Source organism: Elaeis guineensis, chromosome 7, assembly GCF_000442705.2.
Source record: "Elaeis guineensis isolate ETL-2024a chromosome 7, EG11, whole genome shotgun sequence".
In the NCBI taxonomy this organism is placed as follows: Eukaryota; Viridiplantae; Streptophyta; class Magnoliopsida; order Arecales; family Arecaceae; genus Elaeis; species Elaeis guineensis.
The window spans coordinates 26,828,806-26,899,123 of NC_025999.2; the positions used below are offsets into that span (position 1 = coordinate 26,828,806).

The 70,318-nt window shown below is 33.8% G+C and overlaps 2 non-coding genes across 2 annotated transcripts; both read right to left on the reverse strand.

Moving 5' to 3' along the window:
• Nucleotides 1–10,438: 10,438 nt before the first annotated feature.
• LOC109504955 (uncharacterized) lies at nucleotides 10,439–21,464 on the reverse strand. The gene is made up of 3 exons (XR_012142914.1): nucleotides 21,273–21,464; nucleotides 20,013–20,060; nucleotides 10,439–10,679 (listed from the first exon to the last, which is right to left on the reverse strand). It is a non-coding gene; the product is annotated as an uncharacterized protein (transcript).
• Nucleotides 21,465–52,161: 30,697 nt separating this feature from the next.
• LOC140859510 (small nucleolar RNA R71) lies at nucleotides 52,162–52,267 on the reverse strand. The gene has a single exon (XR_012143048.1). It is a non-coding gene; the product is annotated as a small nucleolar RNA R71 (small nucleolar RNA).
• Between the last annotated feature and the right edge of the window lie 18,051 nt (nucleotides 52,268–70,318).

The window sequence follows — 70,318 nt, forward strand, 5'->3', positions numbered from 1 at the left end:
TGAGATTTGATCGGTTATCCAAATACTTGAGTCGGCTAAGATGCTATCTTGATTGGCTAAGATAAAATCTTGATCGGTTAAGATGAAATTTTGATCAGCTAAGGAAGTTTTTTTAATTTAAACTCTTTTTGTCTTTCCCTTGAACTAAGATTGCATCGCTTAAGCATCTTTCTCAGTTGACTCAAAGGCATGCATGCCAAACATACCAAAATTGATTTTAGATAGCTTTCTTGTTCAAACATATTTTAGGCTAGATTTGCCTTCTCAAACTTAATTTATATACAGTTGAGCTTGTTGAAAGATCTTTCTAGGTTAGACTTTCTATTTAACCAAAACTTTTTATACCAAAACCAATTTCTTTGCTTCCAAATGTGAATCTTTGACGTAGGAATATAAATTCACTTAAATTTGAGACAACTTCTTCTTAGATGAAATCAACCATTGAGCATTATGAAAAATCCTATAGTCACTCTCAAAAGCATTATTAGTAATTATGATTTGTACAACTCTTTTGACATCATCAAAATTAATTTTAAGACTAACAAAATTTTAATTATATTTTATATTCAGATGATACAAAGTCGGGGGTAAGCCTTTTAGGGTGAACAATGAGGTTCGAGAGTTTTGATCTCATCTTCATACTACAGTGTTGCTTGATTTGGGGTATTAAGGGCCTTGTTATACTTGGTGTAATAATCAATTGGGGTTCACTAGGATTTAGGAGCACTTGGATAGATCCTTTGCATCACAATCCTGGGTTAACCTATATCTTGAATCCTATGTTTGTCATCTTACTTGGTATGCTTCTAACCATTGTCCAATCTTGTTGTTGCTAATTAAGGATGTACCTTTCGATTAAGAAATTTTGGCTCACATATGAGGGTATTCATTAGGTAGTGCATTGAGCATGGTGTCATTAGGGGAATCATTTACCTAGAGTTCATTTAACTAAACTTTTTCAGAATACTGGATGAGCAATTAAGCAGTGGGAGCAAGGCACTGATAACTCATCTCTTAAGGGGTAAAGGTTAATGATAGGATTCATGAGTTACAAGAGTTGGAAGCATAGCAAAGCTGATTATCTAATAATGATCACTTACTCCTTATATCTCTTCTTAGGGCGTATCCCCATAACTTGCACCTACAAGAATTATTTTGACATCCAAACTCTAAGATCTTGTAGCTCAAGAATTGTGATGCTAATACTAAATTTTTCATTAATCTACGGTGCTTAGGAGGCAGTAGAATAGGATCACACAAATTAGATCTCCATAAGGCAATGTAGTTGATAATCCTTAAATAATCCATAAAATTCTTCTTAATTTTTTTCAGCAAAGGTGGTCTTATCAGATAGATGTTTAGGTCGGTGACCTAATTGTCATGTTACCTGAGATCACCCCACCATTAAATGAAGATTTGCTGAAGGATCCTACTGATGACAAAATTGTATAAGCTATTCACAGTATGCACCCGGACAAGCCTCTGAGTCCTAATAGTCCCCCCCCCCCTCCATTTTCATCATGTCATTATGGGAGATTTTTGTTCGGAGGTTATTTAGGTACTTAAATATATATTCCTTACCTCTTGAATGCCCAATGATTGGAAGTGAACTTACACTATGCTAATTCTTAAGACAAATTTCCCTACCACATCTCCAGATTATAGACTCATCAGCTTTGTAATACTATACATAAGAACTTGGCTAAGGTTCTAGTCAATAGGCTAAAGCCTTCCTAGCTCGCCAATCTTATCTTTTTAGAATAACAAGCTTTTATTCAAAGGCAAAGTATTAATGATCATATTTTTCTTAGTTAGGAGCTGTATTAGTCCTTGACGAATGCCCCATCTTCTAGAAGTCCTATGATGGTTAAATTAGATACAAAAAAAGCTTACAATCAGGTTTCTCGGTTCTTCTTATCTAAAATTTAGGAACAGTTTGAGTTTCAAGATAGGGCTATCTTATTGTTGCATCAATGTATTGAGCATTCTTAGTTTGCTCTTCTTACAATGGATCACTATTTTTTTGATTTTCCTTAGATCATAAATTAGATAGGTTGTTTGTTGTCTTCTTACTTGTTTAGATTATACACTAAAGTGTTATCTTATTTTTTTTTGCACTTTGTAATCTAGAATAACTTGCTGAGGATCTATAGTCCTCTTCAAGGGGACCTAATATGTGTCATGTGTTTTTCATGGATGATTATCTACCTATCACACAAGTAACCATCCAGGATGCTATATATTTACTTTTCATTCTTAATACATACTATTCTATATCCAATCAGATGATGAATATACATAAATCATAACTTACTTTTAGTCCTAGTATATCCAAATCAGTTAAGCATCAAATAAGGTCCCTATTTCACTTTGAGAAAGAAGGAAATATTTGAAAATATTTAGGGGTTCCAATTTCTAGTATGCCTTTTCATTCCCTAGACTTTGCATTTCTTATGGATAAGTTGCTTGTTACGATTGCTAGATAGAAGTGGAAGGCCTTATCTTAATATTAGGTTGGGCAACCCTTCTTCAATATGTGTTATCATCCATTTTTCTTTTTCTATGTCCTCTATACCTATGCCTTTATCTTTCCTTTGAAAGTTTGAGAAGGAATTTTGAGCTTTTTGAGGGGTCATGATTCTGACCGTTGAGGTTTTCACCCCTTAGCTTGGTCTACTATGGGCATGCTAGCTTGGTCTACTATGGGCATGCCACAAGTAGTGGGGGTCTTGGTCTTGTTGACCTCTCCGCTAGATGTAAGACTTTTCTTTATAAATTAGCAACTTAGGTTGTCATTAGTTCAAACTCTCTTTGGGCTAGAGTAGTATGTCCTAAATATAATTTCCATGGTACTTGGTTTAATTATCATAAACCTTATCAATGATCACCTATTCAGACCCACATGTGTTCTAATTGGAATATGATCTATGATCAATTTCAGTGGTCTGTTGGTACTAGTTCTCAAATTAACATATTTATGGATCTTTGTATATTCATTATACCGCTTATCTATTGGCCTATTTTTATTAATGTTCAGCTATGTAACCCACATCTGTATGATCAGGATTGGCTGATTGGTGATAGATCATGGAATTTCATATTGTTGAGCTCTCTTTTTTTCGCTAAGATATATTTTTTATATTCTCCTATCAAAAGTTTTGTAGTCTGATCAACTATGTTGGGTTCAATCGAGCTATAGTATCTTTACAAGATATTTCTATTGTCATTACCTAACCTCACATTCCTACTTATCCTAATAACTTTTGGTGGCGATTGCTCTAAGATCAATTGCCTTATAAATTGTTGGTCCATTACAAAAGTTTACTGTCAGTTGAGACCCAGTTTCATAATTTGTGTGATGCAATTCTGGAGGATGCTAATCATGTTATGGTTACCTTTCCTCATTGTGAGTTGTTACATTTCATTGCACAATATGTCTGAGCATGCTTTTTGTCCACAAGCTTTGTCGGATCTTATCAATTATCTATCGAGACTTTAGGTAGAGCCTTAATGGGGCATTGTTTGCATGCTTTGCATGGTTGATCTGGCTAGCTCATGATGAGAGGGTTTTTCAATAATCCCTCTAGATCCATTGCAGTTGCTAAGGAGACTATCCTTGTATCTTCCATGCTATGATATTTTTTCCTCTTCTATAGCTCCATCTAGGTGTTGAGGTGGCTATTCTCAACCTATATTATCTCTTCATTCTTCTTTTGTAGTTTGGTCACCTCTATCCTTAGGAGCTATGAAGATCAATTTTGATGCAATGGTTCGAGACTCAAAAGTAGCTACTAGTTTTGTTATACATGACCACTTTAGGTAGGATGATCAAAACAAGGGGTGAGTTGTCTCAGTGCTTAGTTCCTTATGCAAAATTACTTACTACCTGGTTGGACCTTGATGTGGTTGTGACCAAATTTCATGTGAAGCAACGTTGGTTAGAAGAGGATTCTATGACTGTGGTTAGATAGTTAATTATTTTCTGTCCACCTGTAAAGCTTTCTTTTCTTATTTTCTGTGATGTTTAATAATGGTCATCATCCTTACATAGTTTTGTCATGTCTCATATTCATCGTGAAGGCAATTAAGTTGCAGATGTTATGGCAAATCTTGCTTTATCTCGGGATTGTTGTTTCTCTATCACAAATGAGTTACTGCCCATATTGCTTCTTTTGCAGATTGATGTGAGAATGTTTGCTTTCTTTGGTCATTCTAATTATTCTACAGTTAAGTTCAAGTAAATCACTATCCTTTTTTTATGGTAGGAAGGTTGTTCTTATCTATTCATATTGTTTCTATTATGTTCTATATTGATTCATCTATTTATCTAGGATGTTTTGAAGCTCACTATTCAGCCTTGCTATTGGTCTTTTCGAGCTCTGAGCTTAAGTCTTATTTCTTTTGCTAGGTTCTTCAGTGTGTTGTGGATAGTAGAGCTTTGCTGATTTGTTTCATGGCCTGCTTCTCTCCATTTTATTTTCTTATATACAGGTTTCTCTCTCAGTTCAGGAGTTATATGAAGCACATTTTTCATGATCCACCTTTGTTTATGTTTGCTTTTGGCTCCACATCTTTTATTAAGTTATATTTGGTGTGTCAAGTTTACTCTTACCTTGCCCACAAGGCTGATATTCTTTGGTTCTTTCAATATGTTTGTGCCAACCATATTAAGGAGCTTTTTTGCTCATGCATTTTCTTTTGTCAGATTTATGCTTTGACTATCCTGCTTTAACACTGTTGGATTATTTTTTATGCTTTGCTTAGTGGGTTCTACATATGTTTGCTTCCAATACTCTCCAACTACTCAATTTCTTCGGCGCCTATCAATAGCTGATATTCTCAATGTTTTTCACATATGTTGGCAGGCCTAAGCTTTCTCTATTCTTTATAGTAGTGTTGTTTGCTTCTCTTGATGTTACACTTTAATAATTTTGGTTAAACATTTTATATCTTAAGCTCTCAATGGCTCATGTTCTTCATCAATGCTTCCTTCCTATTTATCTTACCATATTGCTTGTGGCTATGAGTTCTCACTTCAGGACCATGTAATATGGGGTTGCCCTTTCTACCATTGTGTTGTCTATGTTTATCTTATCCATGATAATGTATACTGGGCTCTCTTTTTCTTTCTCCTAAATATGCTTACTTGTTTCTTTTGTATTTATGAGTTTGTACATTGCCTCTATATTTTATGCATCAGGTGCAATTGGGCCACATCAAATCCCATGATGGATAACATGCCATGCTACCGGCCCCTTGTATTTCACCAATTTCCGATTGCGCGCTATCCATCATGCATATGCTTCAAGATTTGCCCTGGTTCACTTGCACTTGGTGCATGCAATAATTTCTCTCATACATTATACACTATTTCTACAAGTACTAAATCTCTGCTTTCTCTATTCTATGCAAAGAAAGAAGGACTCGTTTGGTTGATAGAAAGTGAACGGAGGAAGAGGCACTTCTCGAAAAGTACAGAAAGAGCCTCTTATTTGGTTGGAGTTTTAAGAGGAGAGAGAGTAAAAAAATATTTACTTTGAGAAGTCACTTCTCATATTTCATGAGAAGTGAAAATCTATAGAAGAGGTAAGTTTTGACACTTCCTGTGATATGAAAAGTGGTAGTACTTTTTTTTCCTAAAATATCCTTTTAAAATTCATAACTAAAATTTAATAAAATATCAATAGATGGTTAGAATAAAATATCGAATAATAATATAATATAATATTAATATTATCTTAATATTTTTATAAATATAATATTAATATTTATTATTTTAATATTATTTTAATATTTATATTAATATAATATTTATATTAATATTATATTATATTTATATCTATATTAATAATTTTATTGTATTAAATATTCATATTATGTTAATATAATATTAATATATTAGTATAATTAACATAATAAATTATTATGATCAACATTATATTATAATATATTAATGCTATATTATATTAAATAAATATAATATTTATATTTATATTAAATTTATTACTAAAAATATATGGTTTTATATCTACTAAGGATCTAATAAATATTTTATATAATTTTTCTAAAAAAATAGGTGCTCATCCAAATATACGCTACTTTATAATAAGTCACCTTCCTATGATTAACCAAACATACCAAAATTCTATTCTCAGGAAGTTTACTTCCCAAAAAGTAATTTTCTGGGAAGTTACTTTCCAACTTCCTAGAAAGTTACTTCTCAAGAAGTTATTTTCTGAAAAGAAAATTTTTTCTCACAAACCAAATGAATTCGAAAAAAAAAACTTGTAACACCACGTATAAGGACCAAGACCTATACTCATCTCTACAATCAAAATAGAACTTCTGTTCAATGCACTTATTTAAAGCGCGTGATGAATGGATCCTAAAAGTAGAAAAGTCTAGCCCTTGACCAAGCCCTTGGATGTCTTGATACAAGGTGGATATGATATTTAGGATCGTCTAGAGAAACAAATCAAAGGATCCTATAAACTATCATCCTAATTTTGTCAAGCAAAGATGTGGTTAGAGACGAATGTACCAGTGTCAGAAGAAAATAGATATAAATGATAGTAACCAATAGAGACAAGTGTTAGTGCTGGAAGGAGACAACTGTCCAATTGTCAAAAAGGATATGTATAAATGTTAAGTTGTAACCCTTAGCACAAGTCCTTTCCGAAAAATCAATTGTTAGTCTCTTTATAATTTTAACTTTATCTTTCAACTATCTTTTCTCATTTAGTTTTCTCATTTAGTTTTTACTTCATAGTCCATAGTTTGTATCTCCTAGTCACTAGTCTCTTCCTCAAGAAGGTGGTATCCAGCAGCACAAGCTCTTGAAGGTCAAGATAATATGATCCATTGCTATATATCTTTTTCTAGTTCGGACATCAGTGGCACGTTTATACTTCTATCTAAGCATAGCTATCATCCTTTCTCCTTTCTATCCCATCCCAAGTTAAAAAGTGAGCTAATAGAGGTATTCTCCTTTCTGGACTCATTGTGGAAATGATAACGTCAAGTATTTTACCAAAAAATATTTGTGATGTTCTACCAATTCTTTAGGGGTTAACTAGTCGAACCAAGGATCTTTTATGGCAACCATGGCAAGGGACCTTGATATAACTAAAATCCATGTCCTTCAAATCCTCAAACTTCATCCTTATGCTCTGGATGCAATCTATGCTTAGCCAACACCCTTTTAACTTCAGCCTGCCTAGAGACACTTTCTAGTCCATCTCTCTTCATCAACACAAAGAATTTCAAGCTATATTAATACCAATATCACTGTTAATGCAGAAATTTGAGCATTCCATCAATAATCATTTTCTAAATGACATTAAGGATGACAATGCAATTATAGTATGGTGACTCTACTTGTGCTACTTATAATATTTCTTATCCTTCAGCTCCTCTAGAAAAGAAAATTTGTAACTTTCAAATAACTTTATTTTTTATCTTTCAATAGATAGTCAAAAATTTATTTTGTTTTGGTCATGTCAAATAAGGGTGATGTTTGGATTTAACATCACCCTTTGGAATGGATTGATCATCTAAAAATTTATTTTGCTTTGGTCATGTCAAATAAGGATTTAACATCATGCTTTGGAATGGATTGATCATCCACCTCTGGTTGATTTTGTCCCATCAACCTACTCAACAATCTGCTCGGCCATATCAACTTTATTGCGTTCATCCTTATCCATGAAAAATTACTTAAATCTATCTAAATTGTCAAAACTTCATAATGCAAATGTCCCGTATATGTCCTCTTAAATGCTTTTCTCTATTCTTCCTCCCAAAGGATTGCTTTATAGTTCACCTCGTACCTTGCTAATTAAAAAGGATCCAAGAGTTCCTACACCGTGAATTTTTGTTGGCTCTATTTTTTATCTAGGAATGAGATGGAAAGAACAGGCCAATAGCTGGGCTCAAATAGATGCATAAGTGTATAAGAATACAAATTGGTCGGATTGACCCATAATGTAATCCAACCCAATCTGCTTAGATCGATTCGAACCATTTAAAAGATCCATAGGGTCTAGTCAGGTTTTAAAATTGAACTTATTCTATTTTCTAGCTTAGATTTGAATTTATTGAATTCTGATCCAATTCTGCTCGACCAACGTGAACCTATTATATGGATCCGAATGGCCGAACCGATACCTTAGGTGTTCTTTTTAGAAGATACCATGTTAGTTCATTAAAAAAAAATTATAGACATAATTTAAATGACATGCAAGTCCCTAGGTATCTATTTTTCTTAGTGAAAAAAAAAAAAGATAAATCTCCATCAGCTCTTAACACAAAGCCAAAGCACGCTATGGCCTGTACTAACTCAAACTGAAAATACTAAAGAAGAATCTGAAACTCTCCCATATCTTTTACTTCTTCTCACTAGAATTTATTAGTACATTATAGTGAGGACCCGATTTTGATCGATTTCAACCCAAATTGTTTAGGTTAGATCCGGGTTATGCATAGACTCAATCGGATCTGAATGCTCTATTGAATAAAAAAATTTGATCTTAGACTTGATTCGATTTTCTATTAGGTTGGATCTAGGTTTAACATTAGAACTTGATCAAAGAATCAGATCGAGTCGAGGTCCATTCCGACCTATTTGCACCCCTCCATAGGCATGGGACCAATGTTCAAATTAGAAAGGGTAAAATGGTAATAGATACTATTATCTTTGATCTTCAAGAATTTTTGCTACTAAGTACCATTTTTTTAGGAAAGAAGCTAGGAATTTAAAGATAAAGATCAAATGATAAAAAGATTAATCATTGATTTTTTGTGAAGAACCCTTCTTGGAATTGCTACTTAATATTTCCACAGACCTTTTTGACCGCTGGACCGCTATCTCCTTCTAGCATTGATATTTGTCTCATTTACCACCACTTTATCCACTTTTTTTCTGATAGTTTCCGCAGTCCGTCCTAACCTTGTTTCCACTTTCAAAGGATAAATTCAAGAAAGAAAAGAAAAATTAACGATGGATCGCTTCCTAAAATAATAATAATACATCGAATCAAACATGATAAACAATAGACAAAATAGAGTACGCATTTTATGTCACGAAGAACTACTTTTTTCCTAAGGATATATCTGATGAAATATCCTCGCAAAGGCAGGTTGGTCTGACACCTCTATGAGAAGAACCTGATTATGCTCGACAGAAGAAGAAGAGATGGCTGGTGGAAAGGAGGGGAAAAGGAAGGGAGAAAGGAGCAGGACAAATAATCACGGAAGGTAGTCCCGTTGCTAGTGGATTTGAAAATAGGGTAGCAACCCTCCTCCAAACATCCCTAGTATCCAAACTCACGTAAAGGTAGTGTTTGAATCTAGATTTTTCGGTATAATTACCGAGAGATGGAATTTAATAACTAATTTTAAAAATATTCACCGAAATTAGTCACCAAGAAAATAAATTAATAGATTTTATTTATGAAAATACTCATAGAAGGGCATTCTCTAAATTACAAACAAGCCAAACACGTTCTGAAATTATTATCATCACTTTGGATACGAGCTTCTTTGCAGCAGGAAAGATGCATAAAGATCAGTGACAGAGTAGGAGAAAGCCGCTCGCTGAGGGTACGCATGGGAAGGTCTGCTGTTTGGCTGATTGATCCTGCCGAATTATAAGATGATGGACAAAACTATAAGGACTAAGGGTATGTTTAATTGTGTGCAAAAGGAAATGGAAAAGCAAAAATAATAATAATAATAATAATGATAATAATAATTTATATAGTATTTTGGTTTTCACACCATCCCAAACGGCTAAAAGATTTATTATTTTCCAAAACTTAGTTTTCAAAACATTTGCAAGCAACCAAACATTCCCAACAGTACAGAAGCTCAAAATTCGGTCACCGGATTCCCATGTCCAATGACAGGAACCTCGTTGATAGTTTTCATCCAGCATCATGACATTCTGCGCTGGCGATGATCATGTCCTGTTCACAGGAAAACAAGAATACCGTATGAGACATGTTGTTACTTGGGAAGGTATCTGGATCCAGTAGCATGTACCACTCTGATGAAACTGACCACTGAGGAGAGGAGAAAAAACAGAGCGGCAGGTGATGCACATTATATGATCATGGCTTAAGTCCCACTTGAAAATCATTTCAGAACATTGAGACATGAAAATTAGGGATGATGGCTGCACTGACGATTAACATTGACTGCAGTAACAAAAAAGGCCAATCAAATATTTTTGATACGTTGGCTGATAGGCATGACCATTACCATATCAAAACCATCTACTCGCCAAGAATCGGGCAAGCTACGAAAACTGGATTGAAATTATCTGATTTTCAAGTTCTTTATCTCATAATTGGAATACAGAATCTCTCAATCCGAAAAAATGAGACAGCCAGCAGCATATGTTGTTTGTCCTGGTCAAAGTTTTGCATACAGCTGCAGATAAAAAAATCAATGATGACCATGCTTTTCAACCTTGATTTCAGCATTCAAATGAAGAGTCTTAACAAAAAGGAATATGTGTCTCGACTCAAACAAACAATGTCTAGTGTTTTATTAGAACCTCAAAAAGCTTCACAACTTTTGCTACATTCAGAATAATCAAAAATTTCAAAAAGCTGGGCCTGAGCATGAAATCATTCTGATTGCCTTTGCCCCAACACTGGAATATCCTCATACTTTTTCTGCAATTAACACAAAAAAAAAAAAAAAGAATTGTTGGAGAAAACATAAAGAACAAAGTTGGCAGGACAAATGTGTTCTATAAGTAAAATATCAGGTAGACAACAAATAAGACAAACATATGATTCACAGGGAACAAGCTTCTAAAGGGAGTGCTGGCATAATTACTATGAATATATTAACTTCAGTAACAAAACCTACAAATTAACAGGTCAACTGAAAACACATTGGAATAACGTTCATACAATGGTACGGTATAGTTGGACAGTTTTTTCTTTTTTGTTTTATTTTGAATCTTTTTTCTTATCAGTGATATAACATGCACAACAAGAATTTCACCATCATTTTCTTTCTCAAAAGAATTTCACCATCATTCCATAAAACAAGTGAAACTTGAAGGCTAAGCAATAATAAAAGTTATACTTAGCTCTTGTAGCAATTTTGTTTTTATAAACAACCACAAAAAACAGAGGATCTTGTTATAAATAGTGCATCTCTACTACTTATACTTCCATCATTGGTAAATGCACACATCTTGGATTAGTTCTTGATCTATCTTTAAGATCAGAGAACCAGAATTACATGATAGCCAGAGGTGGAAAAGTATCTACATGTACAAGAAATAGAAAAATCTTTTCAGATCAGGATTACAGTCATCCATCTTTCCTTTCATATGCATTACACATGAACAACACTAGTTTGTGTCAATAGCTAAATATTATAAGTATCTTGTTCATTTACACTCAATGCTAAATTCAGAAGCCTGAGTTGAAATTGAAAATCCAAATGTTGGACATGATCTACAAGAACTAAAATATATATGCACAAAACTCATGAGACGTCTTGCCTACAAATCAAATCTCCCCAAGTGGCATGATATGATGTGTGTATGTATATCTTTATGATTGAAATTGTAGAAGGTTTTCATGACCAGACTGCAATCTTGCTACCCAAATACCTTGGTAGCCAAACACTCAAAAGCAGACTCCCTGAATTTCTCTTCATTTCTTCCTAAAACCTTCTCCTAAGGCAAATTTCTCGTTGGGGTTGTTTGTCGTGCTGCAAGTCAAACTACATTCCAAGTCCAACTAAGGGGTGGACCAGCCCGCATGTTTGGAGGTCCATAGTTGGACTGCAAGTCAAGCTGCAAGGCCCTAGCAGCTCAGCTTGTAATTGCCATAGCCTGGATTGCAGCCAGCTACATGACAAGCTGACACACCTTTTCCTCCATCCATGAACTCTTCCACCCTCACCTCCCAAGTATGTACACTTAAGCACACCCCTTCCTCCCATCCATTCACTTCTCGCCCCTTCCCCTCAAGTCCTATGCTTCGATGCACCTCCTGCTCTAAATGGATCCCTTGTCATGCCCTCCTCCTAATCCCTCCTCCCTCGCTGCCAGTGGCTGCTGTAAGAGCCTCAGCGCAAACCAGTCCAAGATCCTGACCCAGCCCATTTTCTTCCTGAACTCTTCTCCATCTTCTAGCTTGGTTGAGCATCAGGCCCCCTCCTTGTCAAGCCCTCCTCCCAAACTCCCTCCCTCACTGTAAGCAACTGCCAAACAGAACCTGGCACCGACCAATCCAAGATATCAGTCCCCAGCCCTGATTCTCCTTAGCCCCTTGTCTATCTTCCAAGGCAGTAGAGTGGTAAAGCACCACCCACCCTCCCCACCATGCCCTCCTCCATATTCTCTCCTCTCTCACTGTTGACAAGTGCCTAAAACGCCCTGGTGCGAACCATTCCAGGACCCCAGCCCCCAGAATTGATCTATCCATGGCCCCTCTTGTCCTCACCCTCTTCCCTCCACTTCTTTCATCCTCCTCTCTCCACCCTCCACCTACAAGGCTCCAAAAAGCCTCTTATGGTGCCGTTTGGTTGCCTACAATTCAATTGCATGTAATTCAATTATTGGCAACAATTCAATTACCAATGATTGGAATCATAGTTGCAGAAAGAGGCCTTCTTTGGTTGTCTGTAACTGAAAACTGTAGATGCAATTACAGCTGCCTGGTTGTTTGATGTGGAAAGAGATACAATTACCTTATAATTAGGATGGTAAGCTTTACCCCTTGAGAAATAGGGGACGATTCATCATATTATTTTTATCATTATAATAGAGAAGTAATATTGCTAATACCAAGGTTATTTTTATCATTACAATAAAAAAGTAATATTTTTCCACAAAACGGGATGCCTCTACTGTCCTGGCCCATCCTAGCAACTATCCCTATCGAGCATCTATTTCTTTGTTTGTTTGTCTGTTTGTTTTTTTCTTTCCTTTATTCGTTCTTTCTTTTCTTCTTCCTTTCTTTCTTCCTTTTCCTTCTTATTTCTTTCCCTTCTTCCTTCTTTCCTTTGTTTTTCCTCTTCCTTCCTTACTTTGTTTCCTTCTTCTTCTTTCCTTCCTGTCTTTTTCCTTTTCTTCTTTCTTTCCTCTTTCTTCTTTTTTCTTGTGTGGATGGGTTTTGGAGTCCCATCCCCATCAATCCCATTTTCTAGCAGGAATAGGACAAGATGACCAAGACACTCCCCACCTATTGTGATTTAAAACATTAGCTATTACACTATGATTGGATTAGAATAAGAATAATTATTATATTAATTATATGAATATAAGATAATTTGCTATTATAATAAGGACATGTTTTTTTATCAATTCTAATTATTAGTATGCCATCATATATAGATTATAAATAATAATTATAATTACTATATATTATTATATATTGTTATATATTATTTATTGTATGCAATTATAATCATTACTATACCATTATACAGATTATAATATTAGAAAAATTGTAATAATAAAATAATATTGTGCAGTATCTTAATATTCTAATAATATTCTAATCATAATATATTATTATGATACTCTAACGATATTAAATATCATATAGTTTACTACTATTAAAATGTAACATTATTATAATAACATTATATTATAATATTTTAATTTTATTATAATTTTATAATTATATTATAATATAATAAAATAATAATAAGATATTATCACAATATAATAATAAATAATATAATATACATTGAATATTATTAATATTGCTATTTGTAATAATATTATAATATTAATTCAATAACAATATTATGTTATTATTGTTATTACCTTAATTACAAGAATACCATGGAAAAGGAGAAGGGAAACAAACAGATTGGTGAAGGAACCCCTTTTAAAGGGCTTTCTTAAGTACAATATTCCTCAGAAGTGCAACTAGTTTTAGTTGCAATACCAGTTACAGGTTTTGGAGTTTTTCTTTTAATAGCTGAACCACAACCTACAAATATAGGCAACCAGATAGCCACTAAATACACAATAGGACTCCCAAGGATAAGATGTCTGTTTAGACATTTACTAAAATTGGAACAACACTCCCGGAACCAACCACCCCACACTGCTCATCTGGTGTCTGGTCTTCTTTTTTCCTTACCACATGCATGACATGTGCAAGATACTAGGGCATCCACACTCGCAACAAAAACACACATATATACACAAGGTGGGGGGGGGAGAGAGAGAGATCCTGTCTTTTTTTTTTTTGTCACAGAGAGAGAGAGAGAGATCCTATTGACCTAATTTTGAATCAAATCCAAGCTACTGAATATGACCTACTAGCTTTAAAGCTGCTTACAGCATATGAATTTGAAGATACCGAGACCATAGTCAAAAACGAGCATTGTAGATGCCTAGACCATAGTCAAAAACGAGCACTGTGTTGTATTTATTTAAACCATCAATTTTCACATGATGCGTAGGCTTGAGGTCTCCAACCTCAATGATGTTTAGTCCAGAGATCGCAAACCACATTCAACAGCTCAGATCATCAATGCTAGACTCCAACCTTCTGATGGCATTTTATGATGTACTGACTTTAGAACAACTTGGTGCATTAGATAAGGGTTCCAAAAACATGTGACTTCCATACATTCACTCATTACAGTTTTTACAAAGATTTAGCTCTTCTTAGAAAGATTACTCAAAAACAACAAGAAAATTGTGATATAGAAGCAAAACTCAAAAATCTAATTTCCACTTAAACAAGGTTAGAAACATTACTCATTCCTTTCCATAATAAGTATAAAATAGCTGATCACATGGCAGTCTATCATTTATCTTGACCAAGACTGTTCTTCCTTTTGAGTGAATTGCTATGTACTTAAGTACCATTTTACATTTAAAGAACAAAGATACATAATAATGGCACAAATAGTTTTGACAAGGCTTATTGTCTTATCCATTAATAGTTTTGAATTTCATTAATAATTGATACAAGAAGAAACCTCATGACCAGACATGTTAGCAATGACTAATAAGATTACAAAAGCATAGATCATCAAGGAGCAAAAATTTCAGAATTACTAGAGAATGGCAACAAAGGGGAAATGGCAAACATAGACCATATAGTCAAGCAAATTACTTGGCACAAAGTTATGTCACAGCTAAAAAGTAGTTACCCTCTAGCTCCCGCACATTCCAACATCTGATAATGTGCGTCAGGGGTTTTCCTTCAGAACAAGTATTTCCCTCTTTTTGTTACATGCATTATTCTCAACTTAGTTTTTGTACCTTCATTCGAATATCTGAAAAAGGGGACTCAATTTCTTTCCCACATGGAGGCTTTCATTTGCAAGTTGAATTAATTTCCCATTAACAAATATGCTTCAACAAAGATCTGGAAATGAGCTTAAGACAGGAAAGCATCCATTCAAAAATGTATCCAAGCATATAGCAAGTAATAATAGTACCAGTGGGATCCTATTTAACTTAGTTATTTGGTTTCAAGCCAAAGGTACATCCAACTAAAACCTAACAGCTGAAATCCTTGCAGCATTGCAGCTGCTACTATGATCTGTGACATCAGAGTCTTCACAAATCAATTTTTATCCATCCTTATAAAGACTTATTAAAATATCTGCCACAGCACAAAATGTGGAACTGAACTGAAATGAATCCATGAAATGCCTTGTGATCAGAATTTCTTACATGTCAAGCATGCTCAAGGCATGGATATTTATATAATTGTGTTCTATAATTTCAAGTAGATAATTTCTAGTTTGGAGAGGATGTCATTATGTTTGATTTTACATTATCAAAAAGCAAAAGATCTGTTTAACATCTTCTGGAACAACTAAAATGGAAAATTTAAAGTGACATTCTTCTAGTATCATTTTGAAACATTTATTTATTTGAAGAAAACTACTCTTTATTTATTTTTGCAGAAACTAGTGTTTTGGACTTTACCGCACCATTATGCACCAAATGCTATATAGAGATGCACACATGACATATGTTGATGCATATGTAAAGACATCCTTGTAGTAGTCATGACCACAAACTATAATGGTCCATTAACTGATTTCAGAAGAGGGAAAAAAAAGAGCTGTACTTCTTTTCTGCGAAATACCATTTTTCTAAAGGTTTGTCAAGAATGGCTACAGTACAAGTTTCCAAGCAAAGTGATATCTGCTGTCAATAGAACTTCGGCAGAAATTATGCCCAGAAATTAATAAATCCATGGCTGCAAAGCAATTCAAAGTTTTCTTGGAACTTCGTTACTCCACTTGGGAACACTGACAAGATGATAGAAATTTGAGTATTATAAACTTCCACTTGGGAGCACTAACAAGATGACAGAAACTTGAGAATTATAAGCTTTTTAAAAGTTTTTACTGCCAAAGCAAGAAAGAATTAAATAGTTGATTCTAATTGTTGTTCATGTGATGTGGCTCGTGACAATTGATTGCCTGACTCTCCATTGGTCTGCACATGGACCCTACTTGGCCTCCTAAGGAGATGAAGTAACTAGGCTGACTGTTCCCATGAGAGCAGAGTCATGTTTTTATTTCTTTTTCTTTTTCTATTCCTTGACATTGTTGACAAAGAACATAAGGATAATGGCCGGCAGCTTTTTTCCCTTATCAAGTTTCCTTCTTTTTTCCGAAGATATGAATTGTAAACCTTTTTCTTATTACATTAAGTCCTATAAGGACAACGTAACAAGCAGTTGGAGCATTCTGATACTAAAGACAGAGCATGCCAGCTGGGAGATAGTTATGCGCCCCCGGCCCCCCCCCCCCCCCACCACCCTCTCTTTTTCCTTCCCATCATCCATATTATGTTCTAGAAAAAGAGGATCTGATATGTGTTATCCTATTGCACAGACTGATAAAGTTGCATATACGTGTTTGTCGTAGAACTCTGCTTTCCTGCCACAGAGGTTTAATCACTACAGCACTTTAAGACCTCCCTTGTTCCTCTTAAATCACTCAAAACCATAAAAGGTTCCACACATCTGCTATAACCCCTAAAATCCCATTGCCTCATTTTTTTTTTTCAATCTCCTCCCTAGATCCTCTGAAATCACTCAAAACTCCAAAGATTCCACATATCAGCTATAAACCTTAAAATCTCAATGATCCATTTTATATTCTAAATTTCTAATATTTCCCAGTATTTGCCAAGATCTTGGAAAGACCTAATATTATGCAGATAAAACCAGTGGCTGGTATGATGATTTGTCCCCTAAACAGTGCCAGATCATCATACAACTCCCTCTAACGGAACTGATAATACATATTTTCATTCTTCTCTGCGGCACTACTTCTGTTCCTAGGGGCCATGGCATTCAAGGAATGTAAAGTAGCTTTAGGGAGATCAATTGAGTTACAAAGAACGCAACCCTTCCAATAAGTTGCTACATATGTTTATTGCTGCCATATAATCTCGAGAGAAGGTCTCAAGCTGATCATTCAACAAACTATCAGACAACATAGTAGAGAAAAAGAGATAACAGTTTAAAGAAAGGAAGGGAAAGCAAGTGAGAACGGGACTATAAAGGTTGACTCTGATACCCAACTGTTGCAAGACCACTTGAAGATGGTATGTAGCGCATGGGGACCTAGTGAAGGATTGAATTAGGTGGACGCACTGTGAATATGGTTTCAACCAGGTGATTGTGAAACTTGACATCAAAATGGAGCAAAGACCATCTCTAAATCAATTGCTAATAGATGTGTGAAGATTATCATGGAGCACCAATGTCATCTCTTTTTCCATCAGCAATAGCAGACACAGAGACTTAACAACTTATTTTGTTGTGATGAATGCAACATATATTACTATAAGTAGAACATGATTATTTGACAAGGATGTAATTTGGAACAATCAGCTTAACTTTTGCACTTCTACACAGCCTACAAATTCATGCTTGTACGCAGGAGGATATGGTAGTAATTATACTTCAAGAACCTTAGGCATAACCATTAAGATTACAGCCTATGAATCTTTTGAGACCAAAGGAGGTCTCAGTTCGTATCAAAAATAGATAGAAGAACAAAAGAAAGCATCTCTGAACTCCAGGATGGATCCTTCTCAACTTGAGGGAGTCTGATGTACCCCCAATTTGGAACTAGCAAGCTTATATGAGGAATAAATTTTTGCAGAAATCGGACTTAAGGAATCTTAGTCTCATTGGGAAATATCTATCTGAGGTTCACAAGTTGTGCTCCATGGTTGTTGGCCAAATTCCCATATTTTTAAGGCTAAAACCTGTTGAAACTTCGGTTAAAATTTAGTAATAGATTCATTTCATCCTTTGATGCCATAGGAGAACTTTAATTAGATCAAGGGTCTGGATTAAATGTTCTCTAAGACTAATAATCTCAAGAATCTATATAACTAGCTAGGAAAAGGGTTCTAAGCTGCATTTTTCAAGATTAAGAATTATTGAATTTATCTTGATGACTTGAATAATTCCACTTCTCAACTCTCTTCTTGTTCTTCTTCAATCTTCTATCTACTATCTTCAGGAGTTCTTCACAAAAATTCTAAGGGCTGCATGCTCATGGCACCAGCAATCTCTTCTCTAATGTTCCCAACATGACGTAAATCCTCTTTCAATTTTCAGCATCACAAATCAACCATCCATGATGGACCATAGGATGATCCTTTTTCACATTTTGCCCTTATCTCTCAGCTATGAAATAGAATATAATCAAATTAGATCAAGCTTTGTTTTCCTTTTCAGGACCACAAGGCTTGTTTATCCCAAACAACTTATCAGCCAGCATATATCACAGGATATGTTAACACAAAGCCACAGGGTTCATATATCTTAGTATCATTAAGACCATAAAAACTTCAAGCACAAGTCACTCTTATGGCTCTTGTTAGGAATTTATTACCCACCAGCAAAATGTTATTACTATTGATGTAAAAGAAGGATAAAATTAATCATAACTCTCAAGATTTACTCCAATAGTTGAGGCAGACTCTATACATCTTTCTTGCCAATCATCCATTCAAACTTAGGCTTTGTCCCCTTGTTTATTTACTTTTTGAGACAACTTTAAGCCCCACTTCTTCATGGAACACCCTTGAATCTCAGTTGACTCACAAATTACCATCGAAATAAGCTCTCTATCACTTACATGCTACGTAGACATTACCATCTCAATTCGCTACCAATCTGATACATACCTATTCCAAAGTCAAAATTAGATGAATGCTTCATTGTTTTGGGATTAACAACCAAAAAGGAACAAGAGATGCTTGATTAGATCTAGGGTAGAGGACAAAAGTTTGGGAGCTTTGGGTGATAAACTACTCTTTGTATGACAGAAGTTCTATATGACATTGTAGCTTGTAAGCATGATGAATCTGAAGCAAGTATAGTGGAAAATCCTCCACTAAGTACTTGGGATTGCCATAGTGGATGATAAAATCAAGCAACATAATTGGTATATAGTGGTTGAGGAGTTGGACATGTCCCTTTCACTATATTTTGCAGAAGAATCATCTTTCTAATTTCTGAAATTTTTATGACTAGTCTGCACACTTTATGTTTGTTCTCCAAATGACCTACCCAATATGTCACCAAGTTAAAATTTTAACAACATATCATTTATGAGTAAAAGGGTTAGCTTTTGAATTTGACAAAGTCGTATACCTTATCTCCAGAAAGACTGCATGGAATAAAAAAAGGAAAATGCAGGTTACGAGCCTAGATATTCATAATAAATCATCACTGAATAGCTTCAATAAAGAGGTAGCAGAATACCACCAAGTGGCAAGTCTTAATTAATCTACAACATGCAAGAGGTTCAAGTGTTACCTTTTGGCAACAGATACACACAAGTGGACCAAATGTAAAACCCAAGTCAAGAGAGTTAACATGTCTTGCACTCTCTCAACTTGGAAACAGAAGTCCGAAATGCGAATCAAGCACAAAGTGAATGTTACATTAAAAAAATCCTATGAAAATTAGGGATCACAACTATATATGTAACATATACATGCAATATCATTTCATTCATACCCCAATATTATTGTGATCCCATAGCTTGTGAACTCCGTAGTCCACTGCCTGCAGCAAACAACCAATTTACTAGTCAGACACAAGAAGTAACCAGTTTGTCATTTGATAATACGAAACAATGTATGCATAATCAAGATAAATCATCCAAAACATGGCCCTGCATGCAAAAGATTGATTCTTTCATGAGTAAAAATTAATAAATGGGAAAACAAAACTATAGCACTCTTTCATGTGTCAAAGTCACTAGCCTGACATGTTGCAATCCTTATCTAATGTAGCCCATCTGATTCCATTCTTAATCCATAAAGGGAACAAGAGAGATATTTAAGAAATGGAGGTGGTGTATTTCCTAAATAAAATATAGATTTTTATGATAAAATAATGAATGGGAAATTTTGTCAAGAAACTCATGGATTCCTTTGCTCGCGTGCGTGCACTCATATATAATGTGCCAGACATTTCTATACATTGGCTTTTAAAATACCATGGTTGTTAACCTCATACAAAGAAAGCAATCACATATAAGATCTCAATTTAAACTACATTTGGTAAAATCAAAACTAGAACACTGAGAAAAAAAAATGATCAAAAAAGGCACAATGAACAAATTTGTTAAAAACTCATGCCTAATTTATACAATCAAGCTCTTAATTGGTAACCAGAAGAAAACAACTACAAGTTCTCAATTGAATTGCAGTAACTTCTAGATCATTTTCATGCACAATTTTTTTCTAACATGTAATATCTTTTTTAATCTACATGGACACCAGGACTTATTTTAAAAAGGCAAATCCATGCAAGGTTATTTTGGAATTAGTGCATCTCTTTCTTTTTTTTCTTTTTTTTTTGGTGGAAAGGAATTTGTGCAACATCACAAAAAAGATCTTGCTTTCAAGCTACACAGACAGTTGTAAATGTTCCAAAAACACGATCACTGCATGAAATCTTCGAGTCCTTTCTCTACGATCGATTCGATTGGAATCCATGATAAAACGGAATGAATCGCAGGTTCTCACTCGATTTTCAGCAATTAATGTAAATAATTACATGTACAAAAAGAAAAGATAAATCATTGAGTAATGGAAAGCATGAATCAACTCCACATGGCCAGGTCAACTTCTTGCATCAGATCCAATCAAGAAAACCCAAAATAAAGTCGAATAGGTAATAATTCTATAAAGCAAGCTAGATGAACGCTATCAAATACGAATAACTAGCGGATCCAAGGGGCGGGGAGAAGCCGATCGGCAAAGTCCCTACCCGTTCTCCGGCGAATGCGCCGGCCACGACGAAGGTGACGTAGACGGAGTTCCGGCGCATCAGGACGCGGTAGAGTCCGTCCCAGATACCCATGGAATGAAGATCGCTTCCCTCTCTATGCGCTTCTTCCGAGCACCTCTTGAGGTAGGGCGGCTGGCACTCTCCGAGAGGTCGGAATTCTAAACACGGATGCCAGGTACTCGATCTGACTCCAGTATTTGTCACGTGCGGTGCACGTATTTACTCAAGGTTAAAAAAAACACGTGCGGTGCATGCATTTCTTAGGTGCCTTTGGACCTTTTCTTTTTTTTTTTAATTTTAACAAACAAAACTTTAATAAACTTTAATTTTCTATGTTTTAATTTTTAAAATATAAATATATTTTATATAATTAATTATTTTTAATACAAATATAGCGATATTGGGAAATGTTGTAATAATCAAAGTAGTGGAGGCTACGGTGGCAGGCACGGTTGATGGAAGTAGGATGGAGGTGTCAATGTAGGAACAAAAACCATATGGATAGGCACTATATAGAAGATCATATAAGATGGAACTTTTTTTATGTCACGATTTTTTTTTATTATCTTAAAAAAAACTCAAAAATCAAATATAGGTATTTTTTTTATTATCTTAAAAAGAAAACTCAAAAATCAAATATAGGTAAGAGGATTCCTACTAACATAGTCTGTTAGTTTCATAACTTTAAAAAATAAAAAAAGAAAAAAAATTGTATGTGCCAAGAGAGATCCTCCAAGAGGAGAGACCAACTGTATCCTCTTTCTTTTTCATCAAGTCTCTCCATTTATCCTCTTCTTTATGAAGGCATCTCTTTCATCTGTGAGATCTTCCTCCTGTATCCCTTTTTGCTTCTCCAAATTTTATTTTTTTTTCAAGATCTTTGCATCTAAGAGTTTATGAAATTTAAAGAATGGTATGGACATAATTTCTTATATTAGGCAAAGCTAGAATGTTATCTTTATCACTTTGTTAAATTTTTTCTCCTTTTTTCATAAACTATACTGGAGAAAAATTTGAAGACTCGAGAGATGAGATTTCAAGTTCTAGCACAAGTCCTATTCAGGATGCCAAGCTTTCCACACCAAAAACTATGATATTAGTTGAATTAATTTCTATATTTCATCTCTTATTTGAAATGCTAAATTAAATTACTCTATATGCACAAATATTTATATCTTACTTAGTATTTATACAAATACATGCAACATATTCAAATGATACATACTTATATCAAGCTAAAATAATATAATAAGAATGACTGCATCCATAATTTTCCTGATGCAAATCTTATTATTTATTAATCCATATTCAAAAATTTATTGATATACATATCTAGTATCATGAATATAGATAAGTTATTGGTTAAGTTAACTATAATTACCAAGATACTACTTTTAAATGCATAACTATAGTAGTTATAATTATTTTAGAGGACTTAACATGTTGTTTTTTCTGAATTATTTGATGTTCATAGATATCCATCATGATGAAAGTTTATTACAAAAGATAGTTAGTTCACATTCAAACTTAGAAGTTGATATAGTATTTACTTTAGAAGAAAAAGCATATAAATTTTATAATGCACAACGAAGAGAGTTGGTTTTGGTGTTTGTAAGGATCACCGTAGGATTAGAATGATGGAACCTTACAAAGTAGAATATTTCTGTGCTATAAAGAAGGTTTGCATGCGACTCATCCTATATATATAACTAAGAAACCACGAGCCATCAAAAGAACAAATTGCATGGCTTATGTTGAATTCAAAATTGATCATAAGAATTTATGGGATATGAGTAAAGTTAGCATTAATCATAATAATCATCTAATAATTTCTGACAAATATGTTAAAGTCACATCACAAACTGCTCCCATTCATATGATGGTTATTGATCAGATAAAAAGAGCTGGAGTGAGTCCTTCACAAGCTTACCATTTTTTTCAAAAGATCCCAAGCTATCAAATATGTTGGATTTACAAAAATTAATTACTTTAATTATTTACATACAAAAAGAGTGAGATAACTTAAGGTTGGAGATGCATAAATTCTCTTAGATTATTTGAAGAGTCGATAGAAAAAAAAAATCCTTCATTTTATCAGCTATATAGGTCGATGAAATAGGGCAAATAGCTATTTCTTTTGGATAAATGGGCAATCAATTATGGACTATGCATATTTTGGGGGTGTGGTTTTATTTAACACTACTTTTAAGACAAACAAATATGAAATGGCATTTGTTGTGTTTCTTGGTATTAATTATCATAGGCAGAAGGTTGTGTTTGTGGCAATTTTATTATTTATAAAATAATTGATTTATTTGTTTGGTTATTTAGAACCTTTACAGCTATATTGCCTGGGAAACAACATACTAAATCAATAAATATATATCATTCTCTTAATATTAATGATATTTATCCTAATATATCTTGATTAATCTGTATGAATATCTATTCAATATATTATTCATGTGTTAGGAATCAGATTTGAATAGGTGACATGAGGATTTTCGGTTCCAAAAATAATCTTCACAGATTAGTGTGCTGCCATGTGGAGGACTATTAAAATGGCCCTATCCAATCATGCCACCGTGTGTGTATATGCATATATTTAAAAATATTGTGAAATTTTTTTTTCATATATATTCAAGTCATTTCAGATTTCAAACTAAGTTCAAAACTTATATATATAAATGCCGCCCTATGGAATATTTTCAATCACGATGGAAAAGCCTAGTTAAAAATTATATATTCGAGAAAAAGTGATGAATGAATGAATTATATGAAGTACAAGAGAAATGGACTTTAGTATATCATCAAGAGTCCTTTTATACTAATATGATAACAATACAATGAAGTGGGAGTATGAATAGTTATTTCAAAAGCTTTTTCCACAAAATATTATCTCTTTCAAAGTTTATAGAAAGTATGAGAAAACAATAAATCTATTTTGAGAGAAGAAATTATATAAAAATTTTAAATTAAGACCAACAAAATCAATTGTCTATATCCATAGACTACCTATATTAATAGAAGTAGTCGAAAAATATATAATGCACATTTATAGCAATTTTAAAGAGGGGTTCGGAGCCAATTTATATGTCTTTATGAATATACAGGATACAAGAGTGGCAAGTATATTTATGAGATTACTCCATCAAATAGTTATTATTGGATTCTGGTCACACAGTGAAATATAGATTTTAAAAATTTTTAACATGCATAAAAAGAGTTTTAACATTTAAAACCAGCATACCAGAACTAAAACCCTAGAATCACCTTGTAAACTCCAATCAAATCATTCAAGATGCAATAGGATAGAAATTATACTTCCTAAAGAAAATAATCAGATGATAAAATAATCTCCACAAGACTCTAAAGTAGAAATCCTCCAATATTGATCTACACAAAAGATGATCAAGATCCTTCCTAACCGAAATAGTACTGTAGCCTTTCTTCACAAGAATGCTATCGATGTCATTCTCCAAGAATGAATCATATCACTATTTATTTGCCTTTGATTCCTCTACTAAGACCATGCCAAGAATATCTTTTCAAGAGATCTCATCATATAGAGTTTGGTCTTGTATTCCAACACATGAAAAAATCAAACCCTAAGTCAAGCAGCCCTCACTTGCCTTTTTTTCTCTTCTTCTCTCTCTTTCTATTTTTTCCTCTCTTCTTTTTCTTAATTTTTTTCAAATTTTTTTGCTTAATTCTCACTTATCCCACACCCAAATGCCAGGATATCTGCTTCAAAATCCATAGGGGGCTTCTCTTATAAATAGAAAATGAAGAGGTGTATGGGTCTCCCAAGGGATGCCAACTCTTGGTGCTCCACTTTCTCACATGAGGAAATAAATCGTCATGCAAGAATAAATAGTGTGGAGGAGTCTCAAGTATAGAAAAACTTCTTCTCTTCCACACCCATAAATATCATATATTAATGATATGTGAAAGAAATAAATGAAGTAGAAAATAGAGAGATGTATTAAAAGAAAGACTCTTTTTTTACCACACCCATAAATTTTGGCATTGAATTTAGGTGGGTAACATGGAAAACCTCTTTCACATATGAAACACTTCTATATAAAGATAAGAAACTAATTAAATATGGACCTAATCTAATTAGGTTCAAGACAATATGTTAAGTCTAGCTAAAACACTTTGAACTAATCAAATTGGGAACTTGGGTTAATACAATGTGCTAGCATATCAAATTAACCTTTAGAACTTACAATAAGCTCAAATAAAATTAGACTAAGATCAAATTTCAAAGTGTGCAACCAATTGGATTCCAAATCTAGCCAGCAGTGGATCCAGGCTCTTGGTCTAACCCTAATCTGATTAGATTAGATCAACCTAATTGCACCAATTAATTAAATTTTTTTCTAATTAATTTTTAAATTAATTTTTTTTAATTCTTATGAGTCCATAAGTCAAGATTAACATCTAGCAACATATCATAACTATCTAAAAGAGATGAAATTTGATGAAAATACTAAAATTATCCTTCAATGATAAATTATCTGTAATTTAATCTTTCAGTCATACAACACCCAGATGAGCAATAGGTATGAAATCATATCAAAATCAAATACTCATCTATATGTATCTTGATCAGAAAATGATGATTCAGTTGATGATATATTAGAAATCTCTTTCTAATTATCATCCTGTTTTGGCCAAAGACTTTTCGAATCATCATCCTGTGAGATCATATAGGATGTTCGCTCTCCTTTTTAGGAGTGACCGATCCCTTATTGACCAATAACAACCTCCATACATACTTCACCATATCCAAAATACCCTATACAAGGATCAAAGAATCAAGCTAGAAATGAACCAAAATATGAATTCATATACACAAGGTACCATGATGATCTCAGGTCTAAGGATCACTTGCACAACTCTCACTAGAGAATAATCAGCTGACATGCAAATAAGGCTCCATCGAATATTCTCTCTAGATCAATTCAGTGAACTCATTCTCTAATGAGCACCCACATCCTTGTATTAGTGTCATCCACAAGTGGTTGTGAGATCAACCATCCTCTCCATCGAGTATACATAGGATGTGTCAGTCTTTCCGATATTATTGATCCCTGACTCAATAAATCAATGACTAAAAATATTTTAGATCAGGACTATCAAGAATTTAGATCTCACTGGCATAATCTCATCATGATCCTAAAATCATTATCCTAATCTATGGAGTTCATTATAATCTTAAACAAGTATAAGATATAGCATATAATAAATTAAAGATGTCTAATTTTATTAATAAATAATATCAAATATATGAGTTTGAAAGATAAAATATAAAAAAAATATTCCATTGCATCACGTATGCGATTGACTTGTAGGGCATTATTCTTTCAATCTCCTACTTGCACTAAATCTAATTGTCCCTATACTTTATGTCCATGCAATCTAGGTGCAGTCAAACTACTGCAACGACAAGATCTTAGTGAATGGATCTGTTATATTATTTTTGGTGTCAACTCGCTCAACGATCACATCGCATCTTTTGACTATCTCTCGAATGAGGTGGAACCACCTTAGGATGTGTTTGGATTTGTGATGAGACCTTGATTCCTTGACTTGAGCAACTGCCCCAGTATTATCACAATAAAAAGGCATTGGTTGTTCAATTTTAGGAACTACATCTAACTTTGAGATGAGTTTTTTCATCCAGACGACTTTTTTAGCAGCCTCACTAGCAGCAATATACTCGATCTCAATGACTGACTCAGCAATAGTTTACTGTTTGAAATTTTTTCAATTTACTGCGCCACCATACAGAGTAAATACATATCCAGATATAAATTTGCTATCATCCAAATCAGATTGAAAATTAAAATCAGTAAAGCCTTTCAGTTTTAAATCAGATCCACTATATATAAGAAAAATATCTCTAGTCCTTCTCAAGTACTTGAAAATATTTTTCACAGCTTTCCAATGATCATCTTCTAGATCTATCTGAAATCTGCTTACAATATCCAAAACATAAGCCACATCAGGCCTGGTACACACCATAGCATATATAATCGATCCTATAGCCGAAGCATAAGGAATAGAACTCATTTTATTTCTCTGTTTAAGTGTCTCAGGAGACATCTTCTTAAAAAGTTGTATGCCATGACTCATGGGTAAGTAATCTCTTTTACTTCCCTCCATATTAAACCTCTTCAACACAAGATCTATGTACCTAGACTAGGACAAGCTAAGCATCTTTTTCAATCTATCCCTATAGATCTTCATACTAAGTATATAGGATGCTTCACCCAAATCTTTCATGATAAATTTTTGTGAGAGCTATATTTTGACCGATTGCAACATAGGGATGTCATTCTCAATGAGTAGTATATTATCCACATATAAGATCAAGAAGATAATGGTACTTTCACTAATCTTCTTATACATACATGATTCATTCATATTTTTGATAAAGTCAAACAATTTGACTGTCTCATCAAAATAGATGTTCTAACTCCTCGATGCCTGTTTTAATCCATAAATAAATTTCTTTAGTTTGCATACTTGATTTGCCCTCTCACTGGAGATAAATTTCTCTGACTGAGTTATATAAACTTTTTTCTCAAGATTTTTATTGAGAAAAGCAGTCTTAATATCCATTTGTCAGATCTTATCATCATGATATGCAACTATAGCAAGCATAATCTGAATAGACTTGAGCATGGCTACAGGTAAAAAGGTTTCTTCATAGTCAATAGCTTGTCTTTGTCTTAAAATCTTTTGCTACTAGCCTAACCTTATAGGTCTCTACCTGGGCATCTCTCTAATCTTCTTCTTGAAGATCCATTTTTGCAGTCTATTGGAGTCACCCTCAGGCGTATCAATCAAAGTCCAAACTTGATTGGCATACATAGAGTCCATTTCAAATTTTATCGCTTCAAGCCATCTGTTAGAGTCACTACTTATGACTGCTTCCGAATAGGTCATGGGATCATCATTCTCAATAATGTGTGATGAGTTGTTATTCTCAATGATAAATCCATACATGAGTGGTACATTACACACTCTACCTGACCTTCCAAGAAGAAGTGTGTGTTGTGGCTGTGCCTCAATAATGGGCACATAAGGTTGATGATCAACTTATGGACTCTTCACATGTTGCTTCTGGATAGATTGTAGGTCTTAAACTTCCTCAAATTCAACTGTCCTCCCACTTTCTCCTTTTTGGATGAACTCTTTCTTCAAGAAAGTGACATGCCTACTAACAAACATCTTTTGTTGAGTAAGATGGTAGAAGTAGTATTCTATATTCTTCTTAGGATAACCTACAAACCTGCATTTATCCGACCTAGCACTTAGCTTATATTTTTTAATATTCTTGACATAAGCAAAATAGTTCCAAATCTTAAGAGACTTAAGATTAGACTTTCTATCTCTCCATATCTCATTGGAGTACTAGAGACAGATTTACTAGGTACCCTGTTTAAAATATATGCGACAGTCTCTAGGGCATGACCCTAAAAAGAGATTGAAAGATTTGTGAAGCATATCATGGACTGCATCATATCTAATAACGTGCGATTCCTTCTTTCCACAATATCATTTAATTATGGAGTATAGGGAGAAGTCTATTAAGAGAGAATTTTATTTTCTTTTAAATGATCAAGAAACTTACTAGTTAAGTATTCGTCTTCTCGATCAGATCAATGAGTTTTAATACTCTTATCAGTTTATTTCTCAACCATTCTTTAGTACTCAAACTTATCAAAAGCTTTAGATTTGTATTAAATATATATATTCAAACCTAGATAAATCATCAGTAAATATGATGAAGTAAGAGGATCCACCTCTGGCCTGAGTCGATATTAGACTACAAACATCAGTATGTACTATATCTAAAATATCACTCGCCATATCTTCATGTCCAATAAATAGAGTCTTGATCATCTTACTCATAAGATAAGATTCACAAGTTTCATATGATTCAAAAATTATAAAAATTAAATAATTTTTTTTTGTATAACTTGTTAATCTTTGACTCATTGATATGACCAAGTCGGTAATGCCAGAGGTATATGACATTCATATCTTTTTTCTTTCTTTTCTTTATTTGATTAACATGAAGAATATTATCATTAAGTGACTAGAATAAAAGATTATTATCAATAAAAGTATTTCTATAACATTCATTAGAAAAATAAACAGAGCAACTATTGCCCTTTTCTTTTATTTCAAAATCTTGTTCCAGCAACATAGGTACAGAAATAATATTTCTAATAATATTATGGATATAATAATAGTCTTTCAATTCTAAAATTTTGTCCGAAGATAACTTCAACAGCTTGGTTCCTATGGCTTCAGTCTGGATGGACTCTCTACTAGCGTCGAACAGTACTTGTTAGAAAATATTTTTTAAAATCAATCGTTTGGATGATTGTGTTCATTTTATAATATGTATATGAATTATTTATCAATAAATAAAAATTATTATAACATCTTTCATCACAAAGTTACATCTTTCTTACTAGAACTCATGTTGTGATGAAGTCCTTGGAACTATAATGTAATCGGTAAAGAAAGATTTATCAAATAGTTTTTAAACATGTTGGTGACCAAATAATATGTCATTAAAGAATGATGATGTTTATCGAGTGAAAGTCATTGTTTGCTATATAGATTGATTGTCCTCTTGATCAAAGAGTGTGGAGATACTGGTATAGCATACAGGTGAGATGTAGGAGTACATCGTCACTGAATAAGTGAGTTACCTGCTGAGCACTCTGCTATCGAAAGCAGCTCGCGACGCATATGGACATAAGTATCTCTCAAACCTGATATCATCATAGTGACTTGCAAGTAACTCACTGTATTTTAGTACCAGACTATCTGCATTTCTAATGCAGTGACAGAAGGTAACTAGGTATAGTCAAGTACTTACGAAGTCTGTATATGGATCAACATGAAATTGACTCCTCCGAATCATAGGAGCTAATGCATCACTATATTTTAATTTAATAAAATTTTGACCAGGATAATCTATATGATAGATTTGAAAGGTTAGAATACAATGTGGATGATTCTTTCAGGGTTGACAGTTTGACCTTAGATCATTCTAAAGCATTCAAGGTCAAAGAGATGAATTATGCGGTAACCATATGCATAGATTCTTGAATATTATCTTATAAATATTCAACCTATCCAAACATCAGAAATCATTGCTAGATAGTAACTTCGATTGATACAGAAAACAGTTTCTATGCTACCGACTTAGTATTCGAATCTATAGAGTCACGCACAAAGTCAAGCGACGTAGAAAAAGATTGACCTAGGTCTATATGTTTAATTTGAAAGTACATGACTTAATTGAATAAATAAATTGATTTGATTGAGAATTAAGTTATGGGTCATATGAGATTAAACAATTGATTATGTCTAGCTAGCACTAGACATGAGGTTCAGGTTCAATTTCAGGGATGAACTAGATTTTATCTATGATCTAAAGAGTTTGTGAGAGATTAAATTTAAGTATTAATTAATTTTAAATTAGATCTGATTTAATTAGACTTAATTAGATTCAAAATTCAAGTTAGACTTGATCCTAAATCCTAAATAGTTTGAGATTGACAGTCTATTTTGAAATTGATTCGAATCAGGTTCGAATTGGATTCGAATTGATCCATATTTGGATTGGATCCTTAGAGTCTACTTTTGCTGGGACTCTTTCTCCTCATGGCAAACCAAAGGAGGGTGGGGGTGCTGATTTTGCCATCCTCCTCTTGGGTGTAGGCGTGGGTGCATAGGGGCACCTAGTAAGGTGCCTATCCTATCTCAAATAGGACTCTTTCTTAGATAAGGGATGGATTAATTCAAAGCTGATTTGAATTAGGATTCCTAGTCTATTAAATTATGAGAAATCATCTTTAAATAGAAAGGACCTCTAACTATTAAAGCATAATAATTAGATTGTGTGCTAAGGTGAGAAAGAGAGAGAGAGGTGGCGTGCAAGAGAAGAGAGGCGTCTCTTCTCCTTGGTGTGTGGAATTTGGGTGTTCCGGCCATCTTGGCATGAAGAGTTTTGGTATCCCAATTCTAGTGTAAGGCATCACATCAAAGATCTTCTTTCTCTCCTCCTTACTACCTTAAGAATGTACGACGATCTGAAGCTTCATCCCACTTTCCTGCGAAGCCTGACGTGCACATGAAGTAGAGGATTTGTACATTCAAACTTTTGCAAGGCTGCGGATTCAAGAAATCTTTTTGAATTTGATCCTTATTCCACTATGTATCAGATAAAAGATAAAATCTTTGTTAGCTTATTATAGAAAAATTTTAGATGCTCCCTGGCGATCAATCCTGAATCGAATTTTTCTTTACAACTGTTATTAGAATTAGGCTTTGATATATGGATGCATAACTGATTTTTTATAATAGATCTATATATGATTTGTGATTAGAATATTATGTTAGATATTAAATTTAATTTAGATCTATGTAAATAAAATTTATGATCTAATTTTGATTAGATTTCATGAACCTAATCAATGGTTGGTTAAGATTTGTTATAAATATATTATAACAAAATTTTATTATTATAGATTTTTTGTTGGAATAACAACCTTTTTTAAAGTCTATTTTAAACTAGTTTTAATAGAATTTTTATGTTATTATTTCAAATTAAAAGTAAGACTTATTTCAGATTTGAATTAAATCTATTTTGATAGATTTTTAGACTTAATTTCTATCAAAATTCTATACAACATCGAAATAGATCTAATCAAAAATTTAATCTTTATGTATTCATATATGCATCTAAATATTTTTCTATATGATTTCATATCTGAATTTAATATTTTATATTATGTATAAATTAAATTTCAGATCTGATATGATATATGTGATACATTAAATCTGATTAAATTAGATGAAGAATATGGTTGATATGATCAAAGCCATGTTCATGCCTACTTTATTTTGATAATTATATATAGATGTGATTTTTATTTTAAATTATATTTCAGATCTTAGTAGTTCAATACTCAGATTGATGAGATTATCAGATCATCCGATCATAAGAGAAAGTAGGGATTGATGTCCCTCTCTTATTCATTTGATAGATTCTCTTATGACATGTAGGAGTGTCATTGTGATCCTGTTTCACGAAGAAGAATAGCAAACAGATTTTCATAAATTATTTTGATCATAAATAAATTTAGATAAATCTAAAGTGATTTATGATAATAAGATAAATTTAGATATAAAAATTATTTTAAAATCTGAATAGTATGTTATATTAGATGTAATTGGTAGTGATGTAAAAGTAATCAAGATACATATGATTTATATATAAAGTTTCGATCATACTTATGCATATTTAATCATTACACATAAATATAAAAATTAATTTTTATGATATGAAATATATAGTATGCTTCACTTAAAATCCTGATAAAATAGTTCTACAAACTGAAATACACATTTCACACACTTAATTTAAAATTAAATTTTAAAATAATCTAGATTTGAGAATTGAAGATTTTAAGACACCATATAAATCGATGGACAATGGGTTAGTTTGAATCAGATCCTCCTATTAGGTTAGACCTAGGGTTAGAAACATATATGGACTAAATAGAGAAATTGGTTAAATCTAATCAAGAGTTGAATTAGATTAAGTCAGAATTTTTCTAGATCAACCTCAATAGTTGAAGCTTGATCAAGTCCATATTTTTTGACCTTACTAAATAGACCATGATCATGGCTCAGTGGTTGAGCTCGAATCTTCTATTGGATCAAATCAAAACTAATTAACCAGTTGGTGTCTAATGTAAGCTTGGTAGTTTTGATCGGTGCTCATTAATTGGGAGCTACTCATCTAGATGGCGTCTATAGTGAGTTAATGGCATATCCTTCCCATCGATCTCACTTACCTGGCCAATATGATAGATTATATTTTGATTAGATCACTAATCGATTCGAGCTGACCTATGCCATTAAGATAAATCAGTATGACTGATTTAGATATCTTTAGATCAGTATGTATAAAATCTTCTTCATGACTTGATAAAGTAAGTGGGAAGATTTACAACTTACAAGTCAATTTCTTCTCTTATTTTTAAATTATTAAATTAATTTTTTTAAATTATTAGATCTTTAAGATGATATAGTTATGGGAATAATTAGTTCATAGCCTCTCATTAAGGTGTGTGATAATGAGTCCAATATTCTAAATATGCATTGGAGGCACCACATGCTTGGTATCAATTGGGTATTGAAATTATCATTCATAATATGACTATCTTGTTATGCCCTTCAAATCAATGCTCAGGTTAGCCAAGCTACACTCAGATCTGGATATTTATTTATTGGATGCATTTGGTGTAGTCAAATTAATAGTTAGATCTAACCAAGATATTCAGTGGAGGCGCCACACGTCTGCTAAAGAGATGCCTAAGACAAAACCAAATTGCTAGAAGTTATTAGGAGAAATAATTGGTTAGAAACCTACCTATAGATGCAGTAGAGTTGGTCAAGCCACACTCGAGCTCGAATGCAGTCTATGTAAATTCTAGTACCCACTAAAGAATTAATGTAATTCCTCAAATTGAAGATAGAGGTTATCAATTCGTATAAAATAATGAAAGTACCTTTACACTAAAGTCCATATCTTTAGGATTAAAATAATTCATATACTAATAGGTTTATGTTTCTTCTTTTTAGCTACGGCCAACACACTATCATTCCGTTCGTTGTTGGATAGCGATAAGTTTACCGGACCCAACTTTGATAGCTGGTATCAGAAGTTGAAACTTGTTTTGGAGCATAAAAGGATCTTATACGTGCTTATAGATCCAGTACCCGAAGAACCTGCTGCCAACGCATCCGTGCTTTGAGAGATACTTATTTGAAATGGCTCAGTGACCGCATGACTATGTGTTGCATCATGAGAGTAGTCATGAATGATAAACTTAGCCATAAGTTTGAGGATGCACAATCAGAGGATATGATTCAAATATTGAATGAACCTTTCGACATCTCTGAAGATGTAGAGAGATATAAAATCTCCTGCACTGTGTTCAATATTCGTATGTGAGAGGAGGCATCAATCACCGATCATGTATTATATATGATCGAGTAGATTGAATGCTTAAGCAAACTTGACTTTCTGTTATATAAATAGTTAGGCAAAGATGCTATCCTGAACTTGCTACAGAAATCTTTCCTATCCTTCTTGAGTCATTATAGAATAATCAAATCTGTAGTGAACTACCATAGTTTGCTAGGATTACTGTAGATGTTCGAGAAAGACCATCAGCTCTAAAAAGAGCTGGTGCATGTAGTGGGAGGTTCGTCTGCAAATTATCGATCCTCTAAAAGATGAAAAAAAAAGATGCAGAAAAATCATACCGTCGATCCAAAGCTAAAATAGAGTAAAAAGTCAAAAATCGACAAGAGCCAGACAGAATGCTTCTTTTGCAAGAAGCTAGATCATTGAAAAAGAAATTATCTAGCATATATAGCTTTTCTTGACCCAAACAAGCCAAAGAGCAAGAGAAACAAGCAATCAGTTGCTTCACTAAAATAGTTATATGATAACTCATAATTTTTTTATTTGTGATACTACTATCTGGATATTAGATATCAAAAATTTGATTAATTTTTATAATTTATTACAGAGATTGTACGTCAATAAAAAATTTAGAGAAGGTGAGCTATTTCTGAATGTTGGAGATGGAAGCCTTGTTCTAGTTCTAGCTTTAAGAACTATACAGCTTATTTTCGAGTCTAATAGTATCATATTAGATGAGTATCATTATTGTCCTTCCTTTTTGATGAATATTATCTCTGTAGGCCTTTTAGCCAAACTTGATTTTAAATTTTTAATGAAAGATAATTTTTATGATATCATTATAAATGATACTACAATTATGTGTGGATAATTAAAATATGGTATATATATATTATCACAGTCTGTTGATGTAATGTATACATTGAACAAATATCTTAAGATAGATAATGTCAGTGATTCCTACCTTTGGCATTGTAGGCTGAATCATGTGAACAAGAACATGATAGATAGATTAATCAAGGAAGGTGTCCTTGAAATTAATAATTATAAATTATTACCGACCTATGAATCTTGTTTATTTGGCAAGATGATCAAGTCACCTTTTAAAAAAAAAGATGAATGAGCCAATGAAGTTCTAGGTCAATACATAGTGATGTATGTGGACCCATGAACATAAATACTAGAGAAGGATACTATTACTTCATTACATTTACAGATAATCTATCGAGGTATGGATACATCTATCTTATGAAGCACAAATCTGAATCATTTGAAATATTCAAACGATTTCATAGTGAAGTAGAAAAATAGGCTGAGAAGAGTATTAAAACTCTTCGATCAGACCGAGAAGGTAAATACCTCACCAGTGATTTTCTAACATATCTAAAGAAGAATGAGATTCTCTCACAGTGGATCCCTTCTGGAATATCATAATATAATGGGATGCCTAAAAAGAGGAATCGAATCTTATTAGATATGGTTCGGTCTATGATGGGATTTGCAAATCTATCAATCTTTTTTTGAGGATGTGCTCTTGAAATTGCCTGCTATATACTTAACAAGGTTTCAAGCAAGTCTGTCGATAAAACTTCATATAAGATATGGAGAGGAGGTAGGCTGATGCTCTTACACCTTAGGATTTGGGAGTGTCTAGCTTATGTCAAGCATTTAAAAATAGATAAGATTGGATCAAAGTCTGATAAATGCTTATTCGTAGGATACTTAAGAAAAATTAAAGGATACTATTTCTACCTCGCTAAAGAAGAAAAGGTGTTCATCAGCAACAGGACAGTCTTTTTGGAAAGAGAGTTTCTTGAAGAAGGAACAAATACCAACAAAATTGAACTTGATGAAGTTCATGAGGTAGAAAAATTGGCACACAAAATTGAATTGGATTGGAGAATCAAATTCTGGAGCCTGTAGATGCACTATTAAGAAAATTCGATAGAGTACCACATCAACTAAACAGATACTATGATTTCTTGGTGTGGGATGGTGATTCTATCAAACTAGATGAGAAGATAAAGATCCGATCGCTTATATGGAAGCCATGCAAAGGTCTGACTTTTAGAAATGGCTTGAGGCCATAAAATCTGAGATAGAGTTCATGGAGATCAATAGTGTATGGATATTAGTTGATCCATCTGAAGGGATAAAACCCACAGGATGCAAGTAGATTTTCAAAAGGAAAAGAGGAGCGGACGAAAAAGTGAAGACCTATAAAGCTCGTCTAGTTGCCAAGGGTTACCATCAATGTTATGGTGTTGACTATGATGAGATGTTCTCACCTATAGCAATGCTTAAGTCCATCCGAATTATGCTTACAATAGCAGCACACTTAGATTATAAGATCTGACAAATGAATGTCAAAACTGCTTTCTTTAGTGGGGAGTTGAAAGAAGAAGTGTATAGATACAACCTGAAGGGTTCACATCCACAGACGAATCTAAGGTGTGCAAACTAAATAGATCTATTTATGGACTGAAGCAGGTATCTAAGAGTTAGAACATACATTTTGATAAGGTGATCAAAATATATGGCTTCGTTAGAAATGAAGAAGAGTCTTGCATCTACAAATAAGCTAATGATTCTATAGTCATGTCTCTTGTACTGTATGTAGATGACATATTATTAATAGAAAATGACATCCCAGCTTTGTAAAGTGTAAAGCTGTGGTTCTCATCATAGTTCTTCATGAAAGATTTGGAAGAAGCATCTTACATCCTAGGGATGAAGATTTATAAAGATAAATCTAGAAAGTTGCTTGGATTATCCCAATCCACATGCATCGATACCATGTTGAAATAGTTCAACATGGAGAATTCCAAAGAAGACTATCTTTCGATAAGCCATGCGATTATTCTCTTCAAGAAGGATTGTCTGACAACCCCTCAGGAGAGAGAGCGTATGAGTAAGATCCCATATGCTTTGGCAGTAGAATCTATCATATATGTCATAATATGTATGAGACTGGATATGGCCTATTCACTAGGGATAGTGAGTAGGTATCAATCTAATCCGGATGAAAACCATTGGAAGGTTGTGAAGACAATCCTTAACTATTTGAGAAATACTAAGGACCAATGACTTATCTTTGGAGATACTTAGTTGAAACTTATGGGATATATTGATTTCAATTTTCAGTCAGATCATGATGATAGCAGAAGCTTGTCGAGTTGCGCTGCATATTCACCTTAAATGGAGGAGCAATATGCTGAAAGAGTTTAAAGCAATATATTATGGCCGATTCTGTATGCGAAGCAGAATAAATTATTGCATCCGATACTGCAAAGGAGGCGGTGTGGTTGTAGAAGTTTATTACCGAGCTTGGAGTGACACCCTTAGTTGATGGCCCTATTCTATTGTACTGTGACAGTACTGGAGCCATAGCTCAAGCGAAAGTGCCAAAGTCATATCAGCATACCAAGCATATTTTGCATCGCTAACACCTTGTACGTGAGATTGTAGATCGAGATGATGTCAAGCTTCGGAAGATCGATGGAAAAGAAAACATAGCCGATCCCTTCACTAAAGCTCTCAAGATCAAAGAGTTCGATGATCATAAGTGAAAGATGGGTATAAGATACTGTCCTGATTGATTTTAGTTCAAGTGAAAGTTGTCAAGAAATATATCTTAAAGCCAATCATTTGGATGATTATACTCATCTTATAATATGTATATAAATTATTTATCAATGAATAAAAATTATTTTGGCATCTTTCATCACAAACTTACATCTTCCTTGCTGGAACTCTTGTGTTGTGATAAAGTCCTTAGAACTATAATGTAATCAATAAAGGAGGATTTATCGAATAGTTTTTAAACATGTTTGCAATCAAATGATACGTCATTAAAGGACGATAATATTTATTGAGTGAAGGTCGTTGTTTACTATATAGGTTGGTTGTCCTCTTAACCAAGGAGTGTGGAGACACTGATATGACATACAGGTGAGATGTAGGAGTACAATGTATCACTGAACAAGTGACTCACCTGCTGAGCGCTCTACTGTCGAGAGCAGCTCGTGATGTATATGGGTATATGTCCCTCAGATCTGAGATCACTATAGTGACTTGCAAGTAATTCACTATGCTTTGGTATCGGACTATCTGCATTTCTAATAAACCGACGGAAGGTAACTGGGTACAGTCAAGTACTTGCGAAGTTTATGTGTGGATCAAGATGGAATTGACCCCTTTGGATCATAGGAGCTAATACATCATTGTATTTTAATTTAGTAAAATCTTGATCAGAGTAATCCATGTGATGGATTTGAAAGGTTGGAATATAATATGGATGATTCTTTTAGGGTTGACAATTTAACTCTAGATCGTTCTAGAGCATTCAGGGTCAAAGGGATCAATTATATGGTAACCATATATATATGTTCTTGAATATTGTCTTGCAAATATTCGACCTATTCGAACGTCAGAAACCATTATTAGATGGTAATTTTGATTAGTACAGAAAATGATTCCTATGCTACTGGCTTATTGTTCGAATCTATAAAGTCACACATAAAGTCAAGCGATGTAGAAAAGGATTGATCTAAGTCTGTATGTTTAATTTGAAAGTATATGACTTGATTGAACAAATAGATTGACTTAATTGAGAATTAAGTTATGGGTCATATGAGATTAAACAGTTGACTATGTCTAGCTAGCACTAGACATGAGGTTCAGGTTCAATTCTAGGGATGAACAAGATTTAATCTATGATCTAAGGAGTCTGTGAGAGATTGAATTTAAGTGCTAATTAATTTTAAATTAGATCTGATTTAATTAGACTTAATTGGGTTCAAAATTCAAGTTAGACTCGGTCCTAAATCTTAAACAGTTTGAGATTGACAGCCTATTTGAAATTGGTTCGAATCAGGTTCGAATTGGATTCGAATTGATCCATATTTGGATTGGATCCTTAGAGTCTACTTTTGCTGGGACTCTTTCCTCTCATGGCCGACCAAAGGAGGGTGGGGTGCTGGTTTTGCCAGCCCCTCTTGGGTGTAGGCATTGGTGCATGGGGGTATATAGTAAGGTGCCTATCCTATCTCAAACAAGACTCCTTCTTAGATAAGGGATGGATTAATTCAAAGCTGATTTGAATTAGGACTCCTAATCTATTGGGTCATAAAGAATCATCTATAAATAGGGACGACCTCTAACTATCAAAGCATAACAATTAGATTATGTACTAAGGTGAGAAAGAGAGAGAGAGGTAGCATGTAAGAGAAGAGAAGAGAAGAGAGGCATCTCTTCTCCTTGGTGTGTGGAATTTGGGCGTCCAACCCATCTTGGCGTGAAGAGTTTTGGCATTCCAATTTCAAGTGTGAGGCATCACACCAAAGGTTTCCTTCCTTCCCTCCTTGTTGCCTTGAGACAATCTGAAGCTTCATCCTGCTTTTCTCTAAAGCCTGGAGTGCATGGAAGTAGAGGATTTGTACATTCAAACCTTCGTGAGCTTCAAATTCAAGAAATCTTTTTGGATTTGATCTCTATTCCACTACATATTAGGTAAAAGATAAAATCTTTATTAGCTTATTATAAAAAATTTTTAGATGCTCTCTAACGATCTGATTTGAATCGTATGTTTTCCTACAGAAGTCACCTTCATTTAGACTCCTTATGTCCTACAGATCCTGCAATGATTTGCAAAGGTGTAAACTACAGTCGATATCCAATATCCAAAAATCTAAAATTAAAGTACTTAATAATAAGTTTGTTTGTATCATATACAATCTTTAGCAATATTTGCTTTCTTGTGCTTCAAAATTGCAAGAAAGTCCTTGCAGTTCCTCTTCTGATGCCCTTCTTTGCCACACTGATAATAGGTACCCTTGGCGGAGACTTTCTTTACTTTTTTTTGGAGATGCTAGCCTTAGGTTCAACTTTTTCTTAAAATCTTTCTCGCCTTTCTCTTGAAGATCTATCTACAAGAAAAATAGGAGTCTTATCACCCTTGAAATGGCTCTTTACTGTCTTCAACATATTAAGCAACTCAGGCAGGCTGGTGTTCAGTTTGTTCATATGATAGTTTATGACAAATTATAAGAAAGAATCAGGAAGTGACTGCAGGATCAGATCTGACTAAGCTCACCATCCATTACAAAATCTAACTATCCTAGACAAGTAATCAGATCAATCATTTTAGGACATGAGTCTGCACGGATGTGCTTTCACTCATCCTGATATAGAACTACCACATAGATATCTCATATCCAGCAGTCCGACTTTTTTTCTATATAACTCCTTTAGATTAAGGAGTATGGAAGGAACATCCATGCCTTTATGTTGCCTCTAAAGCTCATTGCTTATAGAGGCAAGCATGACATATTTGACATCACACTGTCATCTTACCAATCTTGTATGTGGCCTTTTCCTCCTCAATTATATCTTCACCGATCATATCAGATGCAGGGGTATCCAGAATATAAAATTTTCTCCTGTATAAGAATAATTCTCAATTTTTAACCAGTTCACATAATTGAGTCCGATCAACTTATTGGCATCAAATATGCCACGTAGTGAAAATGAAGATATCATTTGCAGATTAATCTACAATAACAAGGAATCATATAAGCGGACAACTCATAATGACGTGCACAACTAGATTAGATCTTTTATCTAATTGTTACTTTTACTATTTTATTGAATACCATAGCCCTTCTTATGATAAATGAGAAATTTATTGATTTTCTTAATGAAGTTGAGATCCTAATTCCTCACAAAAGGCCTTATGGTTGCATAATAAGTCTTCATGTGTTCAAAGATAGAAAATTTTTTCCAATTGCATCTCATGTAACTCTCAACATCTTTCTATCTCTAAAATATTCATAACCTTGTGGTTACATAACAAACTATAATATTTTAGTTAAGTTAGATCCTTCATTTTCATACAGTCATATTTAAATGATACTGCCCTTGTGATTGCATAACAAAGCAACATATCCAAAATACTGTAAACATCAAATATACACTAAGACAATCTCACATCAATCTCATAGTAAGCCTTGTGGTTGCACAACAAACTCACTACAGTTCTTGACCTGATATTGCTTAGTATGAAAAAGGCATATGTAGTATCTACATCATTAAGCAATCCAAACTCGAAACTCAATAGATCAGATTGGCCAGATAAGTGGTGGAAGGCTCTCCGATGCTTTTCTTAGACACCAATAACTTGGTTAGATAACAAATGACCTAATTAAATAACTACTTTTAACACTTTTTGAGACACCAATTGATCAATAAATCCGACATTTAGTCAGCAAGTGAATCCCGACACTACAATTTAATATAATTTTTAATGAGAGTTTTAAACTGATCTCTAATACATCCTAATACTTACATCATATGTAATATGCTGATAAAAAGAATGAAAATAATTTTCATATATCATATTATGCTATATACATGCTAATCAAGTTGTAATATTATTCATATAACTATCCAAAAATTATGATTACTAAAATCATGCAAGGGTGTACTTTGGTTCAACACTTGAGCTAATACCATTTAACTATGATTTGGAGTCAACCCTTTATCCAATTCACATGTCAAATTTGACTTGAGTCAACAAATTGAATCAACATCCAAACCCTAATCATATTAGGCTTGACCAAGTCAATAATAGGCTAGAAACAATACACCCGAATAAAATTGATTCAAACATCAATCTACCATGAATCATAAAATTTTAAATTATGATAAATTTAAAATTAACAACTAAAATTTAAAGTCATACTTGAATTATGGTCAAAAATAATTTTTGATTTTAAGATCGATGCAAGAAATCGATAGAACATTACGGCGTCATATGAACAGATCACATCTATACTAAACAATAGCACCTATTTGATTGAATCTAACAAGGATGGCTCTGATATCACTATTAAATTTTGATCAATAGTAGAATATAGATTTTAAAATTTTTTATATGCATAAAAAGTTTTAACACTTAAAACCTGCATACAGAACTCAAACCTAGAATCACCTTGTAGACTTCAGTCAAATCATTCAAGTATGCAATAGGATAGAAATTATACTTTTTAAAGAAGATGATCAAATGGCAAAATAATCACTATAAGGTTCTAAAGTAAAAACCTCCAACCGTGATCCATACGAAAGATGATCAAGGTCCTTCCAATCGAAATAGTGCTGCAATCTTTCTTCACAAGAATGCTGTCAATGTCCTTCTCCAAGAATGAATCACACCACTACCTATTTGCCTTTGATTCCTCCACTAAGACAACATCAAGAACTCTACTCAAGAGATCTCATCATTAGAGTTTGGTTTAGTACTCCAACACATGAAAAAATCAAACTCTAGGTCAAGCACCCTCACTTGCTTTTTTCTCTCTTCTTCTCTTCTTTTATTTTTTTTCTTAATTTTTCTAAAATTTTTTTGCTTAATCCTCGCTTATCCCATGCCCAAATGCTAGGATATCTACTCCAAAATCCATAGGGGCATCCCCTATAAATAGGAAATGAAGAGGTGTATGGGTCTCCCAAGGGATGCCAACTCTTGGTGCTCCACCTTCTCACATGGAGAAATGAATCCTCATGCAAGAATAAATGGTGTGAGGAGTTTCAAGTACAGAAAAACTCCTCTTCTTCGACACTCATAAATATCATATATTAATGTGTGTGAAAGAAATAAATGGAGCGAAAAACCAAAAGATGTATTAAAAGAAAGACTCTTTTTTATCACATCCATAAATTTTGGCATTGAATTTAGGTAAGTGACATGAAGAACCTCTTTCACACATGAAACACTTCCATATAAAAGTAAGAAACCAATTAAATATGGATCTAATCTAATTAGGTTCAAGGCAACAAGTTAAGTCTAGCTCAACACTTTAAACTAATCAAATTAGAAATTTGGGTTAACACAATATGCTAGCATATCAAATTAACCCTTAGAACTTACAATAAGTTTAAATAAAATTAGATCAAGATCAAATTCTAAAGTGTGTGATCTATTGAGTTCCAAATCTAGCTATTAGTGGACTCAGACTCTTGATCTAATTCTAATCCGATTAGATTAGGTCAGTCCAATTACACCAATTAAGCAGAATCTTTCTAATTAATTTTTGAATTAATTTTTTTAATTCTTACGAGTTCATAAGTCAAGATTGATGTCTATCAATGTGTCAAGACTACTTAAAAGAGATAAAATTTGATAGAAATACTAAAATTATCCTTCAGTGGCAAGTTACATGTAATTCAATCCTTCAGTCATACAACATCCTAGACGAGCAATGGATATGGAATCATGTCAAAACCAAATGCTCATCTACATGTATTTAATCAGAAAATGATGATTCAGTTGATGATATATTGAAAATTACTTTCTAATTATCATCCTGCTTTGGTCCAAAACTTTCAAATCATTATCCTGTGAGTCACATGGGATGTTCGCTCCCCTTATTAGGAGTGACCGATCCTTTATTGACCACTCACAACCTCCATGTATACTTCACTATATCCAGAACATCTCACACAAGGATCAAGAATCAAGTCAGGAATGAACCAAAATATGGATTCATATACATAAGGTACCATGGTAATCTTAGGTCTAAGGATCACTTGCACAACTTCCACTAGAGAACAACCAGCTGACTTGCAAATAAAGCTTCATTGGATGTTCTCTCATAAGTCAATTAATGAATTCATTCTCTAATGAGCACCCACATTCTTACGTTAGTATCACACATAAGTAGTTGTAAGATCAACCATCCTCTCATCGAGCATACATAGAATGCATCATTTTTTTCGATGTCATTGATCTTCGACTTAATGAACCAATGACTAGACATATTTTGATCAAGACTATCAAAGATTTAGATCTCACTGGCATTATCTCCTCATGGTCCTAAAATCATTGCTCTAATCTATGGGGTTCATTATAATCTTAAATAAGTATAAGATGCCGCATATAATGAATCAAAGATGTCTAACTTTATTAATAAATAATATCAAATATATGAGTTTGAAAGATAAAATATAAAAAAATATTCCATGCATCATACATGCGATTGGCTTATAGGATATTATTCTTTCAATTATTATCCTTATTTATTGAATTTAATTTATTTGATCTCTCAACTAAATTAGTTGTTTAAAATTTAAGAGTATGAGTATTTTATGTTGGAATGCACTAAAGATTCTTCATCATTATAATATTCTTTATTTGTCTTTTGAATATAGACTAAAATGATGGATATATATGCAAAAGATGGAGCATTGTCACACACCCACCAACTAGTTGTCCATTAAAATAATAAAGAAATATTGACATCTTATTCTACAAGAGTATGTCTAAAGGAATTTGCTATTACAATCAAAAGTACTATTTCAAGTGACATTTTAAATATGGTAGAAAATGGACTTCATAAATTGACTATGGAGGTCGAAAGGATGCTACATCAAATGAATATAAATGATGTTGATAATGAAAAATAAAAAAAATTATATTAAAATTAAGTAATATGGAGATATGTAGCATACATATCATAATTAAGCCCCCACCTATTAAGAAAGGTCCAACCATTAAAAGGATGGTAGGTGCACTTGAGAAAAGAAGGAAAAAGAAAAGAGAAGTAATACCTAAGGAGGTACAAGTAAGTGAAATTGATTGATAATCTATAAATTATAATACTTAATGTCCATTGAACATTATAACCTACTAAGTGTGACGATGACTTATTAACATCTATATGCTAGAAGGGTCTAATGATGCTTTGGACAATTTGTTTAGTTAGACTCTCTAAACATGTCGATATCCATATATATCTAAATACTTCGATGCCTTATTGTCTTGACCAGTATATAGAGCAAAGATCATAGAACTTTAGTAGTTGATATTTCTCATTAATATATATCATGATAATAGATATATTTATATTTGCAGTATTATATAATTCCAAGTCAACAATAGTTGGTGCCTCGCAAGCTAAACTTTGATATTAATACAAGTATTTAGTTAGAAGTCTTCACGTAATATCACTTTTCAAATTCTTTTAAAGTTTTATAAGATCTAGTGAAACTATCTATTGGAGCTCACCAAATTCTTATTATTTTACAAGTAATTGATTGAAAAGAGGTCGCTACTTAGATTATACATACCTTTTTTTATTCATTAGAGATCTTTTATTATAAACATCTCTCCATTTTTGATACTATTGTATTTATTAATGTGAGATAAATATAGCATTTAGTCATTGAGAATTTGGAGAGTTGACACATATCTGAATTGCAAATTTTACATGGCTTTATTTGATCTCCCACTAGAATAGAAAATTACATCTAAGTATTAGAACAACAACATATAAAGACAAGTAAACTAGAGAAGAAGATAAAAACCTATTCAATAGAGACTGATGCTCTATCCAATATTCACTCTATATACTTGAGAAGAAAAATACTGCAATAATATGACAATTAACAACTAAGAAATGAAACATGCACCATCAAATGTAATAGGAGTACTAATTATGAAAAATATTATTTCGGTGCTTGAAATAGATAATTCAATATAAATTGCAATCACCATTTCTTTATCTCCTACTTGTAAAGTAATTTTGATAGATTTTTTTCTCTAAAATTATACTTGAACATGAAAACAGTGATTGTTAGTGCATATAGATGTAAGTTAAAATCTAAATTAATTTTACAACTTTAATACTCATACTTCGATTGGTAAATACCTTGTGACTTCGGCTTCACTGTATCAAATTTTACTCTCTAAATCTTTTTCTTCGAAGTCAATAATAAAAAGGTGCCAATGATTTTTAAAATATAAAGGCATAAAGAAAAACTCGACTTCACTAACTGCCTTTTTTGTGAGAAATCATAAGCATTTCTTCAATTTCATCCAAGGTTAGAATATTGTATTCTATTAATTTTTGCATTTTACAGAAATATAGAACTTAAAATATAAAAAAAGATACAAAGCAACATAATAGAAAAATATAATATTGTAACATCCTTAAATGCATGAGTGGTGGTATAAAAAGCCATAAATGATCACATTGTCATGTTTGTTTTGAAGAAAAAATGGGTAGTTCAAAGCATGTATTTTTAAAATTTTATAGTAAAATAATAAAAGATTAAATATTTTAATCTTATAAATATATCTTAGATCAGATCTAAACTATTATTAAGGATCTATTATAAAAAATTTATATATAAAATTTGAAATAAAATAAAAAACTGTATCGATCACATCGATGTCCTGAATTTAATCTAACCTTTAGATTATATTGATAGAGTTCAGAACTCATCATTTTTTCATGGATTGATGATCTCCACTATTGATAAGCATAGTATGAAGCTCTCACTGATGCCGAGCAGTCATACAAGTATCCGATCTCTATGGATGGTCCACACAAAGTCCCTCGGACTGATCAGCCCTCTAGGAGAGTGCTAGCTCGTGTAGTCAGCTTCTGATGGCAGATCTAACTTGATCTTCTTCTTCGATCACCTCGAACCTTTTTGATATCAAAGATGAATTAGTAAAGGATGCTGGATGGTGGAGAAAATTTAAATAAAGACTCTCTTCTCTTTGATTTTTTCCTCATCCAAAAATCTAGAACAGTTCTAGATCTCTCACCCAAGAGGAGAATGGTCTCCTCTTTTATTCACGCCAAGAAGGAAAGAAAACCACCCAATCCTCACATCCCAAAGAAGTGTTTGATCCTATTTCTCTTTGGTATCTCATGGTGTAGAGCTTTCTTCTTTTGGCACACAAAATTGTGGCCTTTTTATAGTTGTCGCACAAACCAAATAAAATAGGATAAGGGCTGGAGTTTGTTGCGATTCAAACTCTTTTGAATTTCAATTCAACTTTAACTTTTTCTCACCCTTATCTAACTTAAAGAGGGACTTATCAAAAAAAATTAAGCATGAAAATCAATTAGAAAGACCTCCTTTTCTCATACACAATAGACCCCTTTAAAAGCAGCCAACATGTGGAAGGATATGGATAAAGTTTTAAGTTAAAATTCAAACTAATTTGAATTCAAATAAAAACTAACCAATTCCTATCCTTAATGAGTGAAAAAAAAGAATTATTTTTTAATTTTTTCATATATAAATTAATTTTATACGGTGAGAAAAGGTATGAGACAATTTAGGTGGCGCAAGGGATAGAGTCCTACTCATTGGGACTCTAGGGTTTAACCAATTAGATTTCTTTCAAATCCAATCAAATTAGACCCAAATAAAATATAATAAATCTAATCTAATTAGTTCTTATAACCTTAATTAAATTTGATCAAATTAATAAATTAATTAAGCCATAGATCTGATCAAATCAGGATCATTTCTTCCTTACCGATTAGGTCATCTCATAACCTAATCAGACTTGACCTGATTGAATCAAATTCAATCAGACTTGATCCAGACTTTAATACTCAATCAAATTAAACTAATTAGTAATCTAATTATTAATTAATCCTCCATTAATGATAGAGTCCAAGTCTAGTGGGACTCTTTCTAGAGTCTCCATCCAGTGGGACTCTTCAGCAGAGTCTCCGTCAAGTGAGACTTTTCATCAGAGTCTCCGTTGACTGGGACTCTTCAGATTAGCCAAGTGATTGGAGAGAAACTTTTAATGTGTATGACCCCATAGGTTTGAATCTAAGTCGATAGCACAGGACTGATTTCTGTACCAATTGGAGTAACCATCTAGCAATGGTACCCGACGTCTCGATAAACTGAATGTATGCTAAGCAACACTCAAGAACCTATTTGAATATAGTTACCGTATAATTCATCCCTTTGATCCAAATGCTCAAGGTGACCTAGGATTTAACTGTTAACCCTGATATGGTCATCCACATAGTATTTCAATTTTTAAAATCTATCATATGGATTACCCCAGCCAAAGTTTTACTGAATTGAAACACACTGATACATTAACTCCTACTTATTCGGAGGGGTCAATTTTATCTTGACTCACACACTGACTTCACAAGTGCTTGACTATGCCCAGAAACCTTTCATCATAGAATTAAAAATTTAAGTAGTTCAGTACCAAAGCATAGTGAGTTACTTGCAAGTCACCGTGGTGATCTCAGGTCGGAGAGACACTTATACCTATATCCCTTCGGAGTGACTCTTAATAGCAGAGTACCCCAGAGTTGGTCATGTTCAGTGAAATGTACTCTTATATTTCTCGTGCATGCCATACCAGCATCTCCACGCTTCTTGATTAAAAGGACAACTAACCTATATGGCATACAACGACCTACACTTGATATGTCTATCATCCTAGTAATAGCATATCATTTGATCGCGAACTCATTTAAGGACTAAACGATATATCCTCCTATATCGAATCAAATAGTTCTAAGGACTTCGTCACATAACAGGAGTTCAAAATGAGATGTACACAGTGATGAAAAAAATTAAATAATATTTATTAATTCAATAATTCATATACTATTATAATGATAAGCACAACCATCAACAGACTGACGATTGACTTTGGGACATAATTTCTAACAACTTTCACTTGGACTAAAGCCAATTGATGCAGTATTATATATCCATCTTTGATTTGTAGTCTTCGAACTTCTTAACGTTGAGGGCTTTAGTAAATGGATCGGTTAGGTTCTCCTTTCTATTGATCTTTTGAAGCTCGACATCATCTCGATCCAGGATCTCTCGGATCAGATGGTAGCGGCACAAAATGTGCTTGGTCTGCTGATATGACTTTGGTTCCTTCGCTTGAGCAATGGCACCAGTACTATCGCAGTACAACAAGATGAGGCTATCAAAGGAGGATGCCACTCCGAGCTCGTTGATGAACTTTCGTAGCCACACAGCTTCCTTCGCAGCATCAGATGCCATGATATATTCCACCTCACAAGTAGAGTCGGCCACAGTGTGCTGCTTGAAACTTTTCTAGCAGATTGCTCCATCGTTCAAGATATAAATATATCCCGATACACTTTTGCAGTCATCATGATCCGACTGAAAATTGATGTCCATAAATCCCACAAGTTTTAGGTCAGATTTTTTATAGATAAGCCACTGATCCTTAATATTTCTCAAACACTTAAGGATGGTCTTTACGATCTTTCAATGATCATCACCTGGATCGGACTGGTATCTACTCACTACTCCAAATGAGTATGCCACATCCGATCGTGTACATGTCATGGCGTACATAATAGATCCTACTGTCGAAGCATATAGAATTCTACTCATACGCTCTATCTCTTGAGGAGTTGTCGAACAATCACTCTTCGAGAGAGAAATTTCTTGATCTATCGGAAGATAGCCTTTCTTGAAATTCTCCATACTGAATCTTTTCAGCACAGTATTGATAAACACTTAATTTAAGTCATTTAAAGCAGAAAATTATAGTTAATTTATTTTATTTATTAAAAATTTGATGCTTCCTTTTATATTTTATATGAAAGATGATCGCCGATACAAAGAGTCCGATTCATAGATCAAAAAGACTCAAGTTTGAAGAAAATTAGACTTAAAATAAAATTAAAATAAAAGAAGGATGCATATGGTATTATGAAAAATGAAGATACTATATAAGGAATCCAAAAAAGATATAGACGTCATTTTAAAGAAATAAAAGTTTCTTTTTGGTAATCAAAAAAAAGGAGCGCTTCCTAACAGCTAACGCGTGCGCGTGCGTGGGTGCGGGCGTGCGCGGGCACGGGCGAGCGCGGGCGCGCGGCATGGTGGGGCGCGGGAAGTTTTTGCTGGCGGATGCGAACAGATGAACAGATGCTCATTAAAAAGAAAAAATATGATATTTGAAAATACTTCAAGAGGAAGAATTTGTATTTTCTTTATCTGCTTGTGATCTTTTCATCTCATCCATTCATCTTTTAGTCCTTAGTATTTTCTTTAGTCCCACATCGAAAAATCATGTAAAACTCCTCCCTCCTAACACCTATAAAAAGATTTTTGTACTCCCATTGGAGGGGGAGCCCAAAAATTCTTCTAAAGCCTTGCATAGAGGAAGAGAAAGGGATTACTCCATAAGCAGCTACGCTAGTAGTCTTGGAAGTGGAGAAGAAATTTTGTAACGACACAGAGTGGGTTTATTGTTCTAAACTTTCTTGTATTTCTTATTATGCAATAAAGATTATGCTTTTTATTTAAATTGTCATGAGTTCTTTATTTGCTCTCTTTCATATGCTTTTATTTATGCTTTCCTGTTAGATTAATATTAAGAACAACTTTTACTTTCCGAAGACGCACCGTGATCTATGGGTACGGGGCGTGCCGAGGAAAGAAAAGTTATTTACCTAGTACTTTTCAGAGACACACCATGATCTACGGGTACGGAGTGTGCCGAGGAAAGATAGGTATTTTTTCTAAGATTAATCGCATCTATTTAATTAAAAAAGAGATACAACTCTGTTAGTGCAAATTAATTCAAAACTCCCGAGCTCTTTATTTTCTAATTACATCAATTTTAAGATAATTTATTTTGTAAATCAAAACAATACTTCTTTCTTTTATTTTGCAATCTCAACTTAGCCCAAGGTCCTTGAGGATACGATCTCGACTCATCCTACCTGCGTAGTGAGTAGAGTTATTTTTGGTGCTATCAATGACTACGCATCAAATTTTGGCACCGTTATCGGGGACCTTGGCATGATTGAATTAAAAAAAAAAGCCACTGATATTTCATAACACTTAACTAAAATAGCGTAACCTCAAATATAAAAATTTCTAACTTGATTGGACATCTTGTTTCTTTGCATTGCATCTCCATAATTAACTTTAAGGGCGCAACCCATTAACTAAGATAAGGTGGGAATTTGATTACCCTTCTTTGGCCCACAAATCACTCCCTTGCATTTGCATAACCTAGATCTTAATCTAAAATTAATTAGACGTTGACCCCTAAAGATTTCGAGCTCATTAGGACAAGTGACCCTGAGAGTTGAACCAGGTTAGACTTGGTCAGCTAGCTGGTGTCTAGGCAAGTGGTTTACGGGATGACTGGGCCTGAAGGAAGGTGGTTTTTAATTGGTTTCGTTCGCTGACCTGGCCAATTTAATTGGGGAAAGCAACGGGGGGACTCCCACCAACCTTACACTTACCTGGCCAGTTGGTTGGTCAAGCTCCGACTTGGAGGACTTGAAGGCTAACTACAGTTAGGAGCTGTCTAGAACTAGGGTAACTTTAGGATAAAGAGTCCACTGCATGCTAACTTGATTGTAATTAAAATCTAACCACAACTAATTCTTCTATTAGTTTTAGGATTTCTTAGGATCTCTTCTTTAGAACTTTTTTCTCTCTTCTCTTCTCCTCTTAATAAAAAAAAAAATCCTTAACAGACTAGGATAGTCCTACATAGACCTTTTAGTTGCATGTTAGATCGACGATCACTAAAACCCGACTTGCAACCATTAGACGAAGAATTAGAAAAGACTCTTACAACTATCTGAGTTAGAAACATGGCTACACCTGTTGAGGCTAATCCTCCATGCTCATTGAAAGAATATTTCACTCCATCTTCGTATACCTACACTCCATGCATTCAAGCACCTCCAGTAGAAGCTACCCAATATGAGATTAAGTCTAGCATTATTCAAATATTGCCATCATTCTATGGACTTAGTAACGTGGACCCATACAAACACTTGGATGAATTTTTTGAAATTTGTTCCACAGTAAAAATCCAAAACTTCTCTGATGATGCCCTTAGGTTGAAACTGTTTCCTTTCTCACTTAAGGACAAAGCCAAGTATTGGTTAAACTCCTTAAACTCTATAACCATTTCAACTTGGGATCATCTTCAGAGAGAATTTCTCAAGAAATACTTTCCAATTGGAAAAACAAATCAAATTAGAAAAGCTATCACTAGTTTTTTTCAATTGGAGGGTGAACTTTTTCATGAGATATGGGAAAGGTTAAGGGACCTCATTCGTAAATGTCCACACCATGCTGTCCCTAAATGGCAACTTTGTCAGTATTTTTATGATGGTCTATCGGAGAAACACCGACAAATGGTTGATGCATCATGTGGTGGGACATTCATGCTAAAGAGTGAGGATGAAGCCTGACAGCTCTTTGAAATACTTAGTGAGAATTCTCTACATCATATGTCTTCCACCTCTAGAGAACAACCCATGCTTCAACAAAAAAGAAGTGGAATTTATCAGATTGGAAACGTCATGGATATCCACAGTAAGGTAGATGAATTGTCCCAAAAATTAGATCGTCTTCTAAATACTGGACAATCCCTGATTCCACCTAATCCAATCCAAAAAGTTTGTGCATTGTGTGTAAGTCCGAACCATTTTGTTAATGAATGCCCAGCCGCACCTCAATTTCCTGAGTTTGTGCACGAGCAGGTTCAGCAAGCTCAAGTCCAACAAGCTCGCAGATCAGGAAACGATCCTTATTCGAACACTTATAACCCTGGCTGGAGAAACCATCCAAATTTTTTCTGGAGACCACTACCAGTGGTTGGCCCTGCCGCACCTCGACCTCAATATCAGGACCCAACATATAGGCATGGACCATACCATCAATTTCAAAAGGTTCCTCAACCATCTACTACTGGTCACAGCTCAGCTTTTGAAGAAAAAGTTCTGAAAGTACTAGAACGATTAGAAGTCAACACTCAGACCCTTAACTCTCACACACAATCCATTGCTAATCTAGAGACCCAAATAGGTCAACTAGCGACTGCATTCAGTAGGAGGGAAGGAGAAAAATTATCTAGCTAACCCGAGAGCAACCCAACGATTTCATATTTTTTTACTTTACTGCAGCTACAGGAATTTAGAACAAGAGCCTATTAATCAATGAAGCTATCTTCAACTTTCGAAGCAAAATTATCTCAGGTGCACTCTCTCCTTTTATTTTCTTTGCTTTCCTACTCCATTGAGGACAATGTAGATTAAGTTGGGGGGGAAGGAAATGAAAATTAATCAAATCCTCGAGTATGGTCAGAAATAATTAGTTTTGTGTATCCAAATTTTATTTTGATTAAGAGTCAATTAGGCATCCTAATAAATGAATGATTAACGGTCAAGATAATTTTAGAGATATTGAGAAATAAATTATTAAGAAAACCTAATGAATGGTAGGGTTTAGACTAGACTAAATTTTAGGAGTGATTCTACAACCCTCTTCTTACTGATCTCAATAAAGAATTTGCTTCATGAGAGATTGGGTGGAAAGGTCGAGGTATGCAAAAATTCTCTTTAAAATTGACTTTAAAAAAAAAAAAAAATATTGGTTTCCTACTGAGTAACCGGGCCCTTTCGCTTAAGTAAACATTATGGTTCGCATAAAAAGGTGGGCAATGTTAAAAAAAAATAGTGGATAATAAGGAGACTAAATTGCAAGAAGATAATAAACCAATCTCACATTAAGTTAGAGAATTTAAAGAGTAAAGTAGGGAGTTGGTGAAAGAAAAGCTCTTAAAATTTTTTTAGTTAATATTCAGCCACTAATTGGGTCAAATTGATAATCCAATGAAGTATCTCTTTAATGGTCTGATCAGGTATCATCTATCTTTTGGGATGCCTAACCTAACTTTTGATTCAAGACCGAGTCGGTACACAATACTGATATATCTATTTTACTCGAGAACGAGCAAAATTCAAGTTGGGAGGTGTGATAAACACTTAATTTAAGTCATTTAAAGTAGAAAATTATAGTTAATTTATTTTATTTATTAAGAATTTGATATTTCTTTTTATGTTTTACAGGAAATATGATCGTCAATACAAAGAGTCCGATTCATAGATCAAAAAAACTTAAGTTTGAAGAAAATTGGACTTAAAACAAAATTAAAATAAAAGAAGGATGCATACGGTATTATGGAAAATAAAGATACTATGCAAAGAATCCAAAAAGGATATAGGCGTCATTTTAAAGAAACAAAAGTTTCTTTTTGGTAATCAAAAAAAGGGAGCGCTTCCTAACAGCTAACGCGTGCGCGTGTGTGGGCGCGGGCGTGTGCGGGCGCGCGGTATGGCGGGGTGCGGGGAGTTTTTGCTGGCGGATGCGAATAGATGAACAGATACTCATTAAAAGAAAAAAAATATGATATTTGGAAATACTTCAAGAGGAAGAATTTATATTTTCTTTATCTGCTTGTGATCTTTCCATCTCATCCATTCATCTTTTAGTCCTTAGTAGTTTCTTTAGTCCCACATCGAAAAATCATGTAAAATTCCTCCCTCCTAACACCTATAAAAAGGCTTTTATACCCCCATTGGAGAGAGAGCCCAGAAATTCTTTTAGAGCCTTGCATAGAGGAAGAGAAAGGGACTACTCTATGAGCAGCTAGGCTAGCAGTCTCGAGAGTGGAGAAAAAATTTTGTAACGACACAGAGTGGGTTTATTATTCTAAACTTTCTTATATTTTTTTATATGCAATAAAGATTATGCTTTTTATTTAAATCGTCATGAGTTCTTTATTTGCTCTCTTTCATATGCTTTTATTTATGCTTTCCTATTAGATTAATATTAGGAATAATTTTTACTTTCCGGAGATGTGCCGTGATCTACGGGTATGGGGCGTGCCGAGGAAAGAAAAGTTGTTTACCTAGTACTTTTCGGAGACACGTCGTGATCTATGGGTACAGGGTGTGCCGAAGTAAGATAGGTATTTTTTCTAAGATTAATCGTATCTATTTAATTAAAAAAGAGATACAACTCTGTTAGTGCAAATTAATTCAAAACTTCCGAGCTTTTTATTTTCTAATTACATCAATTTTAAGATAATTTATTTTTTAAATCAAAACAACACTTCTTTCTTTTATTTTGTAATCTCAACTTAGCCCAAGGTCTCTGAGAATACGATCTCGACTCATCCTACCTACATAGTGAGTAGAATTATTTTTGGTGCTATCAATGACTACGCATCAAGTATCAATGTACGTCGACTGAGATAATCCAAGCAAACTTTTAGATCTATCTCTATAGATCTTCATCTCAAGGATAAAGGATGCTTCTCCCAAGTCTTTCATGGAGAATTGTGATGACAACCAAACTTTTATTCCCTGTAATACAGGGATGTCATTCTCGATTAAGAAAATATCATCGACATACAAAATAAAAAATACAACCACAGAGTTATTAATCCATTTGTATATACAGGGTTCCTCTCCATTCTTAATGAAGCCATACATTCTGATCACTTTATCAAAACGTATGTTCCAACTCCGAGATGCCTGCTTAAGTCCATAGATGGACCTTTGAAGCTTGCACACTTTAGACTCATCTGTGGATATGAAACCTTCAGGTTGTATCATATACACCTCTTCTTCTAGCTCTCTATTTAGGAAGGCTATTTTCACATCCATTTGCTAGATTTCATAGTCCAGATATGCTGCTATCGCAAGCATAATCCGAATAGACTTGAGCATTATCACAGGAAAAAATGTCTCATCATAGTCAATACCATAATGCTGACGGTAATCTTTAGCAACCAAATAAGCTTTATAGGTCTTCACCTTTCCATCTGCACCCCTCTTCTTTTTGAAGATCTACTTACACCCTATGGATTTTATCCCTTTAGGTGGGTCAACTAATGTCCATACATTATTGATTTTCATGGACTCTATTTCAGATTTCATGACTTTCAGCCACTTATCAGAGTCAGACCTCTGCATCACATCCATATAGATGATCGGATCCTTATTGTTCTCATCGAGTTCAACTAGATCTCCGTTCTGGACTAAGAACCCATAGTATCTATCCGATTGACATGGTACTTTACTAGATCTCTTTAAAGATATTTCTACAATAGGTTTCATGTTTGATCTAATCAAGTCTGATTCTATGGGTTTACTAGATTGTATCGGTTCTTCTACCAATCAAACTTCATCAAGTTCAATCTTTGAGGTATTAATTCTTTCACCAAGGAACTTCTTTTCTAAAAAGACAGTCCTATTGCTGACGAACACCTTCTGTTCATCAGTAAGATAGAAATAATATCCATTGATCTCTTTTGGGTACCCTATAAATAGATATTTATCAAACCTAGGTCCAAGCTTGTCAATTTTCAATTGTTTGACATAAGTCGGACATCCCCAAATCCTCAGATGAGAGAGTGCTGGCTTATATCCTGTCCACATCTTATGTGGTGTTGCACTTACAGACTTACTCAAAATTTTATTTAAAATATAACAAGCCAACTCGAGTGTGTATCTCCAAAAAAAATCGACAGACTTGTAAAGTCCATCATGAATCGAATCATGTCTAACAGGATTCGATTCCTCCTTTCTGATACACCATTATATTGTGGTGTTCCAGGAGGGATCCATTGTGAGAGAATTCCATTATCTTCTAAGTATGTCGAAAACTCACTAGAGAGGTATTCTCCTCCTCGGTCAGACTAAAGAGTTTTAATAGTCTTTCTAGTTTGTTTCTCTACTTCATTACGGAATTGTTTGAACATTTCAAATAATTCTGACTTATGTGTCATTAAGTAGACGTGCCCATACCTTGATAGGTCATCTGTAAATGTAATGAAATAATAATATCCACCTCTAACACTAGTGTTCATAGGTCCACATACATCAGTATGTATCAGACTTAGAACTTCACTGGCTCGCTTACCTTTTTCAGTAAAAGATGATTTGGTCATTTTTTCAAGAAGACAGGACTCACAGATTGGGAGTGATTTACAATCACTGACTTCGAAGATTCTCTCTTGTATCAACATGTTTATTCTGTTCTTGTTAACATGGCTTAACTTACAATGCCAAAGGTGGATATCGGAGATATCACTAATTCTAAGGCATTTGTTGGATGTGTACATTACACTAACAAGTTGTGAAAATATGTAAATATCATTGTTCAGTTATCCATTCATCACATTAACATCATTCATAATGATATTAAAATTATTTTTTTTATTAAAATTTCATAATTGTACATGGCCAAAAGGCCTACAAAAATAATATTCAATAAAAAAGAAAGACAAAAGTGACATTCACTTAGAATAATTACATTAGACTTGAATAAAAGCTTAATAGTCCCTAACGTTAGAACTGGAACTGATCTTTCATCTCCAATATTAAAGAATCTTTCGTCTTCTTCAAATCTCCTACCGACCTGCAGACCCTGCAATGAATTACAAATATTAAAAGAGCTTTCGGTATCTAATATCCAGGTAGTGGAATCATAAATTGAGAAATTACAAGGTGTTATCATATAATTACCTTGTCCAGCAATAACTTGCTTCTGTCTCGATCTATTCGGATCTTGGGAGACAATGTATTGAGGATAATTTCTTTTCTAGTACCCCTGCTTCTTGCAGTAGAAGCATTTCGCCTGACTCTGATTGGACTTGAATTTTTTGGTCTGACTGGGCTTGGGTGCCCCAGCTCTTTACACCTTTTTCTTGTTCTTCTTGTTCTTCTTTCCTTTCTTAAAGGATCAACGTCCAGAAAAAGATCCTCCCACAATATTCACCGATTCTTTTTGGAGCTGGTGATCCTTCTCAAAGTTTTGCAGTAACCCCAGCAAACCGTGGTAGTTAACTGCAGGCTTTGTCATTCAAAAATGAATAAGAAAAAGGAGGTGGACTTGGACAGAGAGTTTAGAATAGCATCTTTTCTCAACTGCTCATGCAGGAGAAAGCCAAGCTTGCTTAAGTGCTCAATCATCTCGATCATATACAATACATGATCAGTGACTGATGCTCCTTCTCTCATTCAAGTGTTGAAGATGGTACAACTAGTCTTATGCCTCTCAATATCGTCGGGTGTGCCAAAGGACTCGTTCAACATTTGCAACATATCCTGTGGCTGAGCATTCTCGAAATGATGGCTAAACTCATCATTTATCGTCGTCAACATAATACAACAAACCGTAGTTCGATCATTGAGCCACTTTTGATAAGTGTCTCTGACCGTGCTACATGCATTCAGAGCTGGCTCTTTGGGTGCCGGATTTGTTAATACATAAAGATCCATTCATACTTCAGGACTATTTTGAGCTTTCGATACCAGCTATCAAAATTTGATCCCATCAATTTATCACTATCTAATAGTGATCGGAGCGACAAGGTGGTGGCCATAACTGTAAAAGAAAAATCAAAACCTAATTAGTATATGAATTGATTAAGTCTAAAGATATAGATTTTAGTCTAAAGGTTCTCCCACTATTTTATTCAAATTGATAGCCTCTACCTTCAACTCGAAGAATTACACTAATTCCTTAGTGGGGACTAGAATCCACATGGACTGTACATGGGTCCGAGTGTGGCTCGACCAATCCTTGTGTACCCACAGATAGGTTCTTAACCAATTATTTCATCAAACAATTTTTAATATTCAATTTTGCCCCAGACACCTCTTCAGCAGGTGTGTGGTGCCTCCACTGAAGGTTCTGGTTAGATCCAATCATTAACGTGCTAGAATTTAGTGTATCTAACAAACGAGTGATCAGGTCCGAGTGTGGCTCGACCAACTTAACCATCATCAGAAAGATACAACTAAAACAATATATTATGAAAGATAATTCTGACAGCTAGATGAGCACCAGACGTGTGGTGCCTCCAATGATTAACTAAACCATTGGACTCATTATCATCCAACTTAATAGGAGGCTATGATTTAGTTATCGCCATAATTATTTCATTTTAGAGACCTAACAATTTTAGAAGATTTAATTAGTTAAATTGAGAGATGAGATGAGACTTGATCAGTTAATCTTAATCCTCCCATTGACTTCACCAAGTCAGATTTAAGAAGATCAGGCATAAGCTGGTCCAGTCAACCAGTCATGAATTCTCCTACTGACTTCACCAAGTCATAAAGAGGACTCAAGACAAATTGAACTAGGGACACCTAAATCAGTCATACTGATTTTCTAGTTAGCATGGGTCAACTCCAATCATTAAGTGATCTAATCAAAATATGATTCACCATATTGGTCAAGTAAGTGAGATTGATGGGAGGATTATGTCATTAACTCGACATAGACTCAATTTATGCGAGTAGCTCCCAATTAATGACCATCGATCAAAGCTGCCATACTTACCTTAGACACCAACTGGTTAGTCATTTTCAATTTGATCAACTTATAGACTTGGATTTGACCACAGAGCTACGATTAAAGTCTATATTGGTCTAATCAAAGATATGGACTTGACCAACTACAACTATTGAAATTGATCAAGAGAAGAAATTGATCCAATCAGAATTAACTTTTAATTAGATTTGATCAATTACTAACATAGTCCATTATCAATGATTTCTAACCCTAGGTCTATCCCAGTTAAATAGACTTGACGAGCTAACCCATTAACCCATGAGTTATGAAATTAATGCGTTAGATTTTTTATTCTCAAATCTAGATCGTTAATTCTCAATTAAGTTTTGGACTGATATGAGTTCGGATTCGATGTTTGAAAATAGTTTTTAATTTTATAAAATATTTTTATAATCAATTATCTAATGATCAAAACTTTAATTTCAGATCTAATATACATTATTTTAGATCTAAAATATAATTTTATTTTTTTTTTTATTATTCATCATCATGGAAAAGATCGCATAGTACCCTTACACGCCATAGGAGATCTCATCGAATGGATAAATAGGATAGTGAAATCCTAATTTTTCCTTTGATCGGATGACTATGAGGATCTATCCAATCAGATTACTATACTACTCAGATTCAAAATTAACTATTTAGATCTAATCTAAATAATTATAATCAGATTATATGTAAAAAAATTATGCCATAAGAAACCTTGCTCTGATACCATATGAAGGAAAAATGGATAGTTCAAAGTATGTATTTTTAAAATTTTATAATAAAATAATAAAAGATTAAATATTTTAATCTTTTAAACATACCTCAAATCAGATCTAAACTATCATTAAGGATCTATGACATAAAAAATTTACATATAAAATCTGAAATAAAATAGAAAACTGCATCAATCACATCGATGCCCTGAATTTGATCTAATCTTTAGATTATATCGGTAGAGTTCATAACTCATCATCTTTTTATGGGTTGATGATCTTTACTACTGATAAGTATGGTATGAAGCTCTCACTAATGTTGAGCAACTGCACAAGTGTCCAACCTCTACGAATGGTCCACACGAAGCCCCTCGGATCGATCAGCCCTCCGCGGGAGTGCTAGCTTGCGCAGTCGGCTTCTGATGGTAGATCTAACTTGATCTTCTTCTTCGATCACCTCAAATATTTTTGATATCGAAGATGGATCAGTAAAAAATACTGGATGGTGGAGAAAATTTAGATGAAGACTCTCTTCTCTTTGGTTTTTCCCTCATCCAAAAATCTAGAATAGTTCTAGGTTTCTCACCCAAGAGGAGAACGATCTCCTCTTTTGTTCATGCCAAAGAGGAAGGAAACCCACCCAATCCTCACATCCCAAAGAAGTATTTTTGACCCTATTTCTCTCTGATATCTCATGGTGAAGAGCTGTCTTCTTTTGGCACACAAAATTATGGCCTTTTTATGGTTGTCGCACAAACCAGATAAAACAGGATAAGGGTTGGAGTTTGTTGTAATTCAAACTCTTTTGAATTTCAATTCAACTCCAACTTTTTCTCACCCTTATCTAACTTAAAGAGGGACTTACCAAAGAAACTTAGGTATGAAAATCAATTGAGAAGACCTCTTTTTCTCATACACAATAGATCCCTTCAAAAGCAGCCAACGTGTGGAAGGATATGGATAATGTTTTAAGTTGAAATTCAAACTAATTTAAATTTAAATCAAAACCAATCAATTTATATCTTTAATGAGTGAAAAAAGAAAGATTATTTTTTAATTTTCTCATATACAAACTAATTTTATGCAGTAAGAAAAGGTGTGAGATAATTTAGGTAGCGCAAGGGATAGAGTCCTACTCATTTGGGACTCTAGGGTTTAACCAATTGAATTTCTTTCAAACCCAATCCAATTAGACCCAAATAAAATATGATGAACCTAATTTAATTAGTCTCTTATAACTTCAATTAAATTTGATCAAATCAATAAATTAATTGAGCCATAGATCTGATCAAATCAGGATCATTTCTCCCTTACTGATTAGGTCATCTCATAACCTAATCAGACTTGACCTGATTGAATCAAATTCAATCAGACTTGATCCAGACTTTAATGCTCAATCAAATTAAGCTAATTAGTAATCTAATTATTAATTAATCTTTCATTAATGATAGAGTCTAAGTCTAGTGGGACTCTTCTCTAAAGTCCCAATCCAGTGGGACTCTTCAGTAGAGTCCCGTCAAGTGGGACTCTTCACCAGAGTTCCCATTGAATGTGACTCTTTAGATTAGCTAAATGATCGGAGAGAAATTTTAATGTGTGTGACCCCATAGGTTCGAACCTAAACCGATAGCTTAGAAATTGATTCCTATACCAATCGGAGTAATCATCTAGCAATGGTACCCGACATCTGGATAGGTCGAATGTATGTTCAACAATACTTAAGAACCTATTTGAATATAGTTACCGTATAATTCATCTCTTTGACTCAAATACTCAAGGTGACCTAGGATTTAACTGCCAACCCTAATATGGTCATCCATATTGTATTTTAATTTTTAAAATTCATCACATGAATTATTCCGATCAAAGTTTTACTAAATTGAAATGCACTGATATATTAACTCTTACTTATTCAGAGGGATCAATTTCATCTTGACTCACACACCGACTTCACAAGTACTTGACTGTGCCCAAAAATCTTTCATCACTGAATTAAAAATTTAGATAGTCTGGCACCAAAGCATAATGAGTTGCTTGCAAGTCACCGTGATGATCTCAGGTCGGAGGGATACTTATACCTATATCCTTTCGGAGTGACTCTTGACAATAGAGTGCTCCGGAGTTGGTCATATTTAGTGAAATATACTCCTATATTTCACCTGCATGCCATACCAGCATCTTCATGCTCCTTGATTAAGAGGACAACCAACCTATATGACACACAATGACCTACACTTGATATGTCATCATCTTAGTAATAGCATATCATTTGATTGTGAACTCATTTAAGGACTAAACGATATATCTTCCTATATCGAATCAAATAGTCCTAAGAACTTCATCACATAACAGGAGTTTAAAATGAGATGTACATAGTGATAAAAAAATAAATAATATTTATTAATTTATATACAATTATAATGAAAAGCACAACCGTCAACAAACTGACGATTGGCTTTAAGACACAATTCCCAACATGTCTCTAAATATGCATGATGACCAAAATAATCTTTAGCTATAAAAAGTAAGCGACAATATACTAGATTACAAGAGAACAGATATTAAAGTATTGTACTATTAATACTTTACATATATGTGATAATTTTTATTTGAATAAAAGTGGATATATACAAAATCTTAAAACAAAAAAGCACTCATCATACTGTTGGGATGCACAGGAGTTTCATGCATGCATTTTAAAAATTTTTCAGTGAAAAATATTAGATTAAATTATTTAATCTATAAATACATGCATAAGATCTGATCTTAAAACTCCTATAAATAGATCGATAACATGATTTATATGCATAAAAATCTAAATCTAAAATGACAAGCATATAAACCAAAAACAGTATTTAGTAATAAATCTAATCTACCACTTCTAGGGTTCCAAACCCAATATCTGAGCATGGGTAGTCGAACTTCATGATCGAGAATGTAGATCTGAGAGTCCTCTCTAATCACTCACAGCAGCACAAGTGTCCGACCTCTACGGATGGTCCACACGAAAGCCCTCGAACCGATCAACCCTCCATGGGAGTGCTAGCTCACGCAGTCAGCTTCTGATGGCAGATCTGACTTGATCTCCTTCTTCGATCACCTCACATTTTTTTAATATCGAAGATGGATCAGAGAAGGATACTGGATGGTAGAGAAAAATTAGATGAAGACTCTCTTCTCTTTAGTTTGTTTCTCATCCAAAAACCTAGAACAGTTCTAGGTCTCTCACTTGAGAGGAGAACAGTCTCCTCTTTTGTTCATGCCAAGGAAGAAGGAAACCCACTCAAAGCTCACATCCCAAAGAAGGATTTTCACTCCTCTTTCTCTTTGATATCTCATGATAAAAGCTCTCTATTTTTGGTGTACAAAATTATGGCCTTTTTATGATTGTTGCACAAACTAGATACAACAGGATAAGGGCTGGAGTTTATTGTAATTCAAACTATTTTAAAATTTAATTTAACTCTAACTTTTTCTCACCTTTATTTAACTTAAAGAAGAACTTATCAAAAAAATTAGGCATAAAAATTAATTAGAAAGATTTTTTTTCTCATACACAATGGGCACCTTCAGAAGCTGCCAACGTGTGGAAGGATATGGATAAGGTTTTAAGTTAAAATTCAACCTAATTTGAATTCAAATCAAAACCAACTAATTTATATCCTTAATGGATGATAAAAGAAGAATTATTTTTTAATTTTCTCATATATAAATTAATTTTGTGCAGTGAGAAAAAGTGTGAGATAATTTGGATGGTGCAAGGGAGAGAATCCCACTCATTTGGGACTCTAGAGTTTAACCAATTGGATTTCTTTCAAATCCAATCCAATTAGATCCAAATAAAATATGATGAACCTAATCTAATTAGGCTCCTATAACTCAATTAAATTTATCAAATCAATAAATTAATTGAGCCATAGATCTGATCAAATCAGGATTATTTCTTCTTTATCGATTAGGTCATCTCATAACCAAATCAGACTTACTTGATTAAATCTAATTCAATCAAACTTGATCCAGACTTTAATGCTCAATTAAATTGAGCTAATTAATGATCTAATTACTAATTAATCCTCTATTAATGATAGAATTTAAGTCTAGTGGGACTCTTCTCTAGAGTCTCCATCTAGTGGGACTCATCAGCAGAGTCTCCATCCACTGAGACTCTTCAGATTAGTCATATGATCGAAAAGAAACTTCTAATGTGTGTGATCTCATTGGTTCGAACCTAAGCTAATAGCACAGAAATAGATTTTGTACCAATTGAAGTAACCATTAGCAATGAACTCGATGTCCGGATAGATCGAATGTATGCAAAGCAATACTCAAGAACCTATTTGGATATAGTTATTATATAATTCATCCCTTTGACCCTTGATGCCAGGATGACTTAGAGTTTACACTGTCAACTCTTAACAGTACATCCATTATATGTCTCAACCTAATAAATCCTGTGACTCCTCACAAGAAATGCCCTGACCAAGGTCTTACTAAATTGAAATACAAAGCATTCTTTCCAATCTCTTGGAGTGGTCAATTCCATCTTGACTCATACACTGACTTCACAAGTACTTGACTGTGTCCAAAAATTTTTTTCGATCCTAAATTAAAAATTCAGATAGTCCGACACCAAAGCATAGTGAGTTGCTTGCAAGTCACCGTAGTGATATCTCAAGTCAGAGGATCACTTATACCCATATTTTTTTGGAGTGACTCTTGACAGCAGAGTGCTCCAGAGTTGGTCACATTCAGTGAAATGTACTCTTATATTTCACCTGTATGCCATACCAACGCCTCCACGCTCTTTGGTTAAGAAGACAACCAATCTATATGGCACACAATGATCTACACTTGATATGTCTATCGTCTTAGTAATAGCATATCATTTGGTCGCGAACTTATTTAAGGACTAAATGATAAATCCTTCTGTATCGATTTAAAAAAGTCCTAAAGACTTTCATCATAACACAGATGTTCGATATAGAAGATGTATAAGCTTATGATAAAAATTATCAAATAAATATTTTATTAATTAATTTATATATAATTACATCAAATAGTACAACCGTCAACAGACTGATGATTGGCTTTGGGATATACTTTCCAACAACTCCCACTTATACTAAAGTCAATCGATACAGTATCGTATATCCATCTTCATTTTGTGATCTTCGAACTCCTTTATCGCAAGAGCTTTAGTTAATGGGTCGGTCATGTTATCCTTTCTATCAATCTTCTGAAGATCGACATCACCTCGATCCACGATCTCTCGGACAAGGTGGTAGCGATGTAGAATATGCTTTGTCTGCTGATGTGCCTTCGGCTCCTTTGCTTGACTATGGCTCTAGTACTATCATAATAAAGCAGAACTGACAATCGATGGAGGGTGCCACTCCAAGCTTGGTGATAAATTTTTTCAGCCATACAGCTTTTTTTGCAGCATCGGATGTCGTGATGTACTCCATCTCGCAAACAGAATCAGCTACGGTGTGCTGCTTGAAATTTTTTCAATAGACAGCTCCACTATTTAGGGTAAAGATATATCCCAATATATTTTTGCTATCATCATGATCTGATTGAAAACTGAAATCAGTGTATCCCATGAGTTTCAAGTTAGATTCTCCATACACAAGCCATTGATCTTTAGTATTTCTTAAATACTTAAGGATGGTTTTTGCAACCTTCCAATAGTTCTCACCTAGATCTGATTGGTATCTGCTCACTACTCTTAGTGAGTATGCTACATCCAATCTTGTACATGTCATGGTGTACATTATAGAACCTACTGTCGAGGCATATAGAATTCTACTCATACGCTCTCTCTCTTAAGGGGTTGTCGGACAATCCTTCTTCGAGAGAAAAATTCCATAACCTATTGAAAGATAGCCTTTCTTAGAATTCTTCATGCTGAACTATTTCAGCATGGTATCTATGTACATTGATTGGGAGAGTCTAAGCAGTCTCTTAGATCTATCCCTATAGATCTTCATCCCTAGGATGTAGGCTATTTCTCTCAGATCCTTCATGGAGAATTGTGATGACAGCCTCACTTTTATTCCCTGTAATGCAGGGACATCATTTTTTATTAAGAAAATATCATCCACATATAAAATAAAAAATATAATTACGAAACTATTAGCCCATTTATATATATATATATATAGGGTTCCTCTCTGTTCTTAATGAAACCATACGTTCTGATGACCTTATCAAAATGTATGTTTCAATTCCGAGATGCTTGCTTCAATCTATAAATGGATCTTTGAAGCTTGCACATCTTGGACTCATCTATAGATGTGAACTTTTCAGGTTACATCATATACACCTCTTCATTCAGCTCTCCATTTAGAAAAACTGTCTTCACATCCATTTGTCAGACTTCATAGGCCAGATATACCATTATCGCAAGCATGATCCGAATGAACTTGAGCATTGTCACAGAAGAGAACATCTCATCATAGTCAATACCATAATATTGATGATACTCTTTGGCAACCAAACGAGCTTTATAGGTCTCAACCTTCCCATCTGTACCCCTTTTCTTTTTGAAGACCTACTTACATCCTATGGGTTTTATCCCTTCAGGTGAATCAACCAATACCATATATTATTGATCTTCATGGACTCCATTTTGGATTTCAGAGTTTCAAATCATTTTTCAGAGTCAGACCACTGCATTGCATCCATATAGATGACTGGATCCTCATTATTCTCATCGAGCTCAACAGAATCTCCGTCCCAGACCAAGAAACCTAGGTATCTATCCGACTGATGATGTACTCTATCGGATCGCCTTAAGGATGTTTGTATATCGGGCTCCAGATTTGATCTTATCAAATTCAGTTCAGATTCAGCTACTGTTGTCGGTTCTTCTACCTATCAAACTTTGTCAAGCTCGACTTTAGAGGTACTTGTTCCTTCACTAAGAAACTCTTTTTTCAAAAAGTGTGTCTTACTGCTGATAAATACTTTTTATTCAGTAGGGAGGTAAAAGTAGTATCCCCTCATTTCCTTGGGGTACCCTACAAAATTACACTTATCGGACCTAGGTCCGAGCTTGTCCGTTTGTAATCGTTTGACATAAGCCGAACACCCCCAGATCTTAAGGTAAGTGAGGTTCGGCCTACGTCCTGACCACATCTCATATGGTGTTTTATTAACTAACTTGTTTGGAACATTATTGAGCACAAAATAGGCTATCTCAAGTGCATATCTCCAAAAGAAGATCACCAGACTTACAAACCTCATCATAGATCGAACCATGTTCAACAATGTTCGATTCCTTCTTTCTTAGACACCATTATGCTGTAGAGTCCCTGAAGGAGTCCATTATGAGAGAATCCTATTCTCTTCAAGATATGTCTGAAATTTACTGAAAAGATATTCACCCCCTCGGTCAGACCGAAGAGTCTTAATACATTTTTCAGTTTGTTTCTCTACTTCATTACAAAATCACTTGAACATTTCAAAAGATTCGAACTTGTGTTTCATCAAGTAGACATACCCATACCTAGATAAGTTGTCTGTGAATATAATGAAATAGCTATACCCTCCTCTGGCACTAATATTCATAGGTCCACAAACATCACTATGTATTAGACCTAGAACTTCACTAGCTCGTTCACCATTTTCAGTAAAAGATGACTTAGTTATATTTTCAAGAAGACAAGACTCACAGGTCAGTAAGGATTCACAATCATTAATATTGAAGATATCCTCTTGTGCTAATCTATTTATCTTATTTTTGTTAATATGACCGAGCCTGCAATGCTAAAGGTAGGCATCTGTGATATTATCTAATTTGAATATTTATTTAAAGTGTACATTACACTCATAGGCTGTGACAATATATAGATACCATTTCTTAATTATCCTCATATTATTGTAACATCATTCATAATGATATCACAATAATCATTTTTTATTGATAAATTATAACTATCATTGGCCTAAAGATCAATAGAGATTATATTCATCAAGAAAGATGGACAATAGTGATAATCATATAAAATGACACTATTAGACTTGAAAATAAGCTCAACGACTCTTAAAGTCCAGATTGAAACTTGACTTTTATCTTCCATATTTAAGAATCTCTCGTCGTTCTCAAATTTTCTACTAATTTGAAGTTCTTGCAACGAATTGTATATGTGAACTAAACTTTTAGTATTCAATACCCAGATAGTAGTGTCACATATAGAGAAATCATAAGCTGTTATCATATAAGCACCTTGATCAGCAACTAATTGCTCGTTTCTCTTTAGCTTATTTAGGTCATAGTCTGCTTAACTCGATTCAGCCCTAAATTTTTTAGCTAGATTGGGCTCAAGACTATTATTCAACTTCCGATACTGACTATCGAAGTTGGATCCAATAAGCTCATCACTGTCAAACAGTGAGTGGAGCAATAAATTACTAGCCATTTCTGAAAAGAAAGAAAATATAGATCTAATTAGTATATGAATTAATCAAGCCTAAAGATATAGACTTTAGTCTAAAGGTTCTTCCACTATTTTATATGAATTGATAGCCTCTACCTCTAATTTGAAGAATTATCTTAATTCCTTAGTGGGTACTAGAATCCACACTGACTGCATGCAGGTCCGAGTATGGCTCGACCAACCCATATGCATCTATGGGTAGGTTCTCAACTAATTATTTTTTTAAATAATTTTAGTAATTAGTTTTGCCCCAGATTTTGTTTCAGTAGGCGATGGGCCTCTACTGAAAGTCCTGATTAGGTCCAACCATTAATATGAATCTACTCAGTGATTCTAACTAATGAATAATCAGACTCAAGTATGGCTCGACCAACCCAATCATTCATCAGATAGTACAATAGAGTCATCATATGATGAATAATAATTTCATCATTTAGAGAAACACCAGACGGATGGCACCTGCAATGTCAATCAAAAATAATGGATCCATTATCATTCACCTTAATGGGAGGCTATGATTTAGTTATCACTATAACTAGCTCATTTTATGGACCTAATAATTTAAAAATTTGATTAACATAATTTATCAAAATAAAATATATAGACCAACTAATCTCAATCCTCCTACTGACTTCACCAAATTAGATCAGGATGGACTAGAAACAAGTCGGTCCAACTGACAAGTCATCAATCCTCCTACTGACTTCATCAAGTCATGTCGAGGATAAAGACAAGTCGAATTAGAGGCATCTAAATCAATCGAACTGATTTTCTAGTAAGCATAGGTCAACCCTAATCATTAAGCGATCTGATCAAAAATTGATTCACTATATTGGCCAGATAAGTGAGATCGATGGGAGGGATATGCCATTAACTCATCATAGACTCAATCTATGCGAGTAGCTCTTAATTAATGACCACCGATCAAGACTGCCAAACTTATCTTAGACACCAACTGATTAATCGATTTCAATTGGATCTACTTATAAATTTGGCTTCGATCGTTGAGCTCAAAATCAAAATCCATTTGGGTCTAATCAAAGACATGGACTCGACCAACTACAACTATTATATTGGCTCTAGAGAAATTTTGATTTAATCTAATTTCTCTTAGTCCATTTGATCTTTGATTCTAACCCTAGGTCTAGCCCAATTAGAAGGACCTGATCAAGCTAACCCATAAACCATCACCCACATTTTATGCGAATGACATTAGATCTTTAATTCACAATTCTAGATCTAATAGATTCAACTTAATTCTTAATTAAGTTTGAGGTTGTGGGTAAGGGTTCAATATGTGAAAATAGTTTCAAATTTTATAAAATATTTTTATAATTAATTTATGCACAATCATTTAGATCTAAAACTTGAATCAGCTCACCTCTGAATTGAGCCTACTCATCACAATGGATCGACTAAGTTTCAAGGCTTAGTTGACTCATTAATATAAATTATTAATCATAATTTTTAGCCTGTAATAATGAGTCAGCTCAATAAAAATTGAGCTGAAGAACTAGGATCCTGAGTCGACCCAAATAATACTGAGTCGACTCAACAGGTGAACTACAATAATTACATTAATTTTAGATCAAAATAATTATACATAAATAGTAATAAAATCAATCATAAATTATTTTAGAACTATTCTAAATATATTTATGATTCTAGATTTTATTTGTAAAGATAGATGCAGCTACTTTTCATACAATTATTATATACACAATCTTAGAATTTTGAGAAAAGTAAAGTTTTCTTTTTGCATTCGTCTTCATGGGATATAGTCACAATGACACCCCTACACATCATAAGAGAATCCAATTGAATAGAAAAAAG